The sequence below is a fragment of the Microchirus variegatus genome, assembly GCF_963457635.1.
Source record: "Microchirus variegatus genome assembly, chromosome: 7".
Lineage (NCBI taxonomy): Eukaryota > Metazoa > Chordata > Actinopteri > Pleuronectiformes > Soleidae > Microchirus > Microchirus variegatus.
In genome coordinates this window covers 12579212-12650492 of record NC_139808.1, presented here as the reverse complement: position 1 = coordinate 12650492, position 71281 = coordinate 12579212, and the positions used below count along the sequence as shown (strand labels likewise).

The 71281-nt window shown below is 40.6% G+C and overlaps 4 protein-coding genes and 1 long non-coding RNA gene across 8 annotated transcripts; 3 read left to right on the top strand and 2 right to left on the bottom strand.

The window, feature by feature from the left end:
- Nucleotides 1–4997: 4997 nt before the first annotated feature.
- LOC310929867 lies at nt 4998–6010 on the bottom strand. Its single transcript, XR_014592881.1, has 3 exons — nt 5869–6010; nt 5200–5305; nt 4998–5117 (listed from the first exon to the last, which is right to left on the bottom strand). It is a non-coding gene; the product is annotated as an uncharacterized lncRNA (long non-coding RNA).
- A 12825-nt stretch (nt 6011–18835) lies between these two features.
- Nucleotides 18836–25093, top strand: ccndbp1 (cyclin D-type binding-protein 1). Its single transcript, XM_083891860.1, has 11 exons — nt 18836–18982; nt 19519–19578; nt 19687–19766; nt 20127–20208; nt 20529–20625; nt 20842–20915; nt 21615–21691; nt 21927–22186; nt 22314–22374; nt 23628–23674; nt 23958–25093. Exons 1-11 carry the CDS (start codon nt 18895–18897, stop codon nt 24064–24066), a joined length of 1035 nt encoding a protein of 344 aa, XP_083747986.1. The 5' UTR covers nt 18836–18894; the 3' UTR covers nt 24067–25093.
- A 5015-nt stretch (nt 25094–30108) lies between these two features.
- tgm8 (transglutaminase 8) lies at nt 30109–44261 on the top strand. Its single transcript, XM_083892894.1, has 15 exons — nt 30109–30193; nt 33553–33723; nt 34481–34732; nt 34832–34950; nt 35216–35344; nt 35440–35617; nt 35925–36060; nt 37282–37391; nt 39452–39567; nt 39796–39922; nt 40087–40256; nt 40668–40842; nt 40918–41084; nt 42280–42413; nt 42590–44261. Exons 1-15 carry the CDS (start codon nt 30169–30171, stop codon nt 42735–42737), a joined length of 2157 nt encoding a protein of 718 aa, XP_083749020.1. The 5' UTR covers nt 30109–30168; the 3' UTR covers nt 42738–44261.
- A 397-nt stretch (nt 44262–44658) lies between these two features.
- Nucleotides 44659–51680, top strand: tomm34 (translocase of outer mitochondrial membrane 34). 4 transcript variants are annotated; one of them, XR_014592887.1, is made up of 10 exons: nt 44659–44771; nt 45927–46072; nt 46232–46331; nt 46543–46695; nt 47357–47568; nt 47703–47850; nt 48523–48649; nt 48947–49076; nt 50548–50578; nt 51361–51680. XR_014592887.1 is itself a non-coding variant. In XM_083892997.1 (8 exons), the coding sequence occupies exons 2-8, from the start codon at nt 45940–45942 to the stop codon at nt 49046–49048; spliced, it is 975 nt and encodes a 324-aa protein (XP_083749123.1). In that variant the 5' UTR covers nt 44784–44947; nt 45927–45939; the 3' UTR covers nt 49049–49523. The 4 variants fall into 4 exon arrangements, 1 of the variants encoding a protein (XP_083749123.1); XR_014592888.1 differs by lacking the exon at nt 44659–44771 and adding an exon at nt 44784–44947 and having other exon boundaries at nt 47357–47529; XR_014592889.1 differs by lacking the exon at nt 44659–44771 and adding an exon at nt 44784–44947.
- Nucleotides 51681–54076: 2396 nt separating this feature from the next.
- On the bottom strand, nt 54077–70929 carry LOC310929570 (14-3-3 protein beta/alpha-1-like). The gene is made up of 7 exons (XM_083892368.1): nt 70807–70929; nt 63211–63371; nt 61159–61293; nt 57443–57566; nt 56848–57011; nt 56603–56698; nt 54077–55493 (listed from the first exon to the last, which is right to left on the bottom strand). Exons 2-7 carry the CDS (start codon nt 63361–63363, stop codon nt 55437–55439), a joined length of 729 nt encoding a protein of 242 aa, XP_083748494.1. The 5' UTR covers nt 63364–63371; nt 70807–70929; the 3' UTR covers nt 54077–55436.
- Nucleotides 70930–71281: the final 352 nt, after the last annotated feature.

Sequence of the window (71281 nt, the reverse complement as noted above, 5' to 3'; positions counted from 1 at the left end):
AGTTTTAAACAATACAATTAGCCAATTATAAGTTATATTATTGTTTGATCTATGTTCAAGGACAGTTTAAAACTTCATATCTTGAAATACTTATATCTTTAATAATATTTCGATGGTATCTCATCTCATAATGTCTTAATTCTCTTACACAGCAATACTGTACTAAAACTTGATTTTAAAGAACAATTATAGGCCAAATCAAATCACAATATTTGTCAAAAAGTCATATATTCTTAATGCTATTGCTAGATTATGTCAGATATGTTCCCCAAATCCTTAAGCCCTTGTGCTAATGATTTAACCAGGGGAAAATGCATGTCCATCCAAACCAAAGCTAAGTGCTCCAACTGTGAGCTGAGTAACATCATCTATGGGGAAAATGAATGGGATTTTTATTTCTGGAACTGCTTGAAATAGGTCTCTCCACTTCAAATCCCTATTAATGAAAGAGAGGACGGAGGAAAGCGAAGCCGAAATGGAAGCTGGAAAGAAGAAGGCTATAGGAAACAAGGACGGAGTAATCACAAGAGCAAATCTGCTGCTGCATCTGTGGGTAAAGAACCCTCGAGCAGCGTTCTGTACCCACACAACTGCACCACTGAATAACTGAAAGTGTCATGTGGTGAGCGGATGACTTTTCTTTCTTTCGAGACAAATTACAGTCTGTTGAGAATTAAAAAAAAAAAAAAAAGTCTGTCGATCACAGTGGAGGAAAAAAAGAAAACCACAAAAGCTTTAACAAACACACACAACTTCAACTACTTTACTTTGAGAGAAAAATGACAAGCCATCAATGAGAAGCACGGGACAGTGAAACCATTACCAATAATGACATTAAGACACGTTTTAGACGTAGTTAGAGCATGGAATTAAAATCAAAATTGTGAAAATAATAGAGACAGAGATGCAACGCTGCTGTCACACACTGTGCACACACATCCATCGTGGAACCCTCCTTTATCAAATTATAACATCCAATTTGGAGTTTACACAGCAGCAGACGGTGTAGACATGAGTCATGATCAGATCGCCAGACTTTGCTCAGTGAAATTATACAGAACGGAATATTCTCCAAGAAACTCGTGTTAAAATCCTGATATATCCTGAATAACAGCATGAGGTCAATAGTCTGTTTTCGTGACATCCGTGTAAGAATTATCAAGAAAAGAAACTGAGCCTGAACTGATGACAGCACGTTTGACAGTTACTTCAGGTACAGATACTGTAGTTTATAAGCGCAAAGACACACAATCTGTAGGACGGGATGTATCACAGATAATGTTGTCATAAATGAAATTGCTTTTCATGTGGATTCATAAACATTCTCGCTGCGTGAAATGAGAACTGCAGTAGGAAGTGAAGTGGAGGGGAGTTTTTTTTTTCAACAGAATTAACTGATTATTCTCTTTCTTTCTTTTTTTTACGATGACACATGACAATATCAAAAGAGGAATTTCCAACGCGAGAGTGACTTCTCTATCAAGCTGCTGGTGCTTGTGTACAACAAACCAGAAGTGATGCCGCAATTAACATAAATGGAGATGACATGATGTCTGAGCATTTTTTGATCTCATGCAGCTCTGATACAGTTTAAGTGACTAAAAAGGACAGATGCAACAGTATGACTATTATTTCATCACTGTCACAAAAGTCCCTTATGACCCAACCTCTTCTGGTTTTCACGGTGTTCCGAAAGTGAAGTTTTCTTTTCAATGGAAGCCGAAAAAAATTTCTTAAATCGAGTTAAAACAACCATCTCCATTCGGTTTGATCTTTAATCAATCCCATATGTATTCAATCAGGCACACTTCCCGTTACAATTCAAATTTCGCTTCGCTATAAAAGACATTCTCGCCGACTTCTTTTCAAAATGAGAACAGACATCTGCCTTTAGGCTTAGTGGTGCCTTCAGGGGAGCAACTCTGCGCGTTCTGCCGTGTCTGACTCGTTTCCTCAAATTCAATAAATGCTGCTACCCTCCAGCTGAACTCACTCTCACACACACACACACACACACACACACACACACACACACAAAGAGAAGCACTGTATAACATTTATGCTGGCAATAGAAACATACCATGGAGGTGTTGACATTAAACGACCAGACACTTAGTAACAAATGTACAGGAAAACCAGGCGGTTCGTAGGAAACCGTTTATATGATCTGATACCAGCAATGACTTCACCGTACACTTACTCACACTCACACACACACACACACACACACGGCTAGCCTATGAGTAATGCTGATGTCATGTGCTAAGTGATGTCTGACGCTCAGAACAGGTGTGTGGGAGTGTGTACCTGCCATTCCTTATGTTATTCTTTATGAAGACAAAAAACAAGTCCCCATAATGCTAAGTACTGCATTTTAAGGTGAAGACAATGTTTTAAAGTTAGGCTGAGTTTAGGGTCATGTTAAGGTTAGGGTGAAGGGACTAGTAATTATGTCTAAGGTTAAAGTGAGTCATCAGGAAATGAATGTAAGTCAATGCAATGTCCTGTCATGGAAACCTGTGTGTGTGTGTGTGTGTGTGTGTGTGTGTGTGTGTGTGTGTGTGTGTGTGTGTGTGTGTGTGTGTGTGTGTGTGTGTGTGTGTGTGTGTGTGTGTGTGTGTGTGTGTGTGTGTGTGCGTGTGTGTGTCAGGGGGCGTAGCAGGTATATGTAACCCTACATTTACAGTGTCACAGATCCAGATGAGAGAGGATGTGAAAAATGACATAGAAGAGGGTTTAACATGAGTCACATTAACTGAAACTTGATTTCTTCTAACTTAAACATACATTATTTACATGAGCTGCCAGTACACAATCATTTAATGTGTATTCATCGGGTATATTGTTTGCATATATAAAATACATTTGTGTCACATCATTCCACATCTTGTCATAAACATTATGAAATTTGCATTCACTACACTAATACTATGGCAACATTTCCTGCCCACAAAAGACACCATCAAGTTGCTAATTTGATCTGTGAAACGTTTGACTTTACATACAACGCTGGTGTAGAATTTTACATTGCTATGGAGGCTCAGATCTCAGAGGCAGACAAGTAAATCTGTATCAGGGGAAATTAATGTTATCTTTTTTTGTAGTTGAGGTGAACTGACTCCTACAGGCAGCTTTAGCTTATGCGACGACTGTAAAAAAAAAAATTAAAAAATTAAGACTAATTTCCCAGACAGGTCTTTTGAAGTAAAAAATTGAGGAAACCCATTCTTTTTTTCTCTATCAGCTCCTTTGATCACTTCCTGTCAACTGTATAGTGTGAATTATCCTGTGTTGAACTTTTTCTTTCATCTTTTTCCCATCATTCTGTGGTGCACACCGTCTGACACAGCTGAAACATCTTCAATGTTACCCCGTTTTTGCTTTTATTTGCTGGTGAACACATTTCGAATTTCCCGTCGACATCTAGTCGACGATGATTGTTGCCTGACTGCAGCATTTCATCTCCTCGTTTGCTCGGTTTCGCTGCTTTTCTCGCTGCTCCACACCTTGTTCTTATTTAGCATCATTTCAACATCGCTCTTCTTTTCTTACCATCACTGCAGTGTCGTCTCTCGCCTGCTTTGGTTTATCCGTTTCCCTCCATCTGCTGCCCAGACTAAACATCACGTCTGTTCTCAGACTGAGGAATTATGTGTGTGTGCCTGCATTCTTATCATGTCCTTCTGTTACAGGTCCAGACAATTTGTATTACACTGACTGATATGGCGCTTTTCCACTAGCTCCGGGCTACACGGCACTGAGCGACACGACACGAAACGGCACGGTTTAGTTGTGTTTCCACTACAGAGAACGTACCTTCTCAACGTGGGCGTGGTTATCACAACACGGCTGCAACCCGGCTGCGCGAAACTGCTATGACGTCTTATACGCGAGACACACACGCACATAAACAATGACGGACGTGGACTCGTTCTGTTGCTCGGTCTGTGGCATTTGTTCACACACAGAAGAGAAGATCGCCAGAAAAAGCTACAGGCGGCAAGAAGAAATATTGTGGAGGAGTACAGAGAAGTTTGGGAAGTCATACATCATGAAACTGAAGATGAGATGTTACGAGACGACGAGTGAGGGTAAGCTAATATAGTTGCTATCGCTAACTAGCTCATATACAGTACTGTGCAGAAACGATGTTGTTTTTTTGAGTATGTAATACTCACGCATGTCTTGAACCAGAAACATTAATTAAGGTTCCACTCGAGTATTAACAGAGTTGTGTTATTGTTCAAGTGTAAGGGTCGATCACACTAAATACTGGACACCTGTAGAGGATGTTTTTTTTAAAACAACAAAAAACTGCATACATATATTCTGATTGTGTTCCAGTAAAGTGAAATAGAAATAATGATTCCTCTATTGTCATTATAGCAACAATCTAATGGTGGCCTCAGACTTCTACAAAGTACTGTACAATTGTACAGCGTAGTAATGACCGAAAGCAATCTCTATTTTTGGTATTCTGGTATTAACGTAAGCATGCTGCCTGTGTGTTTCAGATGGTTCTGTCACTCCTGAAAAGGAATGACTGTGAAGTCCAGCTGGTACACAGCAGCTACAGTGGTTAAACCTGTGGTGGCAGTGGCACAGGGTGTAGAGGATGGCAGAGATGTAGGTGAGGGCCTGATGTGTCACTTGTTGTGAATTTGTAAAATGCTTTATTATTGTACTGTTTTTCACTGAATTACAAATAAAAGTTTGTACTTTCTGCAGAGATGTCTCCTTTTGTCTGTATACGTTTTGTTTGTAAAGGCTGCCACAATTAAAAGAAAAGAAATACGCATGACGTAATCACATAAGTGACATTGTTGTTTATTCAAACAAAAAAACACAGCAAACCAAAGTTAAATTGCACAGCAAATCAAATAAACTGTACATAGGTGGTGGAGTCCTAGGACAGGAGGGAGGAAATAGGTCACATGCTCCTGCCACCTATTGCCTGGACAAGCTGCCCAATCACTCAAAGGAATGCGTGGTTGAACGCAGCACTCCCGTGGTGTGGCGGTTACGTTGTGTCCGGTTCCACTTCTGCTACTGAACATCTTCCACCTGAAGCTCTGCGAGGACAGCTGTGTGCTTCTTTTTCTCTTCCCTACATAACACTATAGAGAAGAGAAAAGGGGTTATTAATCAAACCATTAAGGAAATACACAAATGCTGTAAATCATGTTTATTATTTCTTACCAGTTGCACAGATCTGTGGTCTGTGGCGAAGTTGGTGCCCCCGATAACGAAGCAGCTGATGGCTCTGCTGGGGTGGATGAACACTCCTCACATATGGAATGGGATTCTTGAACAAAAGAAGTGTATACATACGCTGTAATTACACGCATAACAATATATATATATTCAGCCACAGACTGAAACACCCTAATTGAAGGAGCTTTATCATTATTATTATCCTTTATTCCTCCCTGCAGCTGTTAGCTCTCAGTAGACAACATATAACCAGGCTCCTCATCCCATGTGCAATATACTGTCTTTTTGCAAAAGTGTAATATAGACATATAATATCCGATGCTCATTCTCTGTCTATAATGTAAATATAGAACCCATACTGTATATTCTGGTCTAGTCTGTTTTAACACGCAAAGACAAAACGTTACACGGTAGTAAGTCTAATTCATGACTTGTACAAATCTGGTTTCTTTTACAGGTTTACGTAATGTTTTGTTGTAGGTTGAGCACCTAATAGCGACATTGCTAACTAGCTAGCCAACTACGTTGTCTCGTGTAAACAGACGGACAGAGATTACCGACACACATGATGTTACTTTTATAATGTCTTGTTTAAGCGAGTTTATTCTCAGCAGTAGTTAAACGTTGCTCTTAGGCTGAAAATAAAAAACTTACCGTTGGCGTGTGCAGAGTTATTGGAGTTGCTGTGTACGCCGTGAGCGGACATCGACTCCCGGCAAGACCTGCTCGTTACGGGCGGCTCCGTCCAGCGCTCTGTATTTTGTCGTCTCCGACTAAACACAGGACAGTCTGGACCTCGTCGTTGGACCATGGAGTGTTCTTATGCAGAGTCGCCATGTCCAAGTATTTGCGCGCTATTATTTTTTGAAAAATGGTGAAATAGACTCCTGCATCCTGTATTTTATGTCGCGCTCATGACGCACCCAGTGACGACACTTCTGGCCAATCAGTTACCGGCAGTTTTGACCAATCAGCGCATAGTACCTGCGCATAGTACCGGCACCACTGAATGGAACCTCACCACCGCAGGTACTAAAAATAGTGCCGAGTTCCAGGTACTACGCTAGTGGAAACACTCGCTAAACCGTGTCGTGTAGTGTAGTGCCGTTTAAAGTCGGGCCGGTGGAAAAGCGCCAATAGTTATTGCTACTGCTGCATCACCTCTGCTGAGATTTATGTGGACATCCTCGGGCTTGGGCTCTGCAGATATATTTCATAGTCCCTTAAATCCAATTCATGGAGATTGAAATGCAATGCAATGATATATAAAAGCTCCACTCCTGTTTTGATATGACAAGGCATTCACGTTACGGTCAGCGTGGAATGATGATGATGATGTGGAGCTGTGGGTTAAACTGGAATTCTATCAATAAAAAAATCCTCCTTCTTCAACATTGCAAAAGTACAGAGGACAGCTCAAAGACTTTTCTATTTCAAGCAGCCAAAAAGGTTAACACACGTTACGTGAACACGATTTGAAATCTGGATGAAAGTCTAGATCTTCAAGAGAGGCAGGTGCTTTGTTAAATTCTGTGAATATTTAATATGCATCTCACCATGCATTCATATTTTCTTTAATCTTGACACGGGTAATGGAGATGTAATCTATGAAAACTCGCTTTGATTTCAAGTATTTTAAATAGTACAACACATGTATTTACATGAATAATATATATATGAGGACTTGATTTATTTCTACTAGTTTAATTACTATATCTAGTCTAGCAATGGTGTTGTCCAGCCTATACTAATATAACAACTGGGTTAAATGATTAAATAGTTTTTTAGTTGGCAACTGAAGACAGAACAAGGTATTTCAACTGAGATGAGAATGTGTGAATTGACAGTTTAGCTTCAGTTGATTTCATTATGACAGGTGTCAAATAGTTTTTGTGGCCACAGAAAATAATTTAGGTGCAATTTCTCTGACAAAATAAAGTCCAAGATGTATTATTTTCTTTGATCCGTGTATTCAATCAGGAACTTCAATCGGGAACTGACAGATGGACTGGCTGTCTGCTTCCCTCATACTAAAGCCACTTCTATTGTAACTGGGTCTCTTGTTCAAAAACACACATATTACAATAGATTAACACACTGTACAAAACATTCACAGCGAACAGGGATTTCCAGAATACGACACACACTCACACACACACACACACAGGGGTATGGGCACGCGCGCACGTGCACACGCGCACACAGGCAGGCAGACGGCTAGACAGACGTCTGGCTTTGCTCGACATGACGAAGCGGCGACAAAACTTCCAGTTCTCCCCCCCTTTCCTACCATTAAACGCCACCATTCCCTGATATACCGTGTCCACACTCCTCTGTGGCAACTCCCCGACAGTTTACACACACACTTTAAGCCTCACGTATACCGCTAAAACCCGGAAAAGTGTGGGTTATCTTCTTAAAATTAAGTAAGTTACCATCAGACGGGGAAACGGCCCTGGAACCCGGCCGAGACAACCGTCGTATTATGTCAAAATCACCAGACACAGTGAAGCAGGCAGCTGAAAACAGGCTATAAATCACACGAACGAAACAACACAGGGGGGTTGTTTAGTTCGGCATTGGTTATGGAAAGTAGAAGCTCCTGGTTTTTGGTCAAGTTCAAACTCAAACGGAGGAGGAAACTTAAACGTATTTCAACGTATTTATGCTAGCAGCAGGCTGGACGTCAGACCGCAGTGTTGTTGAGGGGAAACCACTGTCTCTAATGTCTAAAAACACAACTTCCAGTTTCTTCAAAAGAACATTATACCAGCCATGAAGGCACACACACACACACACACACAGAGCACCGATGACATACACTATGAAACACAACAAACTAAACATACATCCAAGTGTGTCGCCTCACTGCTGCGATTTACGCTCACACGCCATGGGAAAGGTAATGTAGAAGTAAAAGTAGAAACAGACAAAAAAGTGGTGAAATGGAAGTTTACTCACTGATTTCCATGCTCTGGAGGGAGGTGTAGCGTTTGCAGTTACATGTACACGAGACATTGGCGGCGGTGGTGTTTAAAACACCCATCAAGTTCAACATTTAAAGAGTCCGAGGAGCAGACATGAAACACGGTGTACTCCAGAGGAGGCGGACAGGGCGAGCGGAGAAAGAGAGGAACCAAACTTCAGCCCAAAAAAAAAAAAATCCTCCCTTTTCTCTTCCTCTCCCCTTCTCCAGCCTCCTCTTTCCCTCTGCTCCGTCCTCCTCCTGTCTCGGTTCTCTCCACCTCCTTCTGTCTCTCTCTGGTTTGTCTTTCTCTTCTCTTCTTCGTATCTATCTATCTATCTATCTATCTATCTATCTATCTATCTATAGCCGTTAAATAAAAACTGTTTAAAAAAAAAAAAAAAAAAAAAAACGCAGTTCGGCCACTTTCAGTTAAAATGTTCGGTTCCGTTCGGTACAGATCTGCCTTCGTGTCTTTCCGCCGACTGACCGGCGACTAAACTGGACGTCTGTCTGCTCTCGCTGCTGCTACTGTTTCTCCCTCCCCCCCTTTTTCTTTCTCTCTATACCTCAGTCTCTCCAGGGATTTTCTCCCTCTCTCCCTCTCTCTCTCTCTCTCTCTGAGACACTGTCTGAGTCTCATTTCCAATTTCCACTCTGTCGCACAGACACCCTCTGCAGCCACACTCATACTTGTCTCTGGTTGTTGTGAGGACTCTGATCAGAGACATATCATGCATTTACCCCAGCCCTTTCACTTGTTCTCACTCATCCATCTTAATTGAATGCCGAAAAAACCCCAACCACAGCCCTAATCTAATCCTAAACCCGAAAAACCGTCTAAAAGCTATTTGTAGAACCTGCATCAAATGTCCTCACAACGTCAACATGTCCTCACAATTGTCGATCACATCACATCAACACAAGTATCTATGAGGGCTTTTTAAGTCACTGTATAGATCTTCAACACAAAATGTAAATCATGCAGTTTTGATGTATATATTGTAACATAATACAGTATATATACTATATATATTTTTTTAAATACAATGTATTTGAATGTTTTAAATTCTATTTCCTGGTGTTTATAATGCATGTTTTTAACGATTTACTGAACTGACTCATCTGTGCAGTTAATACTTAATGACAGTAAACACTATCTTATCATTAGCATTAGATGCTATTGGTAAAATGTATTACTGGATATTGGCAAACTATTGACTAGAACTGGAGGCTGAGCCCTCCTCGACCTTTATGCTTGTGCCCTCTGTATCAGCATAATGTACATCTACTGTACATTATGCTGATACACGAGTATGAAAAATATTATTTAATTTACAAATTACAAAAGAGACGAAAGGACCTTTGCAACGTTTATGGGCCAACATACTCGGCAAAAAAAAGTCCACTATCGTCTAATTTTTATTGTTGTTATTATTATCAGACTTTCATTTATGAATGTAAGGGTGAGGCTGGAAATATTCTAGACTTTTCTTAAGGTCAGTCAATGTTTTGATTAAGACCAAAACCAACATTTTATATGATACGTTAAAAGTGCGTCACAAACATACATAAGGCCACATGTGAAGGTGTTGTGGATCAGCATTGCATCACCTCCACGATTGTAAACTGTAAAGGTGCATGTGCAAGTGGTTTGTATTGCCTCGTTTGACTCACAGGCTTAAACACTCAGTCAGGTCTGATAGTATTGCTTGACAGAGCCCATTTTCAGATGTAGGACGGAACATACACATAATATTACTTTGTTCTTAGTGGTTCTGTGTGTTTTGTCATTTGCTCTACCCAGCAGTAAAAATATGCCTTTAAGGACACATGCACTTTTTGTCATGACATGAAAAATAATGTGTTGTACACTGAGTAATTTCCCCATAAAACCACAGTGACAACCAGATTTATAGGAGACCAATTTTTTTCAGAAATGAGCGTATTCGAGGAACAGCTCGGGTTGAACAGTTTGGAGATAAAGTAAGAGAGTCAAGGTTAAGATGGTTTGGCCAGAGGAGGGACCGAGATGGTTTTTGGATAGAGGATGTTGAAGATGGAGCAGCTGGGCAGGAGGAAAAGAGGGAGACCACACAGAGAGGGTTTCATGGCTGTAGTGAAGGAGGACATGAGGATAGTTAGTGTGAAACTAACCTTGACACCTTTCAAGACTTTGAGTGTCTTGAAAGGCGCCTCTTAATATAATGCATTATTATTATTATTATTATTATTATCATTATTATTATTATTATTATTATTATTATTATTATTACTATTATTATTATTAATAATAATAATAATAATAATAATAATAATAATAATAAGAGGAAGACACAAGGGAGAAGGCATTGTGCAGTCAGTTTTAACATCATAATAACAAGGGTAAGACCAAAAGTTCACTATTTCATGGGTCATCAATAAAGTTCTGTTCATATGTTTCGAGCACGACAAAGACATGACAAACTTTAACAAAGTATTCACTTCTAGCTTAACTAACCCAATTTCATGTTTAATCTTAAATTATTATTATTTTAACTATAACAGGTTGACCTGCCTGTAATTGTTATCAATACGATTTATGGGTGGCAGTCTCGTCAGCCTCATACAGCCGATACACCAGTATAAAGCGTGGCCTCAGGCCTCTGCTGCCCCCTGCTGGGCTCCGCCAGCACTGCTACAAGTAACGCCACCAAGACTGGAGCCGAGATTTGGTGATATTGGTCCAAAGTACTGCTCACACTGTTGTTATCATGTAGAAGACTGAGTGTAGTAGGATAATGAAGTATGACTCATTAAGATGAAACATGATTTAATTTACTCATCAGTGCAGCCTAATCCAGAATAAAGTTGGGAAAACTGTTTTGTTTTGCTGTCGAGATTAAAGGCATCAGTAGTACTGGACCATTTTCAAACATTATGTTACGACTGCTCTGCTACACTCAACAGTTAGTTCAGGCATATGCTTTTTTGGGGGGGGGGGGGGGGGGTTTGACACAATAGTAATCTCTGAACTAGAAAAAGCATCGAGAGCACATGTCCTATTTGTGGATCAGTAAACGCAAAGTCAGTGGAAAGAGCTGCACTCGCTGCCCGTATTCGCCTTCTTTTTCTTGGGTGTTTTACAGCTTTTTTTGTTCTCTTTTTCTCTCTTCTTTGCCTCACTCCACGCCTCCTACTGTGCCAATATTCAAAGGATTTTTTTATATATATTATAATAATAATAATAATAATAATAGATAAAGCAAAGCTTCCATCTATCAGAGATAGTTGTCATGCATTAGCAGGAATAAGAAGACTAATTAAAAATGACACCACAGTGTCTTCAGTGCCAGTTATGCAATTACATAAATAGTCTGAGGTAGATTACTTAAAGCTGGGGTGGATAAAATATATTTGTTGTTACTGGTCAATCATTTCATAATAACCTTTAACCCTACATTTAAGCTCTGTTTTCCAGCCTTTGAGAAATAGTGGCAGTTGGTTTTATTTAGATTTAACAGGCTGGTTTGCAGAAAATTAAAATAGCATTGTTTCTAGGAGACCAGGCTGTATATCTAACAACATGGCATCAGATTTAACAATTAACTATTTTCCTGTTGATCCTGCCTACTACAGATTTAAACAAAATTCATCCAAGTGCATGAAAACTACAGCTTCTTCACATCATTTCTGGTGTAATAAAGAAAAATGCTCTGTTAGATCTCCTTTGTTTGTGTGTAACAGGCCGTAGCACAGGCAGACAGGGGTCAGTGATGGAACTGGCAGTGAATCAGTTTACCGGCTACTGGAGCTGAGTCACCAATACAGACTTCTTGGAGTGGTCATTGTTTGTCTGTCTAATTCTCTCTCTCTCTCTCTCTCTCTCACTTGTGTCGGTGTCTTTCTTCCTCTCTTTATCACACCCTTCCTTGGAAGACTGAAGTCAGTGAATCATCTCTTCCACAGCACAGTGTATTTGTTTATCATTGCAGGGTATTGGGAGAAAATGGAGGCTGCACAAATAGAGTGGTCGGTTGTGTCAGGAACCGGCGAGAAGGTGTAATAAAATCTGTCAAAGTCAATTTGCTATGTTAATTTCTTTTTTTAAAAGGCAAACATTAAATCTGATGTGAGTGTTGTCATTGTTTGGCTGACTCATGGGGATGGTGTAGCTGTCATAATATGCCGCTTTTTAATATATATTTTAGTGGAAGTATTATGCTGGCAGCAACCCACCTTTAAAATGAATTTGCCGTCATAATTCGGGCGAATATCAAAGTGGTTGTGGGTGAACAAATGACAGGGATTCCCATCTTTAAAGACACAGGTTTGATGAGGTATAAAGGACAGATCATGTTCCTGACATGTGCTTCAAGTCACAAGATTACAAGATTCAGAGGTTGTCTATATATCGTCTCGCTTGCAGCCTGGGTTTCACATCAACACACAAAGACACACAAAGAAATCGGAGCTGGTACAAGGGACAAAGGGATTTTGGGTTTTAAAAGTTATGAGTATGAGAATGAATGGTTGTTCAGCTCCGTGTGTTTTGCCCTGCGATGGACTGGCGACCTGTTCAGGGTGTAGCGTACCCTGCCTTTCACCCTACATGAGCTGGGATTGGCTCCAGATCCCATGTGTAGGATAAAGCTGTGTCAACAATGAGTGAGCGAGAGCGGCAACATATGATCCTGGAGATTGTATATACAAACTGATGTAATCTTTCGGTTTACAAGAAGCCAAGGAAGTCAGAGAAAAGCAATAGTTGAACTGAATTTGAACGCATGTCTATGGGTATTGAGTCTACTTCGCACATGAACATCAAATCACAAGCCTCAAAGCTTCACAGTTCATCGAGCAGCCAGAAAACTATAAGTCAGTCTTTAGGACATTAAAATAATACACTTTTCTTCTTCTAAAAAACAAAATCGTTTGGGAAAAGAGCTAAATCGTACACAACTGGGTCATACACTATAAACTATGAGAAAGGGGAAAAAACTACTGAAACTAGAAACCCAGGAAACAGATAAAACACACTCCTCTAATACATAAGGGAAGGAGGGTTAAAAAGATACAGGTGAGGTTGCAGAGGTTGAAGAATATAGTAATAATAAGAATATGACAGTGAGCTGGTGTTCATGACAACAGGATTTTGGAAATTCTAAATACACCCACACTTTTCCTACGGTGACATGTCAAAATGTCATATCCTTGACATCTTATATGGTGATGTCTTCCGTCTTTGATATGGCAAATAAACTAAATTGAAACTAAGCTCTTTTTTTTTTAAAGCAGCATGCAGAGTACTGTCTTTCTTTCCTCTTTATTTCAGTCATCTAACCTCCCTGGTTTCTGCTTTACACTGGATTATGATGGTTCTCTCTTTTTTGGATTCTCCTCATCTTTTCTATTCTTCCTCCCACTCTCCATCATCACCATCATCCAAATCCCTGGCTTTGTAGTTTCCTCTCCACTCGTTCCTCTGCCACTCGCCTTCTTTTTCATTTTAATTCAATTAGACATGCATTGTTGGAGAGTGAGGCAGACTCAGAATTGCCAAAACAGATATCATTTCTTTTTTTCATCTCCCTCTCTGTCTCTCTCTTCTCACTCGTTGTCCGTCTGTGTCTTTGTCTCACAACCCAGGTGTGTGGAAGTCTGCATGTAAAGCCTGTATTCGGGTTAGTGGCTGTCAGAGTCTTAACCAGTGGCCAATACCATTGCAGGTGGGATTAAACAGGGATTAAGCATGTTTCTCTTTGAAAGCAGACAGACAGACTAGCACTAATCTGTATTTAGCCTTGTACTGGAAAAAATTGCAGACTTGTGCAATCCCACACTTCCGACGCCGCATTTTGTGCCCTGTGTGTGTGGTGTTCTTGTTTTGTTTTTGTTTTTTTGTGCTTGAAAACTATCTTCTAAAGAGCAGATATTTAAGGGAAGAAAGAGAAACGTATGTCTTGAGTTAAGACCACAGTCAGGATTAGGGTTTACGGCTCAAGATGGGGTTTTACACTCGTATGGGATTAGCATGAAATGGTTCGTCAAAAATTTGAAACATTATTTTGGAAACTTTGGGGAGTCAAAGTACTTGCAGTTTGACAGTAAATGTGATTTACTGCTATTGTGTTAAAAACAAAGAAAGAGCAAAGCCGTCGCTAGACCTGTAATACTGATGACATTTAATACAGTTTGAGTGGGCAATTGGCCGTCCTGCTGCATGGCAGTGGAATATATTTGCAAATGCAATTTGTTGATTTTAAAATTACATTACACAACAGCAAACTGTCTGATCAGCATTCATCAACTACAATGACATTCAGTACAGTGTTTACCTCTGCCGAGACCCGACAGTGCCCTTAAACTTAATGAAGCCTTTTAGCTCAGACCAACCTCCGTTTGTGGCCCATTATCCCTTTGTCCACAAAGTGTCATGAACAAACAAACCAACAGATGAACACAGGTGACGAATAATCAACAATTTTGGCTTCACGAAATGCCCAATAACAACAATAAAAGGCGTCCAGTATTCACCTGCTTCAGAAATTCATTTCCAGCTCACACAACTGAACAGAAGAAGCCTTTGAAATGAGAGGTGATGTTTCTTAACTTGAATAAATCCTTAAAATGGACTCTTTAGAGACACCCCCACCCCAAAAAAAACATCTAACCTTCTCTCTTTTATCTACTGCTTTATTTATCGTCTTTCACTCAAATATAGAACCAGTATTCAAAGATCATGGGGGTAAAACAAAGGGCTGCTGTGAGTCACTGCTGACTCGACTACGGCACTTTTATGGTTGCACTGCTCGGAATGAGCTCATTTTGATCTCCTTCTTATGGTTTAATTTACACATGCTACACCCCACCAACCACCACTATGTCTTTGCTCAGTTGAAGCCCCTTTGACTACAGACAAATTATCCACTCACCTTGGTCAAGTCTCTACAGTCTCTACAGTCAGTGTTGTTGTTGTATTCGTTTCTGGTGGATCCTCTCGAGAACTCTCACACTGCATGGGAACAGTCTGTGAACCATCGTCATAAATGTTCAGTGAGGGTAAAAGGTGCCATATGTAAGAATGTGGCCAAAAACCGTTACTACATTCAAATTCAAAATACAAAGGTCTTTTAGCTTTTCATTTTCTGAGTTAACTGGCAACTTGGGTTGCTCGGCAGCTGAGACTCTACCGACTGCAATGATTGGTAGACGGCGGTAGGTGGCGCCAAATGCCAAAACATGATTTGCAGTCTGCAAAATGTTTTTTTTAATGCAAAATATTTTGGCTGTATTGTTGTTGGTGAGTTCTGTATGTTATATGAACATTATTTCTGAGTCTCTGTGACATATTAGGAGGATTTTATGGCCAGTTGCTTAAGATTTATTACATAATGCACCTTTAAATCCGGGCTCTGAAGATGCTACAGCGTCACCTACTGGGACAGGAGTCCCCGTAGACTTCCAAATGCAGCTTTGACCAAAGATAAAAATGGGACAGCCGTCTTCCGAGTTGGAAAGTCAAGCTAATGAATGAGGACAGAGATAGCGGTGTCCACTACTTGCAATGAGACATTTGAATGGAGGTCTATGGTCTATACTTCCTATTTGATTTATAAAGTCAGTAAACATTTTCCCTGAGGAGTTGATGGTCTAAATTGTTGTTTTGGCTCCCTTTCACTAGAAAATCATGTCAAGTGTCTTCCCATTTAGAATAAATATAGACTATAAAGCATGTGTACAATAGTGCTGGTATCATTCAATAGGTGCCTGGTTGCAGGTGACAATTGTGAATTGCCAGACTTCACAATGAGCGTCCTTTTTGCAACCAGCAGACTGCATCAGTTTGTTTTTAATGTACATTCTATGGCTTTAACCTGCAGTACTTAGATGTGCAGTCTAAGTTTAATACTATATAATTGTGCAGCGCATCGGAGGCTTTTAAACTTTACACTTCAAGCTCGCCCACTCTCAGTTTCATGTTAAAACAAAGTGGATTCTAATCTTGTTTAAAGTAATCTTCCTGTTGTCTCATGAAAGCTTTGACATTTGACTCAAAATCTGTTCTTCAGGATATTATTAACAGGTTCATGCCTTTGCTGCTCACACACACACACACACACACACAATCACACACACACACACACACCCACACACACTGTCACCCTCTCTCGTCACTGCAGCAGCTGTGTGAGGTAATGTCTGTGTCTGTGTCTGTGCAACACCCTGCATGAAAAACAAATCCACCTGTCTCTCTCTCCTTCTGTCATACCATTATCTCACCCTCTCTCTCTTTCTCTCCGTGTGTCTCTTCCTGTCTTCCCCCTCTCTCTACACCATTTACTCTCATCTTTTCCTCGCTCATCCACCCCTCACACCCCCCACCCCTTTCTGAGTCGAGGTGCAGTAGACTATTAGAAATGTCCTCTGTCAAGATGAGGCAGTGTTGTATACAAAGAGAGAGAGAGAGAGGCAGCAAAAAACAGACATGAATGATAGAAGAGGGAAAAGGCAGAAATCACTTTTCACCATTTTACTTTAAGATAAACGCATGTTTTATGACTTGAACCTGAACAGTGACATGCAGACTGGTGGCATTAGTGTGTGTGTGTCTGTGTGTGTGTGTGTGTGTGTGTGTGTGTGTGTGTGTGTGTGTGTGTGTGTGTGTGTGTGTGTGTGTGTGTGTGTGTGTGTGTGTGTGTGTGTGTGTGTGTGTGTGTGTGTGTGTGTGTGTGTGTAATGATGCTACTGTTTAATCTGACTAATCTGATTACAGTGTGACAGATTTGATGCTTCTTAGTTGTCTGTCTGTCTCTCTCTCTCTCTGTGTGTCTGTCGTCTGTCTTCTCACCGACCACCTGTCTGTCTGTCCATCCATATCACATCACTCTCTGTCTGTGTCCTGTTCACAGACAGACTGACAGACAACCTGCTCTCCATTATTTTGCTGATCAGAACGTACACACTTTCAAGCAAATAACACTTGACTCAATTTCATCGGTTTCCATGGAGTCGGTCAGAAACCAAGAGTGAGAGTTGAACAAAGGTTTCCACTCTGTGATGTTTGCAACAGGAAGGGCAAAACAGAGAACTGCCAGGGGCCCCAAGCTGAGAGGAGGTGCCCGGCTGTCTGTTGGACTGTCCAAGTGGACTACTGTCTGTGTCACTAGTCTTATTCTGTCTGTCTCTCTCACTATCTAACTTTCTTGCTTACTCACTCTCTGTCAGCTCTCGTCTGGTCTCACTGTGCTTGTTTTACAAAAGATGCTTCTCTGTCCTGATGCTGAGAATCTGTCTGCTGGACCACTTCCCTCTGTGTGTGTGTGTGTGTGTGTGTGTGTGTGTGTGTGTGTGTGTTCTTGTATTGTATTTATTACCTCTTTTGGACCTTTTCCTGTATAAACACTGACCTTGTCATGACCAAGATTTGAATTGTGTAGGTTTACAGTTAGCCAAGTAACTGCAGAAACCAGTGTGTGTGTGTGTGTGTGTGTGTGTGTGGGTGTGTGTGTGTGTGTTGGAAGTTTTTGGTTTGGTTGATTACTCACACATAAACAGTGAGTAAACCCCAGATGTGACTGATTGGGTTTCCTAACACACCGTCTGTCTCTGTGCAGCTGAGGGATGTTAGTTCTGTGTGAGATTGTCTTTCTTTCTTTCTTTCATTGCATCTAAATCCCCTGTTTTTTACTCCTCTTCCTCCTTCCACTACTTTCTACCCCCTCCCCCTTTTGTCTTTCCCCCTGTCCGTCTTACTCTGCACCTCTCTTTCCTTCACATCATGCTCCCTCTTTTTTTCCTCTTTTATGCATACCCCACCCACACTCACCCTCATTATTCTGTATAATCGGTTGTCTAGACAGTGACTCCCTGCACAGATCACACCTGAGAGAGCACGATGGGTGGTGGTGGTGGTGGCGGGGGGATAAAAATGAAATTATAGAAGAGAGGAAGAAGGAGGTTATCAAATTGTTTGCCTTCCTACCCTGAAATCCTCCTTTCATTCTACAGGGGAAGCTGTCTGAGACAGGAGAGAGAGAGAAGGGGGTGGGTGTGTGAGACTGAAGGGTATACGCACATTTAATTTTTTTTAAACTTCTCATTTACAACACTGTAAGGCATTCAGTGTATAATGCATAGATGCATAATGCCTTTGCCACATTGTACTGAATTAGTTTTATTTTATATAGAGTTGGATCTAACCATGTATGGGTGGGATCTTTTGGGAATTTTGCCCGAAAGGATGAAAGATTTGGCTAAAATAACCATAACATTCATCATTATTGGTCCAATTTCTGTACTATTACATCAGAAATTATATAATTATCATTTATAGTAGTAAAATACATATGGAATATTTATTGAACCACTTTAACCCAGTGTTTCCAGGAGAGCATGAAACAAACGCACACACACAAACACACAGGGACCAAAGCAGGTCAACGTTATCGTTATTCAATGTTTGAACAAATAAACACATTAAAATATTCCCCCAGAAATTAAAGCACATATTTAACATACAGGTACATATCACCACCTAACGCAGCACTGCCGCTTTACCACAAGATGTCAATAACACCATTACTATTATCGATTGTGCTACTTTCTTTCTTCTCCGACTGTGTGTGTCTCGTTCAATACAGTCCGGAGTTCCACAACATCCTGTGCCCTATTTTAAGTTCCACAACACGCGTTTGACATCGAGCGGTTGTTTGGAAAGTAACGTTGTCGCCAGGATGAGCGCCGATAACGCCGTTGGAAATGTTTCTGTGCCTTTACGAAACCTACTCAACTCCATACAGTGCATTAGAGACCGAGTCCGAGGTAAACAGCACACATGAGATGTGACGCAATACGTAATCTAGATTCTACAAACATGCTACAGCCTAGCCGCTGCAAGCTAACATCAGCATGGGCGTTTTTGTCCTAATGTGTGATAAAAAAAAAGTTTTATTATTTTAATTTCAGTTTTATCGTATTGAGTTGGCCCGTTTATGACTATAGGTAAAACCATATTACCACACATCTGAAGTCAAGTTAAAGTGTCGTTATCAGTTTTGCACTGGATCAGATACAACGTGGACGCCTTCAGAAACTGTTGACAAACTTTTCTGTTACAGGAGAGCGATATAGTTTGAGATAAAGTGGACTCATTATGTATTTAAACTGTAGCAGTCATGCAAAAATGGATCAGAATATGTTGTTTTGTTGAATCTATGCCATGAAAAAGTAAGGTAGTTTGGAAGGCAAAGGGCAGTCCAACTTGGTACCAACTGTGCATTTGAGAATTGTATGTGTTCATGAATTTAACCCGGAAGAGTGAAAGATGTTTCCAACCTCATGTTCATTTTCCACCACAGATGGAGAGTCTAACGAGTCAGACGGTGCATTCAACCTTTCCAACTTTTGGGACACACTGAGTTGAGTTTCATTTGTCATGTCCAACCTCCCTCCACCATCCTGCTTCATAAAGACATAATTTAAATAATTTATTTTGTAAGTGATGTAAATGTCTCCTCTGTCTTCAGACCAGGCAGCGAAGGCAATGTCCCAGGAAGCCACTAAACTCAGCCTGGCCTTCTCCAAACCCCCACTGCCATCACAACAGGTCCGATTATTGTTGTATTCATAACAAGCTCTTATTTTCCTATTTAGACACACGCAGCATTTAGTGAACACAACCTGTCATCACACTGGGAGGATGCACAAGAACAGTCATGCAGAAACATTTCTTTTACTCCATTGCATTCTCTTTCTGGAAATATATTAGTAACTGGACATCAAACTGGATCAGGCTGTTTTGAAACCACACCATTACTATTTTTTAAGTTTGGGAATTTCTGTAGTAAAGAAAGTTGATATACGTATCCAATGGTCAATTTAGCATTATAAAGCAATGCCAAAGTTTTTTCAGCTTGAATAAAACCTGTTTTTATCCTGATTCCTTTATATCCTCCACTGTCTGTAGGATGGAGAGAAGTTGGCCGAGTCCATCACGAAGAGTGTCTTGACTCTGTCCACAGTGTTTTACTGGCTGCCTAAGAGCCAAGGTAACACCACGTCACCACTGATTTTGATTCAGATGTATGTTTGTTTTGTTTTCATAGTGAAATAGTTTTATCAGTTAATATTAATATTGCGTACAGCTGGACCAAGGATTTATTTTTCTTTGGCAACTTAATTGTGATACATCTATGCCTACAGTAACATTTGAACCAAAATAAAATGAATTACAGTGAATAAACCAACATGTGTTTTGAAAATGAAATGCCATCTTATGTAGCTAGCTACACTTGGACAATTGGCATTGAGTAAGGAGAGGTCATCCTGTGTCACTGTGTTTGGCTCACCTTTCCTCTCCGTTCCTCAGGTATTAGTTTGCGACAGCAGGTCAGAGACGCAACAGTGGAGGTTCTGGAGGGTGTTGCACAGCTGGTGGAGGTCATACTGAGCTCACCGCTGCAGAGGTACACACACACAGAACGAGAGTTGCAGTTAGTTGTTCCCAACCAGAACTTAAATGAAACATAATAAAATAAACACACAAATGCACCGTAGTGTTATATTATTCTGGCACAATAGCTTGGGCTAAGGCACCTACAGCAAAAATATTGTGTTATTGTGCCCTCTCTGTTTAATGTTTGTCTGACTTTCTCTTCCTTTCTTCCTCTTCTTTCCTCTAGTCTGACCCAGGAACAGTTGACATCAACAGGTGCCGTGTGGTCAGCCTGTAGCCAGGTCGCCCAGTTGCCAAAAGGTTAGTTGATTCGACTGGTTTGAAAAGACGAGTAATGGTGCTGTACCCACCTGCACTCACCTACTACTGTAGCATATTATGAGGTATTAATTAACTATCAATGTTACAAGTTTCCATGATAGTAGTTGCTACAGGTTAACAGCAGTAGTTCCGACTTCAACCTGCAGGTGGTGATAATGTGTTAAGTTACTTTATTTTGTCATCGTTTATATTTATTGAGATGTCACTGTGTGAATGGAAAAGGTGAGACCTAAAGGAAAATAAATAAAGCTGGCGTTTTCCACAGAAGATACTTGTCGACATGAAACGGTGGTTCAGGTTCCTCTCCAGTTCAAAGAGATAGGGTATGCTCAAGTTTTATTCAAGTTTAAATGTAGGGCACAGAGTTTAAAATTGCATACATACTTTCTGGATGTGTTCCAAGATAGTGATTGAAAAATAATTGCACTGCAACAAAAGGCATTCAGTTCTCTTGTCCTCACTTGAATTTCAAAGTTTGGAGATGTCATCAGAGGACTCGCAGTGGGACATTTTTTTGTAAGCTTGAATTTATGACAGGTTATCAACTTAAATATTAATTGAGTCTTAAAAACGAACATCGGTATGTAGTTAATTAGTTCATTTGTTGCCCATCTTGTTACGAATGCCAGTCATACTGCGAGTATCTAGCAGGTGGCGTGACTTGTGTGCTTTCCACAGACAATAAAGCAGCAGTGCTGGTGGTTCTGTCTGCTCAGATGGGTGTTGTCAAGGATGCCATAGAGGAAATTGAACAGGTACACAAGCACACGCACACACTCTGTTTGTTGAAATCCTATTATTTACTCGTTTGAAAAAGACATCGTCTGTAGGTCTTGCAAGTCGGTAATTAACAATCCAGTTCATTTCACATGAAATGATTGGCCGATGTACCCGTCTGTCACTAACTGTTTTAAGCTTTTCCAAACGTACTGACCCAAGCTTTAATTCTGAAATAATAGGCCAGGTATTTCACCTCTCCTCTCCTTCCAGGCCTCATCTGAGGCACAGGATCCGTTCAATGACATCCTCGACGACGACCTGGACGGGGAGGAGCCTCGAGGCAATCAGGACGCACACTGGTCAGACAAAGACCGGCGTGTGATTGGTCCGTGCCAGGGGCTGATGAAGGCGTCAGCGGCGTGCCTTAGGAAGCTGATGTCGGCCGTTAAAGCCAATGGTGATGTTACCACGCATCAAAATCTGTCCCAGCTCGACGACCTGGCTTACACTACCAAGGAAATAAGTCCTAGGTGGGCACGCACACACACATACACACACACCAAACACCCACAGGCATGACAGGCTTGTTTGTTCCTGCAGTTTGAGATAACCTTTACAAGAAATATGACACCGATTAAAACTATACTTTCTCCTCAGTGTTGATGATCTGGCGCTCTGCCTGTACCCGCCCATGGACTACAGTGGGGTAGAAAACAACGTAAGATACATTTCAGTGGCATCAGTTTGCATCACACGATAATGATGCATCATAAAACTAACATAACGACTTGGTGTGGTTTCCTCTCCGTCTCCTGTGACTAGTTTAGCTCCCACAATTTCTCAGTCTTTTTTTGTCATTTGCTTGTATCATGTACCATTTTGCCAAATATATACAAATGTATACCCAATAGGTATGGGACAAACATTGATATGGAAATACAGTATTGTGCAGACGTCTTAGGCCACCACAAGATTGTTTTTGTTTTAGTGAAGTCATAAAGTTCGGTTTCCCTTCGGAAGTCAAATAATTGTGTGGTATTTTGGTATGATTAAAAGTTATAGTTATAAAGTTATATACAGTATACAAGCAAGCTTCTCATGTGCATACAGTAAGAAAGTAGGCGAGGTGCGGTAACAAAGGGCATGAATTACCTGTTTATCAAGTATAAAGGAGCTATCAAAGCGCTGCTATTGTTCTAGTCTAATGGGACACTTGAGCCTGCTTATATACTGCACATATTTTCCATATTTTCTAGTTGTGTTCTCATAGAGAGGTAAATATAGAATTGCTTAAAAAAATACGTCTCACGATGGCCTATGACTTTTCACACAGTACAGTAGTTTATATCGTCCTTGATACAGTGATGTATCGTGATTCGGTTATCTTGTCATTCTGATTATAACGGATAGTAATATTGTTATCGTCGACCACTCGTCAGGAGTTAAAATGCGATAAAAGGCGATTGATTGGTGGCGTTATTGATCAACAAATCCATAATTCAACATGTTCATGTAAGTCTGGGAGAAAGAGAACTAGACCTCTGCACCTCTTCTAGACTCCAGACTTTCCAGTCTTGGTGAAAATTTTGTCTGTGATGGAGAGACTTTGACCAATTGGAGAGCAGTTCAAAAAAAGAGGGTGTGCTCCTACTGGCTGTTTTACTAAGCAGCTGCACCTACGTGTCCTTTTAGTAGAAAGATTGCTTTTCACACAATGGTAACAAATGTCTGCAAAGCAAATCAATGCTAGACCTATAAAGTCCAAAGGAAAGTCGGCAAATAAACAATACATTTAGGGCTGCAAGGATTAATAACTATTTTGATAATCGATGATTTGTTTTGAGAGATTGTCTTGGGTCGTCTAATCACACGGTTTTTCCTTGCAATACTGCTACTGCATCTTTAATGTTTTCAAAAATATGTAAATGAAAAATAAACAAACATACAAATGAAACATGTGTTTCTCTACAGGTTTCTAAACTGGCAGCACTGCTGAAGAAAATTCTGGGGATTATCAGGTAACACAGATTCACACGATTACGACCAGGAACATGCACTGAACACTTGGGTGGAACTTGGAAAGGGATGTTCTGTTGACATGATTGATTAATGAGTAAAGCCTGTGGAATCAGTCATGATTCTCAGATAAAGGTGTGTGGTTTGAGAAATGTGGGTGGTGTGATGTTCATCTGATCAGCCAAACTTATTGGTGCACTTTGCCAGACTTTGCCACAAATCACACGATAATTCCATAATTTTTCTTTCTTTCATCTCCCGCCTCTGTGCCCTCTCTGCCTACAGGTCCAGTCATGTGTGTGGGGAATCAGAGGCGACCTGGGTACAATTCTTAGACGGAGCCGTTGATCACAATCTGCAGAAGGCCAGAGACCATATTCAGCAGGACAGCTAGTGTGTGTGCTTGCTAATAACTGGTCAAGATGAGAATATATAATGCTTTGTTTTGGTTGTCCAAATAAACAGAATCAGTGCAGTGTTCTAAGGAGAATAGCTGCACAAACCTGTGACAGAATCAGAAGCCATGTTTCTACATGTGTTGTTTTTCCAACTGCTCGACTCGCCTCGCCTCACACCAGGTACTTTTTTTAGTTCCTGCTCAGGCGAGGTTCCAAGCCAGCTGAGGCGATACTAGTGCCGTCCCAGGAAGAGGCACAACAATCAACTGAACAAGCTCGAACTGTAGATCGGTTAAAACTACTTAACAATCCTAAAACCATGGGTTAATCACCATGGAAATGTCTAAAATCTCAATATTTAACAGGAGGAGTCTGGTGTATTTAGCATCAGCGCGATCACCAGCTTCGGTCATGTAGGAAGAACTGAACAAATAGTTTTAATCAACTTTTTGTTCTAATGATTTTGGTTACACAAAAACAACTGCTTTACAAGTCACTAGTCGCTTGTTTTTGTGTGTGTGTGTCGCGTGTAAAACGAAGTCACGACTGTTTCATGCAGCGGCGAAGTGATGACTCCGCCCACATTGAATAGGTACTATTTTTGTAGTGGAAAACCAACCTAAACTCAACATGAGCCACAGCACGGCTGCATGAAACTGGCACATAAACTAGGGACTTGTTATGGCACTCTGACCAATCAGTGGAGGGCAGTCTGACGACGCCTCGCATGGTGTCGCCTCAGCTCGCATGGAATCTCACCAGTGCAGGTACTATCGCTAATGCCGTGCCAAGCTAGTGGAAACACGCTAAAAATGTTTTTTCAACGCCTACGTTAACCTCAATAACGATTTTTTTTTTATTTTAAAAAGCACTTGTCCCCACATGACCTCCCCGTTCAAAAGAGTCTTGTTATATAAACAATACCTCAGCAGTTGGCTACTCCACATTTTTTCAGGTACACACACCCACGCAAAACCTGCCTAAGGAGCAGTTGTAATTATCCAGACTGGATTAAATTAAATCGCAAACAAAGCTTTTTAATCTCATAAAATCGAGTCATGTTGGTTTTATTTACATATCACAAACACAGTTTACCTCGAAGGGCTTTACAGTCTGGACAGCAAGTGACAGCCTCTGTCCTTAGACTGTCACATCGAGTGAAGAAAAGCTTGATTTTTACAGTTGGCAGTCTACTAGTTGCAATGATTGAAATGTGATGAAGACTGAGGTCAGATAACAAATCCAACCTAAGTGAATCGGCAATCATGCCATGAATAAAATTCTAAGTTGGAAAAAGTGAGCTTCAAGTTTTGGTTTAAAGATATTGAGAAATCCACAACAAGAGGGCACAATATGAAAAAAAAAAAACATATTAACCTTGGGAGCAGACAGGAGCCCTGTGATTTAGGAGCGGAGAGCCTGAGGCGGAAGATTGGAATTTATGAGATCAGCTCGGTAAGAGTCAACAGAAGCACCTTAACATCTGATCTCACCCGTACAGGGAACAGGAACTTGGTTTTGGTGCTCGTATATGACACTAGTCAAGACTCAATGTTACAAATGCATGAATTTGTAAGGGTTTGCACATCTTCCAGTAACAAAGACTGCATTGTTTAAATACTGCGAAGCGGAAAAAAATTGATCTTGGTGGTTTCCTTAATCTGTCAACCAGCACTTAAAGGAAGTGCTAAACGGCAAGATAACAACAGATGCACAGTGTTATGGTGCAGCACTGAATAAAGATACAATCGGCAAATATTAGAAATGGCTTCAATCATTTTAACAAAGAAGATGATCAATTAATAATCATCCAAACGTGGTGTGAATGTTGCTTGTTGTTTGGGGGGAGTGAGTGACCTCCACATGAGAAACAGGAACGGTTGAGGTCAAGGTGAACAAATATTAATAAATGTTTATCACTAGAAAATATCTCGTCACATTAAGCAACTCCCTCTGTCGTGGAGGTTTAATCTTTAAAATACACTGTAGGGATTTTTCCAAAGTCACATACAGTATAATTATTGATCACTCCCAGTTCGCCACCTCCTAGTTCACAGCATTCCAGTTGAGAAGTTGGAAACCCTTTGTTTTTGGAGTATAGAGAATAAATATACACTCATGTTTATGACTGACTTCATGTCAAACTAATAAGACATGTGCAATAAACTAATAGTAGTTCAAGATGGTCATGCTTGCTCAAAGTTCTCCTCTGTGCAAGCTGAGATGTTATCTGTAAATATCCATTTTAATGAGTTTTAAATAAAATGTGTAAAATGCTTTATGTGATTTCTTCAACTACATGCGTTTCCTAAGGGATACATGTTTACACATTACAATAAGGGTCCAAAAAGCATTCAGTAATGGTCAACTATGGTTAACTAATGCTTAGGCACTAATTAAGAGTTAGGTCAGATTACTAATGTTAATTAATACAGTATGTGGTGAGAAGGCAGGGAACTAAAAAAAAGGGAAAGCTCGCCAACGCGAGATGTGGTTTAAGTTAAAATACACCTCATATTAAATATGAATTGGTTCTAAAACATCAATAAAGGCATTCATACAAACCTAAAAACGAATCAGGGCAAAGTGGATAGATGAAGGCTTGTGCAGGGGAGTGATTCACCAAAGGAAAACAACAAAATTACCAGGTAAACGTGCCATACACTCTCAGTGAAGAAAACCCACACCCAGGACACAGCAAGACAAGACGGGAGGATGCCACCACCAGGTCACCAGCACCAACACCACCACCGCCCTACTGCAACTGAAAAGGGAGGAGAACAACAAATTAGGGCCTTGCACAAACTCAAAAAAAGAGAAAAGAAAGAAAACTCAGAGCCTAACAAAACTATAAGCATGGGCAGGTCACAGGCTTAAATTACCAATACATCACTTAATAACTGCCCAATATAACAAAAGAGGAAGCTAAAGAAAACAAAAACTAAATTACCTCATATACTAAACAAATCCCCTAATTAAGCCAAGGACACTAAGATGAATGCCTTTTTTGCAGCAGCAGCAGCAGCAGCAGCAACCGACAGTCACACTCATGAGAAGAGGAAGGGAACATCATTTACCTGTGACCACGCTAGCATTAGCCACCAATCAACAGCAGCACCGACATGGGCGGTCGGTGTATCGGGGCGCTTTGGACGACGCCCTACCAATTCCCTAACCAATTCCAAAGATCTTAGTAGCCTACTAATATTCCTTTCAGCCGTCTCTGCCAGCAAAAGTAGTTATTATCAGTGTTCTACACATATCATCTGTCATTGTCCAATCAGAATCACCAGATTCAAGTCATGTTTTATGGTCCCGCCTCTTTTGGGGCGATTTGATTGACGTGGAGAAATCGCCCCATCATTGACTCTCATGTTAAAACCTTTTTTTGTTTTTGGAAAAATTACTGTCAGTGTTTAAGCTCAGTGTTTGTATCACTCGGGGTTTAACTGCAGGTTAAACTTCACGCAAATCAGACAAAATAAAAACGGTTTTGTGTAAGAAAGTATTGTTCTATGACGCGTTTAGCAACACATCTAAAGATCAAATTCTGCACTTTCCTTTACCCTTAATTAATAATTTGACCAAAAATAGAATGTCATGACATTTGCTCGGATTATTGATGCATTTGTAAATTGAATTATTCGTTTTTGCTCAAACCCAGTAGTCCAGTGTCACTTGGCCACTCCTATTGACTACAATCTAGGGCTGGGCGATATGGCCTCAAATCAATATCACGATTTATTGAGCAGCTCACCTCGATAACGATAAATGAACGATAAGTTCGAAGTTGCAGATGATGTTATCGTCTAATTTACATTATTGACCCATTTGCCCGATATAAGCATGTGCGCCGTGACACACAGATATCAGTACTGACTGTGTGTGTTATGTTTGATATGTATACGCTGAACATGTCCAAGTGTCTTAAAGGGACATGAGCATACCGGTAGCCTGCCTACCTACACACACAGCCAATTATCGAATATATCGACAACGGCAAAATGACATCCATTATCGTCGTAAATTTTGATAACAATAAATTTTTGCTATATCGCCCAGCCCTACTTCAATCTCAGATCGAGTATTTCAACTCACGAGAGTCATGGAGCATGGCAGAGTGGTGGTCAATATGCGTGACCAGTACACAGACACTCCTTATGGTCTGGTCAATAAAAGGGCACACCAAAATGTGGACTTTTGTCACTTGTCAATATGCCACAGATGTCACAAATCATGAGGGAGCGTGCCATTGCTGGGCTGAGCTTTACAGCTGTGGCAACACAACTGAATGTGCATTATTCCACGATTGACAACCAGATGATGTCCATGCGTCGCCGGTGTACCGCTCTGCGTGAGGCTAATGGTGGACACACACGTTATTGAAGTTTGTGAACTTGGATCATCGACCCCCATTGATGATCCAAGTTCTTCCTGCCATTACCCCAGGACTTTGGTTTTGAAATTGATCCTAATGCTCGCAAATTAAAGCCACTTTATTGATAAAGTTGTACCGTTATGTTGGATTGTTACTCTGTTTCGTCACATAACAATAACTACAAGTTTTACTTTGTGCGTTGATATTTTTGTTGAGTGTATATTACATCATACAACAATAGATTCATGTAAATAATTGTTGTTTATGAAGTTGCCATCTAGTGGACACAAGAAGGACTCAGTTAATCATCTAACAACAAATTGATACCGTCTTGCTTTATGCACCTATTGAATGGGTCACCTCAATTATTATTAGAAACAATTGACCCCCACTGAAATTTTCTTCAGGAGCCTCCACATGAGCACCAACCATAACACAGAGAGAGATGACAACCACACCATCGCACACAGGGAACAGAGCAGCACCCAACCCACAACACAACACAAATGCCTTGAGCATAATGGCCAAATAAAAAGGACAGCAGCGTGCGTAAACTACCTGTCGTGGACGCAAACTCTGACCCGGAAGTGACACAGGTGACCATGGGAGCACAGAGGAAGAACCGGTGGGCGGACTCATATATATGGGTGGACTACGGCTTTTGTATTGGCTCACCTCAATGGTTAGTGCTGCTGGTGAAGAATGGAAACCATAGCAACCAATGTAAACAAAAAAAAGCTACCTGATGACTTGCACAGCACAGCATTAGTACATGATTCATTAGGAGCTACATTCATTGTTTATTAATGTACACCATATAGCAAATGATTAGTAAATGCATCATTTGACTGTTACTTAATGTTTTTATATTTTAATTATTCACTCCAAATAAACTAACTTCGAGTAGTACACATGAATTAACTGCTTATTCATGCATTAACAAATGCCAAATAATACATAGTGATTGTTATTATATTATTAAACAGTTAAATAATGTACTAACTAACATGAATTAATTTATTGTAAAGTGTTACCAAATGGGGTATGTTATTATTTTGACAATATACTAATTCGGGGTCGCGCAGTGACCAGGCTTTGCCCACTCCTGCAGATCTTTCTGAGAACGACTGAGGATGTCTCCTGGTCATTCCAGTTCGTAACTGTCTGGGTCATGAGGTAAAATGCATCGCCCTGCGTGCAACGCATGCAGGAACACGAAACTGAAAAACAGAGAGAGACACCATTGTGGAGCTGAAAGGCTTAGTCAGCGAGATGTTACACTCTGCAGCTTTAAGACGGTGCACAATTTAGCTGAGGTTCTGCCACACGGAGAGCACAGTCAGCTGTAGTTGTTATTGTATCGTATACTCTACAATCCCACACCCTTATGAATATTTACCAGACAACATGTGACTTGACTAAGTATCACGCAGAAACCTGGATCACATGATTGTTTTATTTGACAAAAGCGACGTTGTTTATTTGATGTGATGACAGTGTTTACACAATTAATATGTTTCAGAGGGTTGCAACCAACACCCACAAGTTCACAAACCAGCCTACCAAGATATAATCGACATGCATTTGAAAAAGGGTGGGGCTTGACAGGTATTTAAAAAAGAAAAAAAAATCCATCTGCACCACGTTACCTGTCAGAGGTGCAGAGTACCAGCCAGATTGCATTTTACTGAGGGGGACAGAGAAAGAGGGTGCTGGAAGAATGACAGAAGAGCTTAAAATGTCTGGTGAGTATGCCACTTGTTTTTGCAGTTTGTTTTTGTTTTGTTTTTTTCACAAAGGTATTGGTTTTGGAGTAACTTTAGCATTGTTGTGTGGGTCTTTGTGTGGGTCTTTGTGTCTTTTGGTCTTTGTGTGAGACTCCACACTCAAAACATTATCCGTCTCTTCGAAGTTTGGCATGTAATTTCCAAAGGTGTCGACTTGTTGAAGCAGGTTTTTCTGCTAAAAAAAAAAAAGAAGTCACATGGCGATGCAACAGCGCAAAAGCTACTTTTAACTCAGAGTAAAAGTGTGTATATCTACATGCAACGTATACAACATTTAGGAAGAAATGATAGCTCATTTTAGAGCAAACCATCCCATGACACCGTTGTAGACTCAGTAAAAAGGTTGCTTGTGGGGTGGGTGTGGTAACTGCAGATAAATAGTTTAAAAACTATTAATGAGTTATGCAATGAAGTCAAATCCATCCAACAGGAAAGTATCACAGAATGACCAAAATTGTTATTTTAGGAGGTTTCAAAGAACCCATACAGGTGTCTTCTTTGATAAGTAAAAATGCTATCAAATAACACATTACTTGTTTGAGCATTACAAACACATGTTTGATATTGACTCAATGACAGTTTGCTTATGCAAAGCTCTCAGTCACATCATTCCAATTCAAATGCCAGTGATCACAGAATATGACAAAGCTGGTGGTATTTATTTAGAGAAGATGCATTCATCTTCTACAGGGACGTCATTGATACTCACAGATGAAGCAGTCTCTCGTCTCAACATTATCTTGTTTATCTACTAAAATCATACTCAAAGCAAAAGCTTTCGAAAACCACTTAGACGAACGTAACAGTGTGTACAAAAACACCACTCTACAGATGAGCGTAAACTGCACTGTTTACACGTAACCCATTATGATAATCACATTATTATACACATTTGCTCTTTATATACTTTTTCTATTTGTATATTATGTACACCTCACGCACACACAAGGACGTTGACAGCCACGCCCATTCATGCAGCGACACCGGAAGCGAACGCGGGGCTGCTGCTTGGGAAGGTGCGGTGTGTATGTAGTGAAGAGGAGACACACTGGAGTATACGTGATGCTGCTCAAGCAGGGGCACAAGCTTGAGCACAAAATAAACAAAATATTATAATTAAGCAGGAAACAAATTACCGTTTGTGCCGCGAGTGGTTGTTGTGGTCCGCCATCTGGCCGCGTCTGTCCGGCAGCGAGAGGGAGCCGTCCAGAAACGGGAACATATTTATTTGTTTCCGGGCCTAATTGGCCTAGTCCATTTTTTTGTATTTCTTTGTTAAATCTGCTTATTTTTAATATTGAACAACTTACTTACTTTTGTTTCACAGTCTGTCTTGTTATTTATGTATTCATTAATTACAAGCCTGAAATTAAATTTTATTGTCCATATTTTCACTCTGACTCTGATTTTTCTTGGCCAAACCCACTTCCACTCCACAGCATCCCCTCAGCTACCTTCACAGTATATATAAACTGTATGTGCCTATAGTAATTGTAACTGTCCTTTGTTTCTTTCACACTGCTACTGTCTTCATGTTGCTGCAACAACCACATTTCCTCATTGTGGGATTAATACAGTCTTATCTTATCTTAAGAGTCTGTGTGCACATACCCTCAATAATAAAATCATGAATGTCATAACTAAACCTAAATCTTTCATCAGAGGATGAAAAAGCAGACTGTTAGCAGAGATCAGGAGAGTGGCCCCCCGATGGCCTTTCAAGACACTTTTTAATTGGCCTCTCCCAGGGCCTGTGGAATACATCCAAAACTTATAAGGAGTTTCATTTATTTATTTGCTACAGAGGTCTGACATGTGTACCGGCATGTCATCTATAAATGCTTGGATACTGCAACTGTGTCCTTAAATGAACCGGACCTGTTATGTCTTGTCTCATTGACACACATATTTCTTCATTACATAATTGTAGGTTGGTGCCAATTTACATTATGGCGTGTTTATTTTTTCTCATCCAACCACTCTGCACCACACCCTGCCTTAGAGTTACAGGCAAACTCGGTGACTTTTTATTTGCTTAGGTGAATTACTGATGCCACATTTGCTTAGGTGAATTACTGATGCCACATTTGCTTAGGTGAATTACTGATGCCACACCCTCAACTGAGCTTTATAAAAATTGCCCACAACTTGCTCAGCACCAGGATGGTCTCTAAATGTCATTATTTCCATGTCCAAATGTACCAGAGGAGAGATTTCTGGTCAAAAACCATCCAGACATCAAGTTAAAGATTTCCCTTTATTAATGGAGCAGCAGCTCATTAATACAGTTGTAGACTGTATCCATAAGTTGTCTACAACTACAAATATTTCATATGATCTGGTGTCTCTTTGATTAAATTTACCTCTTAAAGTCAAGTTGGGTTTTATTTTGATTGGGAGTTTTCTGCTGAGTGTGTTCTCACAATCGTTTTGCTTGACTATCCTGTCTTGTTCTGTCTTGTCTGGTTGACACACATATTTCTGCGTTACATAACCTCACATTGGTGCCATTTTGCATAATTCCATGTTCATTTATTCTCACCGTCCTCCCACTCTGCAACAAGCCCTGCCAAAGTGTTTGGCTACATTACAAGCCAGAACAGTGACTCACTTGCTGAGCCAGTTTGCTTGGGTGCTTTGAGGTCACCTCGCATCTTTTTTTTATCCACAACTTCCTCAGCACCAGAATTGTATCTATTTAGAATACAGCCCTAAATGGATTGGCGTTTTTTTGTATCCATTGATGGATGTTATATTATTTTGTTGGCAAAGAAGGACACAATTTATACCAGTAAACATTTTCAGCTGAAACAGTTTGTTCAGTATGTATTTCTTCGCAAGATAAATGGTGCAAAGGCTGTGTATAAAACAAACATATCGACCACACCCACTTTAATCTGAAAATCCTCTCAGGCACACCCAAACTTTTGAATCATGACTCTGATCAACACACGAGCCGAGGATCAATAATACCCAAAACATATTATTGTTTTCATGTGATACAAAAATTCAGTGCAAATTCATAACCAGCCTGCATATCTTTCGACACATGGGTGTGGTAATTACAGCTGGACTCCATGTAACTTTTGAAAGGTTTAGCTTCACAACAAATATATATATGTATATATAAATTACCTGCTATATTAGGTCAAATAAAAGAAAAAGAAAAATGAAATTGTATCTGACTTAAAGGTATTGTGTAATAAATGATAACAGGCATTTGTTGATGCCTGTTGCTCTTCTTCAAGAGAGATTCTGCTTGTGGGCTTGTGGGCAATTTAATTTTGACTATGCTTCATTTTTTTTCCCACTCTCAGTTTTTAAGGAAGTGGAGCTCAAGATTGAGCGCAACAACACTGAACACCGCACCTCTGAAATCACAAACAAGCAGCTGATCGTGAGACGAGGCCAAGCCTTCACTGTGATCCTTAAACTGACAGAAGCTTTCCTACCCGACCGTGATCCGCTCACAGCTGTTGCACTGACCGGTCAGTCATCAAATGTTTTTTTTTTTTTTTTTTCACTAATTATCTGATTTAGTAGAACAATTACTGCCAGCTCTTTTGACCACAGTGGTTAGCTACTGTACATTCAAATGATGTGTGTACTTGTACTGAAATGATGATCATGTTGTTGATATTTCTTGGAAATATCAACAGTAGAAAGACAATTAAGTTAAGTAATTAAGTAATTAAGTAATTAAGTAATTAAGTAATTAAGTAATTAAGTTTTAAAAGTGAAAGTATATAAAAAAAAGTGAAGAGTTAGGGTTGAGCCATGGTAGCTCAGTGGTAGGGCAAATTGTCTTTCAACTGGAAGGTTGTGGGTTCAATTCCTTGCTCAGCTCGTCTATATATGTCCTTGAGCAAGACACTTACCCCCATGCTGCAGTGGGTGAATGGCAATACTGTAGTGTAAAGCAGCTCATCAAGACTATAAAAGCTCTATAAATACAGACTGTTAAGAGAAAAAGGGGTTACCAATGATCAGGAGAGGGACTCTAAATAAAGGTGCAAGACAGAGCAGTTACAGAGTAACAGTATGAATGTCCTCTCCAAACTCTCTTGCGCAATTTGTTCCAGTCGCTCCATCCATTTCCCTAAAGTTGGTTCTCACTTTTACAAGTGCATTATAATAAAGTATCACAACACTAAAACTACACACTGGTCCTTTAAACTCATTTCATGTTATGGATGTGTGGGCGTATTAACCCATAAGTGCTTGGCTCCCTCTTCCTGTCTCCAGGTGTCCTACCGTCCGAAGAATTTGGGACAATCTCGTACTTCGGTATCCCAGATGTGGAGCGTTCAGCATCAGCAAAGGGGGTGTGGAAGATGAAGCTTAAACCGAAGTCCACCCCCAAAAAGGGCGTCTTGCATCTGGCCATTACTCCATCAGCTGACGCTCCCATAGGAGAATTCATACTGACCGTCAAATACAAGGGCGAAGAAACGTTGCTGGCGATGCCCCAGTTGCTTTTTAACCCCTGGTGTGAAGGTAGGTTTATGATGTCATTAAAATAGTTTCATGTATGTAAAGTAAATAAGCAGTTCTATATCATTCACCTGCGTCTTTATTATCCCCATGTCTTTGTAGGTGACGCAGTGTATCTCCCTGATGAGGACGAAAGACAGGAGTATGTCATGAACGAACATGGAATCATCTTCAGAGGAACTGCGCTGTACAACTTTCCGCTCGTCTGGGACTTTGGACAGGTATGCCCGGACAAGACCTGCTGAACTGGTTATCCACAGATAACAATAGACTACAGTCACCAAGAGTTAGAAGGTTTTAGAAAGTAGTGCTGAAATCTGTGGATTACAGAATTACGGAGTAAAAAATCTTTAGTTGAGGATATGTTTTAGGCATGTCCAAGAATATGGCTCCATGACACACAGGAGCCACGACTACTCCTCGAACGCTGTCACGATATCTATCAACGCTTTGTCTGTTTGCTAAAAGAGCAATGTTTCTATTTAGTTTGAAGACGACATGGTGAGGATTTGTATGATGCTACTGGATGTCAGCCTCCATCACACTGAAGACCCAGCTCTTGATCGTTGCAATCGTTGTGATCCTATCTACGTTGGCCGTGTGATCAGCGCCATGGTAATTGTTTTTTTTGGTTTTTTTAATTATAGCAGAAAATTCTGTGCTATCAGCAGAATGAAAAGTAATTTAATGAAAAACGTGTGCGTTTCCAGATCAACAGCGTAGATGACAATGGTGTCCTGGAAGGAAACTGGGGTTCTTCATATGAGGGTGGTTTCTCACCCTCTCACTGGGATGGCAGCCACGCCATCCTCAAGAGATGGATAAATAGTGGCTGCTCTCGGGTCAAGTACGGCCAGTGCTGGGTGTATGCTGCTGTAATGTGTTCAGGTAACGAAAAACTGCAAAACACAACATTATATTATGTTATGAAGATCTAACCAATTATGCGTTATCATTAGCTGTGCTTAACACGGCTTTACATGCTTTTCTTTAATTCAGTTTTCATTTGGTTGGTGGCAAATGCATGTTTTTGTGAACTATATGAGAAAGAACACAGGTAAAAATAATAATGTCATTATTATGATACAGAGTTCTGCTACTTACAGAGTTGTATCGTTGTCTGCTTATTGCTGTAAGAAACTACCAAACGGTCAGTCCATACTGCAATGACTCCAAACTCGCTGTTCTGTTACAGTGCTGCGTTTTCTGGGCATCCCCTGCCGCGTTGTCACCAACTTCGAGTCGGCCCATGACACCAACAAGAACCTGATCATCGACACGTACCACGCCGACTATGGCGTTGTAGAGAAAGGTTCCCCTGACAGTGTTTGGTGAGACACAACAATATGGTTTGGCCTCCACTTCACTACTGCTACAATCCCAATTTGCTGTTGTTCTTCTACCTATTGAATTGTATTGATCTTAAAACCTAAAACATCTTGGTCATGCACAGATGCATTTAGCATGTGAGCAGTGGAAGGCTGTTGATTTGGTTGCTCAGTTTGGTAAACAGACAGTGAAATGTTCTGTTCTACTGTGTCACGGATTTCAGTTACAGACCAGTGGCATTTCAAAAAGGCGAGTAAATCCCTTTAAATCTTTATGTCAGATTTAAGAAAAGAGGCCATTTATCATCTCAGACCTTCATAACCACAGCTATTTCTACAGTAATTGTTTTGCCAGTGCTATGCCAAGTTATTTACAGTGTCTTACTTGTTTGGAGCGTTGTTTGGGTGTGGTGACAGTGTGGTGAGAGAAAGACCTGTTAAAGAGGAACTCCACCCGGGTTTTGAAGCCGACTCCACCCAATGCCTGGTTTTGAAAATCTGGCAGTGGATAGGGAGTTATCAGTGAGTAGGGAAGGGAAAGAGGGGTGAGTGAGCGACACTGGGGGGCGTGATCATCGAGTGACAGCAAACGCAAATTGCAGCCAATCAGAAAATAGTATTCACTGTTGCTGGGCAGAATGGACGCGCTGTGCTCAGGTTCACAGCTCCACAGCTCGCTTCCACATGGCTGCTCAGCTGGAGTTGAGACGATGTTTTTTGGGGTTTTTTTCGTCTTGCACAGAAATGTTTCTACCAACCGAATAAACAGGAGCACGCTGAGCTCGCAAGGACAATTTCTGTGATGTAGTCAAGTGAAATACGACGTGGCGTCAACACGGGAGCTTTTATTCTGAAAAAGTAAACCGGATGTTTTATTTTCCTACTTCCTCTGCTGCACATGCATAGAAATAGATGTCACGCTAATAGGCAAATTCAAATGTAATGGGAGGTGCTCGTCCAGGAAGGCAAAACATACACCCATTTTAACACAAAATATGTAATTTGAATGCAAAATTACAAAGAGTTGGACCTGGGTCAGTACTAGATAACCATATAAACTAGTTTTTACCTGAAAAAAGTGGTTTATGGGTTTAGTTACTCTTTAATGAAGACTAACATCGTTGTCCATTTTGGAGAACAGCTTTAGTGTCAATTTCTTATCTACCATGGTGCGTTCGAGTGTCCTGACTTGCTACGCACCCTGAATGCTCTGTTGTGTTTCAGGAATTTCCATGTGTGGACAGAGGGGTGGATGAAACGTCCCGACCTGTCAGACGATGGGAAATATGATGGCTGGCAAGTTTTGGATCCAACACCACAGGAGATGAGCAATGGTAACAACTCCCTCTCTTTCCCTTTCACTTTAACTGAGACACATTCTCCTCCTTATTCTGATGGCCTCGTTTCTGCTCCTAAATGCTGACCTCAATCTGCACTATATTGCAATGTTTCCACTCCACACCTGTAGCAATGCAGCCCAGTGACATTTTTTTTGCCTTCTTTGAAATTACTGCAATTATGATTGGTTATGAGCTTTCTGTATGGTGTTTGCATCCCCCTGTGTGAGCATGGGTTTTCTCTGGAGAATCCAGTTTCCTCTGACAGACCGTTACAACCGAAATTGCACAACTGATTGACGAGTTTCAGGTGGAGGACTGTTGTTCAGAGCCACAGCAACTGAGCGCACCACCACAGGGGACCAACCTGACCGAATGTATCACACGTGTCAAACTCAAGGCCCGGGGGCCAGATGTGGCCCACCGCATCATTTTATGTGGCCTGCGAGTGATTAATTGGTCTTAAAAATCTGTGTTAAAATAGGTCTATGCTGCTTTAAGGCATGCATTGACCATAAACTACATTTCCCACAATGCATGGCGATTGCGTTACACTCTTAGAAATAAAAGTGCTAAGTAGAACCATATAAGGTTCTTCTGCTTGTCCTCATAGGAGAACCCTTTTTGGCTCGAGGCAGAGCCTTTATATAAACATTCCACCTGGAACCCTTTTGGAGGGTTCCACCAAGAACCCTTTTAAAACCCTTTATTCAGGAAAGGGGTTTTAAAGGGTTCTCTGGATCAAAATGTTCTCAAACACTAATGGTTCTTACTGGAACCATTAGTGTTACTAAGAACCCTTGAAAAAGGGGTTTTCAGAAGCAAATGGTTCCCGGTAGAACCTCAGCCCTTGTAGAAGGACCCTTTTGGAACCCTTATTTCTAAGAGTGTACCCGCAAAGTGATGGCACCGCCACTAGATTGCAGTGTATCATTGTATATGCATCATGTGACGAGTGAAATAAGTAATACATACAGAAAGTTGTTTATCAATCAAGTAGTTACCTTTATTTTACATTATATTTGGTTACATTTAGTTACGTTTATTCTGTATGACAGTTACATCTGGCCCTTTGAGGGTAACCATTATGCTGATGTGGCCCTCAGTTAAAATGAGTTTGACACCCCTGTATCAGGAGAACATTTTAACATTCATACATGCACAAACAGGAGACAGATCCAGAGTGCCGACAGACTAGTCAAGCACAAACACTCTGAGTAAATGAAGCCCTTGCTGTTGTAACTTGTGCAAGATGAGACCTGTCATTGTGAATAGATATGGGGTTCCTGCTAAAAGATGTCATCTTGACAAGAGTATACTATGTCTCAATAATCCCGATATAAACCGCTAACTTGGCTGAGCACAGATCATGTTACCATTGTCTTTCAGTCCATCTCAGATCAGCCCAGACAGCCCATTTCTGTTAAATAAAAGTGTCTTTGAAGGGACTTTTCTGGCAATGTGGTTCATACATGCAGCGCCTAAGTAGAGCAGGAGCATGCTTTGCTTAAAGGTGAACTTGTATACCTCTAGTCCACACCAGTGACAGCTGTGGCTGTGGGCAATAGCTTTAGGTTGCCCGTCCATGTGGAGAAATATACGTAATTTGTCTGTAGCCACTAGCCATTATGCTGCGATGGATGGCTAATGATAAGGTAATCAAAACACTGAAGCTGAAGACATTCCAACATACACTACGTATATGGACAAAAGTATTCACACTGACCCTTACACCAACAGTGACTGTAATGATGTATTCAAAAACACATACAGTACTTTAATGTGGCGTTGGTCGCCTGGCTCACAATCTCTGTTCCGGCTGCTATGTAGAGCATGAGCTACCCTTTCTGAGCTGCCCCCCTGTTACTGGTCAAAATCTTCCATATCTGGCCAGATTCAGCTGTCCAAACACCAAACAAAATAAATAATTAAAATGAGGACAAAGTGTGAAATGTGAAAAACTAATTTCTCTGGCATTAACAAGGTAATGGAATTAAAATGTGGACAATTGTAAACAAAACATTGATTTGTTGTATTTGTTTGTCCTTTTTGTGTAGGCTTGTACTGCTGTGGTCCAGCCTCAGTCAAGGCCGTCCTGAAAGGAGACATTGACCGTAAATTTGATGTCCCGTTTGTCTTCGCTGAAGTTAATGCAGACTGTGTTGACTGGCTGGTCAGTGAGCAGATAACCACATGAACATGACACTTAAATATATATATATAATATATAATATGGGTGTAATCATCCTGAAACTGATCTATCTATTATATTTCAGGATTATATTTTAATATTACACCACTTTTTTAAGAAGATTTTAGTAGCTTTGGTAGGACCACTTTAGGATGACCTTTAGTTAATCTTAAATTCTTTTATTATTTTGGTTGGTGTATTTTTTCTAAGGTTTTTGCTGACGGGTCAAAAAAGAAGATCTTCTCTGATACCAAAAGAGTCGGTGCTGCAACCGTCACCAAGTGTCTCGGCACCGACAAGAAGAAATACATCACGCAGAGATACAAGCACAAAGAGGGTGAGCTCACTTCAGGTGTTCACACTGTATGTACAGGAGCAGCTTTGAGAACTGCTGCTGTGCAGTATGACGACAGAGATATTGACAAAGATATGAACAAAGTCAGAGATTTTAATAAGGGCGTCTCACTGAATAAAGGTGACTCATCAAATCTGTGCTCATAGGATCAGATAAGGAGAGAGCTGTCTTCAAGTACGCCCGCGCCAAGATTGAGGAGTGGGACGAGGTTGAGGAGGACGAGGACGAGAAAAATGAGGAAGATACCTCTGGAGTTACAGTTGTAGTAACCCCTGATGTCGAGATTCTACCCCCAATGACCATGCGTTTTGAAGAGGTACATCACAGAAGCTTAAATATTTTTGATCTCCTTTTTTTTTTATTTGACTGTAATACATGTCATTTCCTTTTTTTCATCCAGATTCATTTGGGGTTGCTTTAGGTGCATTTGTTTTTTGTTTTTTTTATTGTGATGTGGCAAAATTATGACAGGTACAGAACTTTGAACACAACAGGTGTCTTGGTGGGTCGTACTGATCGGGTAGCAAGCAATGTGTCAGAATAAAAACATTCAAGCAGGGTTTAAGGAACTTAAATGTGATGGAGATTTTGTCCTTGATCATCTCAAGTTTCCATGGACTGTTTATAGTGCTGGTCTGGATCGCACTTAATTTGAATGGCTGACTGATTCTTGTGGGATAAGTCAGGGAATGACTCAACATACAGTCAATGTCCTTTCATTTCTCAGGTAGACAAGCCGAGAAACGGTAAGGACGTGAACCTGAGGTTGGTGCTAAACAGTGAGAGCAGCGTTGCCAGGCCTCTGTCGATCGCAATCGCTGTTCAGGTCATCAAGCACAATGGTAGACCAACTGAGAACCTCCAGAAGGAAGTAAAGGAGGAGACACTGAAGCCTGGGAAAGGTAACTCTTCTTTTGCATACTAGGGGTTACAAGTCTAAAAACTTCATGTAAAGTAGCTTCCTCCATCTCTTCTAGAACTCTCCATCCCTATCCTGATTCCGTTCTTGACCTACCACAAACCGTTGTTGAAGGGTGCTAGCATGAAGGTGTCAGCTATGGTCACAGACCTGGATAAGCCAGATAATGTTTACCTGGCTGAAGACGACATTGTCCTGATTGAACCTTCTATCACCATCAAAGTGGTAAAAAAAAAGAAAAAAACTCTGTTTATATTCTGATATATCACTAACTGATGTCATTTGAGGCAGAATTCTCACTGGCAGGTCAATGGGTTAGTGGTATTGTGCAACACAGCGAGACATCTGCCATTTGTTACACATTGTTGCAGTCTTGTGAGGAATTTCTGGTGTGTTTTATTAAATTTACAAGGCCATGAGGGAAAACCATGAGCTTTCCCTAAACCTAACCAGGTGCTGGTTGTGGCTAAGCTTAACCACAGGTTACTCACTGTGCCTGACCGAACAACATTGGCTTTATTTCTAGCTCCGCCCTTAAGAAACTACCACTGTGCTTGGTAACGCAGTGGAATGGTTCCAAATGATGTAATGATATCTGCATGCTAACCAAAATTTGAGACCACATAGAGTGAATGGGTCAACTGGGCCAAATTTGGAACAGAGCATTGTGTGGGATCTGGTGCATATGTATATGAACATCAGACTGATGTAGACCCTCACAGAGTATCAATGGACATTGTGCCGGCTCACAGTGAGCACCGAGCGTCCACAGACGAAAGACTGTTGTTGTTGAAACAGTGGCCGTTTCTCACTTTTCTGTGTGACGGAACACAGTTTTAAGATAATTTGAGGCGAGAAATTGGCCATTTAGAGTCTAAACATGTGCTGTGTGTGTTAAGATATGACGTATTTATAGTTTGGCAGCGGCGTTATCGGCGGGGATCATCTCCGCGTCTGTGGACGCTCGGTGCTCACTGTGAGCCGGCACAAAGCAGCTTCGCTCAGCCTGTCCTGAGGACCAATCGCAGCTCTTGCCGTCTCCGTTGTCCCTTGACGGAGTGACGGACACTTAAAAAATATTCCGTGCAGTCGGAGACGACGCAGAGGCTCTTCGACAGGCTCTACGTCGACACAGAGGACTCTGCGTAACCTACGCAGAGCACTTTACGCAGAAGTATAAATTGGGCTTTAGGCTGGGCCCTGGCACCCTGCGGAGGAAACTCATTTCGGCCACTTGTATCCGCGATTCTCGTCCTTTCAGTCAGTACCCACAGCTAGTGACAATAGGTGAGGGTAGGAACATAGATTGAGAGTTAGTTATTAATTATTATATTTTGGTAATTTTTCTTTCTCCTCTTGATCGAGTTGGGTCGTGTTGTTTAGGTGGCTCAGTGTATGTGTTATGATGTGTGTGTTCCAGGTTTCCAGTGAGGTCAAAGTGCACAAGTCTGTAAAAGTGCATGTCATTTTCAAGAACCCAGCAAACGAGAAACTGACGGACTGCAAACTAACTCTGTCAGGAGGTGGACTATTAAGAGAAGAGGCTTTAAGCAAGTAAGTGTGTGCGTGTGTGTCAGGTATGTGCTTTTCGCAATAAACCTTAAATAAAGTGTTTATTCTAAAGCTAGTTATCAACTTTGATACATTTAAGGTTGATACCAATCATTTTACCACATATCTTTGCAAATGAATATGACAGTTGTTTACCTTAATGGTCATAATACTTACAGTCTTCCAGACCTGCCGCCAAACTGCCAGTTCCGTATTGGAGTCCTCTTTGCTCCCTACAAGAAGGGAAAGAAGACATTCCAGGCCAACTTGGACTGCAAGACCTTCAGAGACATCAAGGGCTCCTGCGCTATCACCGTCACTGGCTGATGCTGAGCAACAATCTGAAACAAAACATCACTTGCATAGATTTCTTTCTTTAATGCTCACATTCGAACACAATTTAGTTTACTTTGGGGATAACATGTATGCAAAATCTCATGATTCAGCTTTGATTCTTGGGCTCACGATTTGATTGAAAATCAAGAATGATTCCCAAATTGATACTATAGGAGAAAGTACTTTCTGCGAATGTTCCCATTCCACTGCAATAGACAAAGAAAAAAAACATCTTATCCAAGTGCTATCTATGCGAGCTGTTCTTGCCTATGTACGCTCCTTCTTGCCCATACAAGTTTTTTTTGTTTGTTTTTTTTATCGAAAATGTGATCAAATGGCTACCATCATTGAATCAGTTTCTCTGTGCCTCTTTGCTAGTGGTCACTGATGGCACAACAACACTACCACTCCATCTACAACTTTGATGACTCCAATTACAGTAATTAGAATTGATTCTTTGGAATTAAAGACTCAGTTTGACTCCATGAAAATACGTATGAATCCAAATAATGTGAATCACTTCCCCCCCCCCCCCCCAACATCCTCAGTTTACATGTAACGAGTTTTCAGACACATCTGCATATGGTTTGGAATGGGTTATGGGTTGGAAACCACAACTTACAACTTTTGCATATGCATATGAACTTGTAATGTGACTATGTGGTGCATACAACTGACATCATGTGTTAACAAATCAAATCTGAGTTTGAACCCATGCTTTCATACATGAATTAAATCAAAACAACCCTGTCACATTTTTCACTGATCTCACCCCAGCTTCTCAGAACACAGTGACCTCTGCTGGACACAGTGTAGTGCAGATGCAGTGATCATCTCCAGTTGAACTGTTCTCCATTCACCCAAATAGAAACCAAAACAGTGCCTGCTCTATCTCTCTTGTGGTGCCTTTAGTGCTGAGGAAAACATAGCAAATGTGAGCTCTTCTCACAGCTTCTTGGTGGTAAATTGTAGTTTCTAATGAGATTGACTTCATTGTTCAACTGATCTGTGTTAATTCATTTTTAACATTTTATTTTATGTTGCTGGGGGTTTTCTGTTTTACCTCATCACTCTGGATATGGTGTGGGGCTGTCCCCTTTCAAATAACATCTTTAATTCTGTTGTATGGTTTACTCCAGGGTATTTGGTATTATAAATGAGAAAATACTGGGCTGTGAATGATAGCTATGTTTATGATTCTATGTCTGTGATGAGTGTGAATGTAATCATAATACAATACCCAAAAAAATAAATAAAACTGGTGATTGCTGCATATACAGTGCTCAGTCATTTATGTTTTTCAGCAGACTTTGTCACAGTTTTGCTACTTACATATCCTATCCTATTTGGGAAAAGTTTAAAAAGGTTAAAAAAAAAACATGGCACAGAACCTTAATAACCACAGTGGATATACTGATGTTTTTTTGTGTATCTATATATTATTTTCATAATCAATTCATTGTTCAATTATTTTCTCCATTAACCTAGACATTATGATGTTCCTGTATGTCTTGTTTTGCCCACAAACCAAAATTATTCAGTTGTAATTATTTCTTTGTTATATGTCGCAAAGAAACCAGAAAATATTCACATTTAAGAAGCTGGAAAATCAAGCTTGTTAATTAAAAAAAAACATACCCGTTGCTCTTACCTTTTGTTATGTTTTTATTTTGTTGTTGTACGGCGACCTTGAGTGTCTTGAAAGGCGCCTTAAATATAATGCATTATTATTATTATTATTATTATTATTATTATATAAAAAAAAAGCCAAGATTATCAAAACCGTTGACGATAAACCGATTAATAACTAATATTGTTTATAATTTAATGTTCGACTACGGTCAAAGGTCCTACACCTTCCATTGCACTCGAACGCAGCGTCAGAATGAAGCGAAACTGATACGGAAGGGAGGACGGAAGGAGCGCATGCACACCAGCACCATCCCCACTGTACCCGCACTGAAGTTACCAGAAGCAGTCGGCAAATTCCGCAGCCTCCACCACGAGTCCCCGCAGACAGCAGAGGTACACGGCGTGTGTCTCAACCAGTCATTGGTGTCAGTGTAGTGACGGCGAGCACACAGAGGGGGGAAATATAGCTTCGGTTACCAGGAGTCTTGTTGACGTTTCTGTCGTTTGTGTTTTGAAGAGGAGGGGTTCCTCTGCCGGGTTATTTTGTTCGCACACTGACCGAGCAGCCGGTAAGAGTGTAAAGAGAGTTTAGCTTCACAGCGTTAGCACCGCTAGCCCCGGCTAGCCCGTCGCTGAACTAGCTTTAGCCCATTGCAGCATTCGAGATGCTACTCGAATTAGCACAGCGTAGCTAGCCAGGCAACTCGGCTAGTAACCGGCAAAACGAGCGTCGGTTACAAACTCAAATGTATGGCTGTAATCACCGAGTGTCTTTTTATTTAACTAAATAAGTTATTTAAAAAACAAAACAGTCACAAACGATAAACAGGTTTGAGTAATTGTAAGCAGATCGGTTACCAGGCTGCAACTAGTAAAGCTAACCACCTTTAATGGTCTCATCAACTATCACTACTACTTCTAATGTGCTGTTAAAACACTTAATATCGACGTGTAGTAGAAGACACTGTGGGTGTGATCTGGGGTCATTGTATAGTAGTTTAAGAGATCTCACTGAATTTACAGTTAGGGATGCAACTGGCCATTAGTTGCCCAATGTGTTAAAAAAAATGACATGATGAGATCTGAACCATTCAGCACACTCTGTTAAAGCTTCTCAAATGTGATAAGATATCGACAGGTTGTTGTTTTTTTGGGGGGAGGGTCATTTGTCTGTAAAGCGAATAACATAAATAATATAAATACAACAAACCCCTAGCTTTAAAGAGTGTAGAGGGCATAATTCAATATGTTCTAGTCCTGAAGCAACCCAGAGAAAGCACTTGGGAATTTGTATGTGGATCACCACTAAAATCGAATCTCATTCAAATCAGCTTTTGCATTTTACATTCCCAAATGTCTTCTTTCATTCAGTTTACTGTCATAGAGGAGCAAAGAAACCATAGCATGTTCACATTTAAGAAGCTGAAATGGGCTTATATTTCAGCAGCTATGTCTTTAGGTCAGAGGATGTGTCTGTATCCATTATTGCTGCATTATTTTCCTGCACAGATCAGATGGTTACCAGTGTGTCTTCTTTTCATGTGACAGCTAAATAGAAGAGATGCCTCACAAACACAAATCGCAGAAGTCCTGGATGGATGTGAAACATCAAGGAAATGACTGTTTTAAGAGGGGCCAGTATGGAGAGGCCATCAGTTTTTACAGTGAGGCCATCAAAGAGCTGGAGAAGTCCAGTAAGTATTAACCGTTACCTCTGGATCTGTGAGAAATCATTGCTATAAACACAATGTAATGGACATCCCAAGTGAAATGTATCTATTCAGAATCTTGCAATGTTGAGGCATTTATGACGTCATGCTCCCTCTAACCACAGTGTCTTATTTCTTGTAAAGGTAAAAAGAATCCAGAGGATTTGGCCATTTTGTACACAAATCGTGCAGCCAGCAACTTGAAGAGTGGACATTGTGGGGAGTGTGTGAAAGACTGCAACATGTAAGTGTTTTTTATTTGGACAGGTCCACCAGCTTATCAATTCACTCCATGTCCTTTTGTTATTGAGAGTCTGTGATTTTCTGTTTTCAGGGTGTTTTGTTTCTTTGTTCTTTGTTATTTTTTAACTTACTATAAAACGATGATTGTTTATAAGAAAAAATCTGACTGATGTGGTTCTTATAACTTGTAATCTTAACATGTTTTGCTTCAGATCTCTGGAGTTGTCTCCATTTAATGTGAAGTCTCTGCTTCGCCGTGCTGCTGCCCATGAAGCTTTAGAGCGATACAGGCAGGCATATGTGGACTACAAGACCGCTCTGCAGATCGACTGCAACATAACAGCCGCTCATGAGGGAACCAACAGGTACTTGGTCTGAAAACCAACTCAGTGGAAATCATATGCTCATGTCACAAATCAGAGACTGGTGAGAAAAAAGGGTGAAGGGGTCTGAGAGCACCACAAATGAATCCACATCTAGGGTTGTCATTGATGGACTTCATCAAACCATCGTAAATTTAGATGCCAGACGATTTTGGTCAATGTTTTTCATTTCATATGTACATAAACAATTTAACCAGCTAGTCAGTGTCTTGGTGAATGCCATGAGCATATCACAGTGAATACAAGACTTGCATGGTGCAATATAATGTGTATGGTAGGTCTGGGCTGCTGATTACCTGATTGACAAGGTTCTGATTCAATGCAAATGTCTGATATGCAAATGTCTGATATGTTCAAGTTGAAAATATACAGCTGAGAAGCACATTAGAAAGTTTAAGTAATTACCAGGTTTTCCAGCAGAGGGCAGAGTGAGCACAGCTTGGTCTGCATCCATTCCCTCTTTGCTCATGAAGATCAGTCAGAACATCAATTGTATGGTGTTGGTTTCCTGTTACCAATACAGACAAGTTTAAGCCAGAGAGAGTGTGCCACAATGAACATATAACAAGACATTTCGCTTAAGATAAGATTCTGTTAATTAGTTTCACCCTGTGTGTTTGTGATTTATTTATTTTTTTAACAGAATGACAAAAGCACTCACAGAGGCGGACGGTCCCTTGTGGAGAGAAAAGCTTCCTCCCATCCCCACTGTTCCTCTGTCTGTTAGAGAGAAACTGACCCAGCAAACTGCAGGCAACACTGTCAAACCAAACCCAGCACCACAGCAGAACAACATCGGTGAACCCAAACAGAATGGTAAGGACATAGGTTTTCAAGAGAACAGAGAGCTTTCAGGTTTGTTTTTTATTTTAAAAAAATCTGAAATTACCAACATTCATCATGATAAGTGTGGATTGGAAAATGTTGTTGTGATAACTCTTTTGGCTACGTGGTCCAACACTAATCACGTTGTTCTCCCTTTCTGTCAGCTCCCAGTGGTAAAGATATAAAGAGAGCGCAGGCCCTGAAAGAGGAAGGCAACGGTCTGGTGAAGAAAGGAGAGCATAAGAAGGCCATAGAGAAGTACAGCCAGAGCCTCAAGTTCAATCCCACTGAGGTCACCACCTACACCAACCGGTGGGTGTGCTCTTAAGTCTTCATGCATATATCTACGCCAATACCTGCTGACACTGGGCAATAGGCGGGGTCCACCCTGGACAGGTCACCAGTCCATCGCACGGCAAACACATAGAGATGACCAGTGCTTCATTTGTATATCATAAGGTGTCAACAAATCTCCAACTCTCTCAAATGAAATGTTAAATTTTAAGGATCACCATGAAATTCTTGGGGGTTATTCTGTCAATTTTATTTTTCTATATTATTTTCAAACTTTTGTTAATGTATATATATTTTTTCTATTTGAGAGGTACCGGGTCGGCCCAAATAAGTTCCGGAACGCAGGCAGGTCAAAACCAAGAGGTTACAAATGAACTCCTGGAAATGACCAGCTGCTCATTTGTTATAAGCAGACTGCATTCCTATGTAAACTTGAAATCTCTCACTGCTCTAAATGGCAACTGATGGTGTTCTGAGGCATACAGGAGTGTGAACAAAGTCGCATCCTTTAGATTTTCAAGGAAAATCCACCCTGACTCCATATCTACAGGCCATTGCATGCAACAGGGGGGGTGCACACGGTCTAATCTAAAAATTCACATTATGATCTGGTCATTTATTGGTGTTGAAAACGGTTGACGCACGACTAATCTTACATTCCAGAAAATCACATTTTCCTTTTTTCTGCAGGGCGCTATGTTACCTGTCAGTGAAGCAGTACAGAGACGCAGTCAGAGACTGTGATGAGGCTCTGAAGATTGACAGCAGCAACATCAAGGCTCTCTACAGGAGGGCTCAGGCTCATAAAGAACTTAAGGCGAGTGCTTCAATCTTCATCACTGCTCTTCAATTTCTATTCTCACCCAGAGCAATCAGATGTTACGTTTCAGGAGAGTCTGTCTGGAGGTTTTAAATGTAACGACAAAATAAAAGAATTTCCTGCTGTGATAAATGTTCCTATTTCCCCTGAGAGCTTCTCCTCAACAGTATTCATCTGTTTGCTAAGTGCTCAGCTCCTTCAAAGTGCAACTCTCAAGTCTGTTTGAAAGTTTTTAGTTCAAACCTTCAACCTCATTCAGTTGTAAACTTACGATTCTTCGCGTTGTTCCTGCAGGACACTAAAGCCTGTGTCGACGACCTGAGCAGTCTGCTCAAAGTGGAATCAAATAACTCTGCAGCCCTCAAGATGCTGCAGGAAGTGCAGAAGAAGAAGTGAGGATGCATCAGGGAGTCTGGAGACAGCGGTAAGGATATGTCACTGCACTGTGAGGAGTGAGGAGGATGTGTTGGTGGCTTTGTCATCAGACGGCGTACAAAGCGTACAAGCGGTGACATGATTCAGTCACTTTAAGTCACGTTAAGACACTTCTGGAAAATGTAGCTCTGGGTCGATGGGTGGAACTAATGGACAAGCGCCTTGTTCAGCCTTTGGAATGTTCAAGTTTAAATGACACACATCATATCTGATAATTAACCTCAACTAATATTGTTTATGAAGCTTAAATGCAGCAGATGATTGAGCGTCATGTGATGCCCCTGCTTGGAAATACAATTAATGTTATTGACCGTGAGCGGTGCATGTGACAAATTATCTTTTTTTATCATTATTATTATTTTTGTTTTCAACCACATCACACTGTTTCATTATAGAATGTAACATTTATGTAAAATTGCCTGTTCACAATCTTTTGGGTCAAACAATTGGGTCACACCAGCTTCCCTTTGCTGATAATGACATCCCAAATCCACACTATACTATATTTTTGGCCCTCCTTTTTTTCTCTCCCCCTTTTTCCCATAAGCATATGGTCGAGTCAAACAAGAGTTGAACCATTCTCAAGGCCCTGATTTAATTTGATATCAATTACTTTAGAAATATTTCAGTTTCTAAGAAATTCTTCACAGAACTACTGGATCTCTCAAACCTGGGGCATCATGTAAAAGATTAATGATTACATTAAATATTGACACTAAAATAGCAACATTGATGCATTTTGTATTTAACATGACCACACAGTGCAACTGTATAGTAGATTAGTAGGTGATAATTCAAACCTGAACCGTAAAACCCCCATTTGAGTTCAAATTATGCAGCCTAGAAGCTCCACAGACCATTTGAACATTGTGAGTGCAGCTTGTCCTGTATCCAGGCCACTTGTGCTTTTTGTGCGTGTGCGGTGACAGTGGAGGACACAAACAAACTAAACTATCCTAAACAGACAAATGACACCAAAGCATCAGCACTAACAAAAAAACTCCAATAACAAAGCTCTCCTGTGGCAGTACAACAAAACAGCTGTTCTGTAACATTAGCGTTATCTGGGTTCATCTAATATACTTTGAAGATGTGGAACATGATATGAGGTAATTTTGGATTCTCCATGAAACTACAAAGAGGCCTTGAAATTGACAACTTGTGACTCGCTGCACAGCTTTTCAGTCAACACAAACAGGAAGTAGCTGATGAAAGTCGTGTGTAACAATAAATAAAAAGATTTGCCCAACGTTTGAGACATTCAGATGTGACGGAAGCTGAAAATTTAAGAATAACTCGAGTTATTTACTGAAAATGAAACTGATGTTCAAATCTACGTGCTTAATTTTATATAACTTGTATTTTAACACAGGTGATCATTAAGGTTTGGTCTTTGATTAACAAGTAAACAGCTTCTTCTTTTGTTCCCCCTCCACCCCCACATGCTGTTCTACACTCAGGTCACTCACCGATTTATGCTGCAGTTCCGAGGTTTGAGCTCATCAGTGTTCTTCATCAGTGGATTGATATTTGAACCCATTCAGACCTGGTTTTAAACATCCATCCTGAGCGATTAATGGTCTATAGAATGTCATGAAATGTTGAAGAACTTGGACCATTCTTTCAAAAAAACCTGGGAATGATGATGTTCTTGAATGTCTGGTTTTGTCCGTAAATCAAAATGATTAATTATATTAAGCAAAGAATCCAAAAAATATTCACATCTAAGAAGATTAACAATCAGAGAGCTTGTTTTAATTATTATCGATTACTAAAGTAGTTGAATGAATAGCTGAATGCATCCTCAGATAGGTTTTTGATCATCAGACATTTGTTGACCTTGCCCAGCTAAAACACACCTGATCAAGGTCATCTTATGTATATAGATATGACAGTGTGCATTTGAATACAGGCCGACAGAAATGAGATCTCATCTTGTGTAGCGACAGGATGCATTTTAATGCCAGGTGTAAACTATCATACTTAGCTTATGCCATCAGATCAAAGGACTGAAGGATGGATGTTAATACCAGGGCTGTAACAGGGGCCTTTGCATTCATGCTGCATTCAGGTCACATGATGTGGAGTGAAGAGATATTTCTAAATAATTGGGGGGAAAAAAAACGTTCTGAAATTACTAGTGCACTTTGATATTAGTGACTGACATCTTCAAACTTCCATATGACATGAGTGCAGCATCAAATTTAAACATGGAAGTGTTCTTACCTTCTGTCAGGTGTCCGTACTGACGCATATCTGTTTACTTCCTTTAGGATCAAAGTGTCGGTTTGATTGTCTGACTGAAAAGACAAATGTGAACCAAGTGAAACAGTCCTCAGACGTGTCTTCATTTCATGTGTGTCGTGTTTTTTCCGTTTCCTGTTATTTCACGGATTACGAAAGTGTGCATGCTGCTCTGGATTCAGCCTCTACGGTATAAGCGTACGAGCCTGGGAATGTTGTTGAAAGTTACCCGTTTATTCACGTCGCGTCAGGTGAATCAAGAAGCCACCGGAGCGTCTTTATACTGACTCACCTTTCTGTTCCTGTAAACTTGTTTGTATTGGTTTTTCCTCATTAAACTGAATTTTAAATTTCAGGATTTTGTCTGCTTTCTATACATTATCATTTAAAGGTGAAGTAAGTAGTTTATAGTGACATCTAGAGGAAAGGCTGAAAATTACAACAAAGAACTGCTCCTCTGCTCACCCCCTCCCTTCCCTGAGCGCTACGGTATCCTCAGCCGGTCAAATGTCGTCCTCGTCGTCTTTCTCCGTGTCAGCAGATGAGGTTCGTGAGGCGAGGGAGAGGGCGAGCGGGACTTCCGCTACAAGTTAAGAGACGCTTGTTTTGTTCTCTCGCGTTTGTCCTTACAGGCTCCGGTAGAAACATGGCGTCGTGGCAATGCAGTAGCGGCCCGTGACCATGTTATTTTACATGACTTTTTGAAACACTACGAAAATGAAACAAAGAATATTATACAGCGACTAGACAATGCAGGAGCACATGATATGTATACAAAAGTGGATTTTGGGTCATATAAACCCATAAATACTACAGTGTCCCTTTAAGTGCACAGTCTAGAGTGATGACTTAGAATAAAGCCTGGGAACAGCTAACCTGGCTCTAATGTGCACCAGTGTGATTCTAATTAACTTATTTCCAGTTTTTATTAGGTGAATTTAGGGTCTTTCAGGTACAGACATTCCTTGTGGGAAAGATGCAGCACCTGGTTTTAGGACATAGATGCCTGAACCCTGTGTGGCAGTAAAAAAAAAACCAACCAAATGAGACTTAACATTTGCATGTTGCTGCATTAGCATAGAAACACTTGTATTTGCATTTCTGTGTCGCAGGTGACGTAAACGACTTTGCTCCTGTGCTGAATATTTTTTGTCTTAGTCCTGCGCCTTAACGTCAACTTTTGCCGTTTCATTTTCTGTCCCACCCCCCCCCCCCAAGATAATCTTGTGACAAACCTGAGGCTGGATATATCGACCGAACTTCATATCAAACAAATCTGTACGACATGCAACAGAGTGTGAAGTGACAACATGTGACATGAACAGGCAGAACAGGGCTGATTCAGAACTGATAAAACCTTTATTTCACTTTAAATCGTCTTTTACATTTTTGTCCTGTTTATAACATGTAAGGTGAAACTAGAGCTGGAATTTTTTTTAAAAGACATACACAAATCTAGTATTACGTCAACCAGGGGCGGGGGTGGGGGAAGGCGTCGAGGGGGGTTTTCTTCATATTTTTTTTTGTGTCATTTTCTCATTTATCGGCGTCCTTGAGCTAAAATCTAAATTTTCACAACCACGTGCGCTCTAAGCAAAAAAATAAAATAAAATAAAAAACCGTCACAGAAGCAAACTTTTTTTTGGCGGGGGTGGGGGGGTTGGGTTGGGGTGTATTTTTTTGACATTTTTTTTTAAGTTATTTTTATTTTTTTAACTTTTTTTATTTTAAGCAGAATACTGGTCAGTAAAAACAATGAGTTGAGATACCAGATATACAGACAGGCTCGGTGCCACATTCACTACTGCAATGGGATCATTTTTTTCCTTATAAAGCGTAGAATAACTGCCTTTTTGTTCAGCTATAGAGGAAAAAAGAGCGGCAGGGAGGGATTTTTTTTAACCTTTTAAAACTTCAGTGCATGAAAAAAAAAATTGTCCCCAGCTAAAGGAAAAAAAAAAAATAACATTGAGACATGACTTTTCTACACCTACAGAGTGGAATGTCAAGCTGGTTAATGACAAGGTTATTGTGACACTGAGTGGACGAGGAAAAGTGAAGGGGGGGGGGGGGGGAGGGGGCATTGACACCCACCGGTTTTTCTCGAAGTTTGGGACAAACAACTTTTATAGTTTGGGATTTCCTTTGCTTCTCCATACCTACAACATCTTGGTATTGGCAGAGTGTATTTAAGCCATTTACACAAGAGAATTTGTCTTTTTTTGTTTTTTTCCTACAGATTACAACGATCATCCGAGTCTGAAAATGCACTGGTAGCTGCTGAGTGATTCCTCTTAAAAAGATAATCCAAAGGTCGCTTCGACATACGCACACGTTCACATACTCCAGCTTTAATTGATAAACTGACCCCACTACAGGTCCCCACTTCCTCTAACAGTTGATTGGCTGCCGCGAGATTTGGCCTCTAACGCACATGGTGGACGAAGACGGCGCTAAAAATCACGGCTTCCTTGTTCTTTTCCCCCCGCCCCCCTCATCATTGCGATTTGGCTGGTTTAGAGATGATAAATTGAACTCAGTCAGGAAGAAGCATCACTACCAGGCCTCGCTGCCAACTACCGAGGTAACGAACCACAGAGTGTATAAATTCCTCACTTGACGCCTGCGGTAGATTTAGATGCCGATACAGGGAGGTAAGCATCCTTGTTGGCAGGTCGCACAACAGCGAGTGGAAACTTCTAGACTTATCAGAACAAGCTATGACAGGGAGGAGCAAAAAAAAAAAAAAAAGTCCCCCCACCACCCCCCAAAAAAAGCCGGGTCAAAAATGCTGCGGATAACGACGACTATCTGACTTTTCTTTAACAAGCAGGTGTGTGGCGAGCAAACCGTTTCCCCCCCCAAAAAAAAAAGATTTATGTGAAAAGCTCCAAAAGTGTTTTACAATGTCGTTTCCCAAAAATAATACTCATAATTTAAGAAAACAGAACAAAGACAAAAATTGGATTTGTCTCCGTCTCACTTCTTCCAGACTCTCACAACAAGGAAAAGCAGTCACCAAGGACAATGAAAGTTCTGCTTAAGGAATTAACTTCAGGGACAGCGGCACAGTTGTTCAACAAGCACCTGGTGACAGCAGGTGGATCCCCCAGATGCAGGCAGGTCCCGTTTGTTGTGAAAGATGGAATGTATGTTTTTTTGTTTTTTTTTAATTTAACAAAAAAAAAATGTTTTAGGTATTTTCTCTCGAATCAAATTTTTTCTATTTAGCTCCTGGAAATTGGTAATATGCAGAGTGGCGGTCTCGGTTAGAAAGTAAAACAGAACATCGAGTGTTTTGATTACACAGCATGTAGAAACACTTTTGTTTTGTTTTTTAGATTCGTCAGTGTCACAATACAGCCTTGTTGGAGGACCCTTCTGTATAAACCTCAGCAGAATAGAATCTCACTGCTGCTCAAACATGCCCAGCTCAGTTTCCTGTCTGCCATTAAAGGAGAATTTGGTGGAAAAACTAAGCATCACAGTGTTTGTTGGAAATAAACGGACAGTTTAATTTTTTTTTGTTGTTGTTTAAAGTGGAATAAAACCAGCCAGTTTTTTTGCCAGTACACTAATAGGCAGAAGAAAAAAAAAAGAAGAAGGGATGAACAACTATGTAAATCCATGATCTCGCAAAAGAGAGGGGGAGGAGGAGGAGGGGGAGAGATGTTAGGGAGGAGGAGTAAGGAGGGGGCGGGGGAGAAAAAGAAAGGAATGGAGGAGAGAGATTAAAAACTAGACTTAAAACATCATTTTATGGGAGTGGATTAAAACCCTCCGTGCTTGTTATAAGACGAGGCCAGCCAGTGGCTGTGGCGTGCTGGCTGGCACTGGAGTGCCATGACCAAAGGAGGGAAAGGTGGGAGAGGTCTTTAGGTCTTTTTTTTATTATCATTTGTTTGTTTCAATTCATTTGTGAAAGTCAGGTACTATTCATGCTGCTGGTTATACAGAAGGGAAGTTGGGAGGCTGGGCTTGAACAAGTGGGACAAGGGAATGAATGGGCCGTTTATGTGTACGAAGAGAGGAAGAAGAGAAGAAAGAGGAAGAGAGATAAAAGGAAGAGGAAGAGAGTGGGGATGGGTTAACAGTGAAGTGCGCTCTAGTTCTCTCCATCGCCGGTTTCGGCCTCATCTCCCTGGTTTTCTGATGTCCACAGCTGCACAGAAAAGAGACAAAGACGTCAGCTTTGTGTTAGGATTGTGGCAGAGAAAAAAAAAATCACATCCCGAACTAGTCCATTTCTTTTTCATCACCATAAATTGTTCAGTTAATAAAAAAACAAACAAAAAAGAGCTGTGATTTCAGCTTATGAAATGTGACCGTGTTCCGTTTCTTTGCTCCTCTGGGACAATAAACTAAACCCGCTGATCGACCATTAAAATATTCATTAGCTGCAAATGTCATAATTCAAGACTGATCGTTGCTACTGAACAAACATGAGGGAAATGAACATCCGAGATACACTGCATTTCAAAGTGCGTTTGTACAATTTATAGATATCATATTGATGTATTTAGGGCCCACGGTTGGTGTAGTGGTTAGCACTCTTGCCTTTGCAGCAAGAAGACCCGGGTTCCTGGGTTCGAGCCCCGTTTGGGACAACTTCGGAACAAGGGCCTTTCTGCAAGGAGTTTGCATGTTCTCCCTGTGTGTGCGTGGGTTTTCTCCGGGTTCTCCGGCTTCCTCCCACAGTCCAAAAACATGCGATATGGGGATTAGGTGAATTGGTCACTATAAATTGACCGTAGGTGTGAGTGTGTGAGTGAATGGTTGTTTGTCTCTATGTGGCCCTGCGATGGACTGGCGAACTGTCCAGGGCGTACCCCGCCTATCGCCCAATGTCTGCTGAGATAGGCACAGCACCCCCCGTGACCCTCTGGTGGAGGAAAAAGCGGTAGATAATGGATGGATGGATGGATGGTATTTAGAATTTTTGAGAGAACATCAATAATAATTTATTTCTGGGTGTTTTATAGCCGATTGTGAAGCCGTTTATGACTGATGAAAACAAAAGCACAGAATACAACAGTCAATCGTTAGTTGAAGGTTCACTGTGAATGATTTACGGTCATCCATCAACAATTGAATACAACTACAATTTATCTACGCTACATTAAAGCTACTGTAGGTGCTCATGCACACATAAAATGGGAGAGTGTGAGGTAAAAAAAAAAAATCAATGGTAGTCAGTTGATTGCAATATGCAACTTCACCTCTAGATGCCACTAAATCCCACACACTAGTGCGTCAGAATGTTTGACTTACAGTGAGATTGTCCCTTAGTAGCTGCATAATCAGCGTGCTGTCTTTGTACGAGTCCTCGTTCAAGGTGTCGAGCTCGGCGATTGCGTCATCGAAAGCCTGCAGAGAGAGAGCGAGAGAGAGAGAGAGAGATTCACGGTTCAAAATCGTTCTTTTTTCATACTACAGGTTGGACCTGGGGAAGGCTCACCACGAATAACCCGTAAGATTTTCTTTGCATGAGTTGAAACAAGACGAGCTGCACCCACCTGTTTGGCCAGAGTGCACGCCTGCTCAGGAGAGTTGAGGATTTCGTAGTAGAAGACAGAGAAGTTGAGGGCCAGGCCCAGCCGGATGGGGTGCGTCGGCTGCATTTCCGTCTTGCTGATGTCGAAGGCGGCCTGGTAAGCCTGCTGAGACTGCTCCACCGTTCCTACGCAAAACACCAACGACAACATGATCCTCGAGCATTAGCCTCAATGACAAACTTCAAATATCGCAGGGAAAAAGGAGCAGGGGCCTTTCCTTGCATAGGTAAACAACGATCCTGCAGCCAAGTGTCTTCTAAAAAGGCATCCATTAAGATGCTTTTAAGACTCGGAGAGTCACTAACTCCATCCCGTCACATCTTGCATGACAATGGCTATTGTGGCTTTTTGCTTATTAAAATTCAAGACGACGACCGATAACCTTAGCAACGAAAGCTTTGGTAAAAAGGACATTTTTTACTAATGTAAATTTGTAAACAAATCACCATGTGACTATTATTGCTTCATGTGTCCTCTATCCTTTATCTAATCCTTTACCTGCTTCAATAACACAATCAGAGTAAATAAAAAACAACAAAAAAACAGTAATACTGACTCTTCTTATCATCCCCAATGGCCACCTCGGACAGGTATCTGTAGTAGTCTCCTTTCATTTTGAGGTAGAACACCTTGCTCTCCGGCTGACTTGCATTGGCAATAAGGAATTCGTCGAGGAGTCTCTGAAACAAGACAGAAAACAAGAGAGAGACCGTTAATCATGTTTCACAACAATGAAAGGACACTTTGGTCCACAATGGTAGAAGTTTCTTAATAACTCTCCATGTAACCCTTTAAGTGAACATTTGTTTTCATACATCTTCGACTTAACGCGAGCAAATCCATTTGCCGACAGCCAATTCCTTTTTTGTGACCATTTATGTGAATTTATAAAACCTCCAAGTAGACAAGAAAGCAATAAGACCGTTGATTTGTCACAGTAATATGCATAAGAACACTAAACGAAAATAAAGTAAATCCAAGAAAAGAAAAATAACGACCCGTACCCACCCAGCTCACCCATACTGGAAACCAACATGAAACTAATCATAAATATAAACGTGTGTTAAAATAATGGAAAGGAAAGGGAGAAGTAGCCCCATTCACACCCGTCAATAAACATCAGGGGAAGAAGGCATTCATTAAATCATCATGTCACAAAGTGTGATGACAATTAAGACCAGTAGGAGGCCCCAATAAGCCTTTTGAAGATTCAGCTGCATTCTGCCAAATGAATAAACCAATGTGTTTTTTTCCAGTAGCCTCCATGAACACAAGCAGTTGACAATTCCAGATATACTACATCTAAAATTGTAAATCACATATGACTTTGTTAGACTACAGGAAAACGTGTTAGTGACCACTTTACCAAATTACGTTCCGATAATATGTAGAGAAGCGACATTTTCCACCATTTTGGTGGCATCTTAACATGTTGCACATAAACGGAGGTAGTTTAGCAGCAGTCCTCTATCCTCACAGCAGAGGAGTCTGCTCCTCTTCCCTGTTCTTCTCTTTTTAGATAAAGTGTCAGAGCTTTTCTGTGTTTTTACATTCAGGAAAGACATAGCTAAAGCTATGCGAAAGCTAGCTAGCTAAACAAAGGCAGTTTTTCGGAACAGGATAGAAACCATTTTCTCGACTCCATAATTCTTTACTTTACTCGACACTTTCCCACCGTTTTCCAACATATACAATGTGTGAAGACAATGAAAGCTGAATTTTAGATGCAACTTCAGTCTCGTAATAAGGTTTTATTTATTTTAAGCTTTCAGTTAGCCTACTGTAACATCGGCCCATGGACTACAGATGCTAACTAGCCTTACAACTACATCAGAATTTAAAACTTCTGGGCAATTACAGTTGAAGAAATACTTAGATACAACAAATATGACCTAACCTTCATTGATATTCGTTTCCTTTTTATTATTCTCACATCAAATATACACCATTTTGAAGTGTTAAGTTTGACTCTGTGAAGTAGAGAATTTTTTGGGGGGTTTCTTTCCACCCCCGTTTCAATATGTATAAAATGTAAAACTGTTTCTCCTTTCAAATCAGTCTGATAAATACATTTTCTGTTTTAGGATTCCTTTATGGTTCCTCTGTAAAGACTGCTTTAAGGACACTAACTCCCCACCTGTCCTTCCCTCCCTTCAGTCCTACCGCATTACATCACTGCAGATGCTTCCAGTTTGACCTTGAACATATTATTATAAGTCAGCTCAGGAGCTTAACATTTGAATCTACTTTGACCTTGAGCTGTTTCTGTTGGTCACAGACTGACAGTTTAGGGGGCTATATGTGACGCCTATATCACCTCCCAGAGCTGGACAGTTGGACAAAATTGGAAGAGGACGCACAGTATTATCGTCATCAGCCAATATACGTGCAAACACACCAAGATCCCCAGTAACAGTAGGCAGAACAGGCTGCTACCTCATCGTTTGCCCCCTCTCCAACTATTTATTTTTTCACAACACAAGAGACGAAATGACCTCTGCGGTTTGGCACATCTGTATTGGTAATCAGCCCAAGCACTCCCGACATCTGCATATCAGATATTGGCAAAAAGTCAATATCGTACATTCCTATTTAACATCTCACTGGAGTCCAGCTAGAGTATTTTTGGTTGAATAAGGTTTAGTAACAATTACACAGCTATTCCTCATTTCTTGGTCTCTTTTCTCTGCTTCACAGTATTTCTCTCAGACACACCAGCGACAGTTAGAAATGCAATATATTGGCGTTAATGCAGCATGTAACAGAATCAGCAGTGCCCAGTATGACTGTATGAGTCACATGTATGATTCACTCATTATTCAATCATCTTACCAGCAGCACAGCGTAAAATTCAGTGTCATCATTAGACTTGGTTTAGAATTAAACATGCTGGATTAATCAGTCAATATAAATGATTGCTGTGCATTTGGTTTTAACACAATTGCATTTTTTTGGCAGGTTGATGTTGATCACAATAAAGGGTAAAGCTGTTTAGAGAGCTACATCAAGGACTAGGTATCGCTTTAATTTATTGATTCCAGTTCAATCTAATCAATTGACTAAATCACATGCAATTTTACATCACTCTCGCCACTAAAAAGCACCTCGTCCAATGGGAAGATTAAGCTTCAAAACAAAGGTAAAATGGCTGGATAGGATTTTGACGTGTTGGTCAACAAAACACTTGAGTTCCTGCTAGAGACCTAGGAAAGTAAGACGACATCTTGCCATTTCTTTTTAATTTTTCTAGTGATTTATAGACCATTGGAATCATTTGATGGAGCAGCACTAATTATGTGTGGATAAATGTGAACATTTCACGCTATATATTCCCAGAGTGTCACAGTCAATTATTACAAGTATCAATTCAACACAAGTATTATGAACCATTAAAAAAAATTAAAAAAAATAAAAACGGATTGTATTATGTTAAATTCTAATTGAAGCAGAGCAAATTTGCATGGTCTAATGTGACTGAGGCCTCTTCAGAGATATGAATGTATTCTTTAAATCCACACACTCTCCAAAAAGAAAAATAACTTTATATGGGGCTCAGAGGTAGTGTCAAAAAATAAATAAACATTTATATATTTATTTAAATTTTGGCCTGAAGTTCAATAGTTCCCCTCTGCACTTGTTTGCACCTCATGGTTCTGGCTTTACAGGTCACTGCAGCGACTATTTGCCCCTCCTCTCCAGTCTCACCTCCTTTCTCCCTTTTTCTTTATGCATCAGCTCACCATCATATTTGGTCTCGAGCGTCGTAAGAGTTCCAGCTTTGACCGACTGTTAATCAGATCAAGGCCGTTTAAATAGCCATATTTCATTTTCTCCCACTTCGAAAGAGAAGTGGTCATCCGATGTCACATGTAACCTCTTAAATCAATGTGACAATAAAAATCACTAGATCAAAAACTTGGTGGGAAACTAACACCGTGGATATTTTTAGACAATGCAGGACACTACAATCTTTCCATCACCTCACCCAACTCTGCATTGTAGGTGATTCAACACGGTGTAATATTCCCAGTCAAACCAAGACACCCAAGAATGTTGATGATAAAATCAAAGTGTTGTCTGACAGTTCTACAGCTGCCAGCAACAATATTAATGTCTCCATGAGTAACCACATGACAGACACTCTTCCCTCAGCCAGGAGGGGTCCAATCTAATGCGCTTCCTTTCTTTGCTCCTTTTAAATCCTCCCACCCATCACGACCGTGTTTAAACCCCCCTTCTCTCCTTCCCATCCCATCCCATCCCTCTCCATACCAGCACATCCTCGCAGATTTCTCTGAGTTCATTCTCGATCTTCAAGCGGTATTCTGAAGCCATCTGCTTTTTCTTCTCTTCTGCCTTATGCTCGATGCTGGAGATGACGCGCCAGGAGGAACGCCGGGCCCCCACCTGATAGACAAACAAAAAAACACCAACTTAAAAGTGGCATTAACAGACAGAAATTACACATAACATAAATTGAACTGAAATTACTTCATCACTTGGAAAAACCAAGCTCCAGTTATCCGAGGATTTTTTTTTTTTTTTAAACTCATTTAAAATGATTATTGTCTGACATTTGTGCAGATCTAAGAAACAAACATGTTCTCTTCAGTCTGTAGAGTAATATGTGTACAGATGAAGATGACACATTTTTGCTTTAACAAATATTGCGCCTCCTGTGATTTTGATATAATTTAAATTAATTTTTCAGCCCTAGTTGAAATGGGTCAAACCATCTTGTCGTGCTTCACCTAACCAGATGAGCGCAGATACACGCACCTGAGGCAATCGCTTTAGGGCCATACACGAAAGAAAGAGACGTACTTGGCTAGAAAATCATCAACTAAAAATAAAATAACAGCAGGATGTCATGTAAAAGTGCCGGCACTATGACAGAAGCTCCTGCGTTGAGCAAAATATTCAGCCATCACAGGATGACTACAAAGTGTCTATTCTACAATATCACTCAAGGTGTGGTGTACAATTTAATTTGAACTAGTGTTGAGTCAAGATAGGACGAGCTATAAAGCACACTGCAGCGTTGCAGTCTGCACATTGTGTCCCGTTTCCTGAGGCTCCCACACTAAATGTTTCCAAAGAAAGATCTGGCAGTCATTGGAGGAAGAACAGAGGCTATAACTTAATAGGGAAATGTTCCCAGCTAGTACAGAGGTTTAATCGTGAACTCAAAACACAGCACGTGTGTTTAATTGTAACAATACAGCATGACGCAATGTTTAAATATAAACGAAACAGTGATACTACACATCTGAACTTAATCCCAATCCAAATTCATTTGTGTAAATTAGAAGTACGGCATTTTTTGCACCACTTTCATTGCTGGACTGTTTTGAGCCGTGAGGTGAAAAGTGCTCAGTTTTCATGACGACAAGCAGCAACAATGTGGAACAGTTCAAAATAAATAACGCGTAATCGGGAACGTAACTTTCCTTGCGTGTACTCTACACAGACGACTTGGAGTAACAACAATTCTACTGCAGGTCAGTCATTTGTAATTCCATTTCTTTGTTGCAACATCCAAATGAACAACAGCATTTATCACATTTCTTTTCACAATCAGGGTTTCAATACTTACCAGGGAAGCATGGTTTTATTGCCTGTACATTCTGGGGTTAGGAACTGAAAATGGGTTCAGTGTAAGTTCGGGGTACTGTGAGAAAAGGTTGTGAAAGTGCAAGAATGGAGTGCAGCAAGGACAGCAAGTCACAAACAGTGCCGGCAACTCTTGGTCCAGTGGTGCCGGCAGGAGTATGGCGCTGTTCACTGTCCCCAGTGCACTCCACCTCACCACAGTCAGCACAGCACAACACAGCCAGAGCTCCGACAACTCGCTATGGTCCACCCTCACTGTGCTTCTTGTACGCTGTCAATAAATCTCGACTGGAGGTGGCACAACCACCACCTGGGCCAGCTGATACACTGGCACTTAAAGAGCTCATCGTATGCATGATCTTTCTGGACACAGAACTGGTGAGTGAATTGCTGTTCACATGCAGATATATTGTTCATTAAATGCACTCTAGACCTTTTTAATAAAAACATGACATACACTTCTAGCCCACCATCGTTAAAGTTGTCCTACCATATTTTCACAAGTAACCAAAAATGTTAAGCTTCCCATACGATATCACAATTGAGTATTTTTACCATTGTTGCATTGTATAGCCATCCATCATTACCGTTCACCTTCATGGGGATTACACTTTATTGTTCAGTTTACCAAAAAGTAACAGGTGACAAGCAGACTGTAGAGCCCCGACAAACTTGAGGTAGTAGTTCAGAGCAAATAAAATGATGTCTTACAACGTTCTTGTAGGCGACGGAGAGAAGGTTTCGCTCCTCGTTGCTGAGCTCCGAGCTCTGCTCCGTCACAGCCTTCATGGCAGCCGCCATGTCGTCGTAGCGCTCGGCCTGCTCTGCAAGCTTGGCTTTCTGCACCAGGTCGTTCTTATCCATCTTTTAGGCTGAAAGGAGGAAAACATGGGACAAAAACACAGAATTAGCATTTGGGTTTTCCAACTACCAATTAGGACAGGTGGCAGAAAAGACAGAAAGAGCGAGGTAGACTCAGAAACAGGGCTGGATATAAAGGTCAATCTTTTGCTGTATGCTTTGGATCATTGTCCATCTGCAACATTAAATGCCATTTTGCAGCATTTAGCTGAATCTGAGCAGTGAGGATTATAATTATGTACACTTCAGAAGTCATCCTGCCACTTCTATCAGCAGTCGCATCAATTAACACAAGTGAGCCTGGTCCACTGGCAGCCATGTTTGCCCATGCCATAACAGTGCCTCCTCCATGTTTGACCGATGACGTGGTATGCTTTGGATCATGAGCTGTTTCTTTCCTTTGCCAAACTTCTCTCTTCCCATCACTCTGGTACGAGCTTCTTCATTTCTGTCCAGAGAATTTTTTTCTAGAACAATGCAGGATTTTTAAAGACATTTTCAAGCAAATTCCAATCTCACCTTCTTGTCCTGGAGTGTGTTCAACAGTAGTTAGCACCTTGTTAACCCATCTGTATTTATGTTCATGAAGGCGTCTCTTGATTGTAGACTTCGACAATCACGCACCTATCTCCTCAAGTATGTTCTAGACTTGGCTGGATGTTGTAAAGGGTTTTTCTTCACCTTCAGGATTATTCTGAGATCGTCCACTTGACTTGACTTGGTGTTTGAGTTCTCCAGTGCATTCCTTCTTTTTAAAAAATGGACCAACTTCTTGATTTGGCAAGTCCTTGTGTTTTCCCATCTCTCCAATTGGTTAATTTCGTTTTCTCAGCCAAATTATGGCTTTCTTCACTTGCCGACATATCTTTGGACCTTAACTGTAGACCTTAATCTGCTTGTTCTGACAGGGAATAGTGAAGCAACAGGGCATGGCCATACCTGGCCATGAAACTGCCTTTTAGGCAGTCCAATTATTTCCAAGCCCTTTTTGTCCATATATATAGGCCTAACTGTAGCTGAAGCAATACAACACAAACGTGTTGTGATGTTGCTTTTCCACAGTGGCTCTTTGGCTCGCACACACACACACTCTACTCACAATTGGCTCTAAAGATTCCTGCTCGGCCGTGTGAGGTGCATTATATAATTTTTTCACCACAGTTCTTCCGCCAGCCACATGCTCAAAGAAAAGCTAGGTTGGGACTGCCTGCATATAAGCTGGTGATGGATGTGGTGACTCAGTGGAAGAGAGCTGTGGAGATGCTGGAACACTTCCTGGAGCAGCAACCAGTGATCGTGGCTGCTCTGCTGTCATTTGAAGTGAGCAGGAACGAAAACTGCACCTGGACAGACGTTGCAGTAGCAGATGTGGTGAAAGTTCGAGCCACTGAAGGCAACTACTGTAGGGAAGTCTGGAGAAGTCTCCAATTGATGAAAGATGAACAAAATGTTGCATATACTCTTGGGCCATTAATAACATTCTAAATAGTTTATCTTGTGAATAGTTTTTATTTTGTAACAGCACGTACCTAAGGGGGATGTAGCTGTGGCTGCAGAGCAATAAGACAGCAGTTTTTTGTTTTGTTTATCATTGCAGTGGATGAAGCCCCTATTCCACTAAAAGGCCAAATTAATTTTATGCATTGATGGTTCTCCTTGGGCCAACCTATATGGAAAAAACTGCAACATCTCAAAATAGTCCAACTGAAAAGAAACAGAAAGATGTAAACAAATACAGGGAAGTAAAATGCCTTCCTCTGAAAATGTACTGTTTGAGGGTGCATGCAGCAGAGTATCCCCTTTTTGTCTAGCCAAGCAAAGCACTACCTTTGTATTCCAGGGACCAGTGTCCGTTTTGAAAGTTTTCTCAACTGCACAACAAGCTACATCACTCAACGTGTAGATCAGCTTTTACAGAAAATTATTTTGAATCTCAAAAATGTGAAATGAGAAGGGCCTCCATCTCATGCACTTTTCAAAACAACTCAGTTTACTTATGCTGTATTTTTCTTTTTTTACAGTCACTGCTGGCTGTTACTTTTTTTTTTCCACAAATGACGACACATTCTACCCCTGCACGAGTGGCACTTGGATGTCATGTGATCAGTACCTGCTTTGGATTATGTTGTTAATGTAAATATGTTAATATTCTAATGCCAGGTGTGAGGCATCCTTGTAGAATTAGCAGTATTAATTCTATGAAAATGTTTTTAGACCCAAGTAAGAGTGGTATTTTATCTGAAATATTCCTAGTCAAATCAGAATCAAATCTCGACCTTGCGTATAAAAATCAAAATATTACAGAAAATTGGTGGCGACACCAAGCCCTTCTCGAAATGAATAACAATGGCAGGAATATGTGTGAGAAATACGAGTGTGTGAGATTTGTTGGCTGTTGAATAAGTGGAGCAAGAAAAGAAAACAAGCGAGGACAGTTGCTTACGACATACTCCTAGTGTTTTTAAAAGATGAAACCTATGTAATCCTGTAAACTAACCAGTTCCACACTTTAGCAAACACCAGTAACCTATATAAATCCTTATACCAAACCAAAAAGTATCAAACCCTCAAACATAAGTGAGCTTCATAAAATGTCAAAAAATCCTGAGAAATGGGCTGCTCCCAGTTATTTCATCCCCTGAGGCTTTTTGCTCTCCAGATGATTCTGTAGGTCTAAGTAGGCCACAGCCTCATCTACATCTTTATATCCACTCATCTCTACAAACTCTCCACAGTGGACTGTGATCCGTTTTAAATCATCCATATTTGTACATTTAATTAATTGGAGTAACCATCTCAATTCTATATTTAAACCGCTTTCACGCTGTAATGATTATCACAATCAAAATATGCAAAAATACCGGCTTCATCCTGACAACTTTGCCTTCTCGATGCTTAACCTAGTGACCAAACATCCACCAGAGGAAAACACCACCCTGTTGTGTTAGCGTGAAGCTTACCTGACTCTGACCTGAAGGATGAGACTTCCCTAAAATGGGCACAAGAGGTACATAAACTATGCTAATAGAACACCACAACTCAAATCTTCTGTCACAGATTTCAACTCGTAAATCCATTTTCCTATGAATTGCATTTGGCTTTTAAAACAAAGCTTGCGTTAATATTTGAATTAGCCCATTTAAACCTGGGATTAAATGGGTTTTTAAACCAGTGGGAACAGAGTATAGGTGCGAAATAATGACTCAACCCCCAAGATACCCACTGACACCTTCCCTATGCATCGCAGAAGACCAATACTTCCAGAATCCAGTTACTGTCTCAAGAATAAAAAGGCTGTGGTTTGGCTTGAGAAAATAAAAATATTGGTCAAATATAAATCCAGAGAAGATACCAAAGTATTAACCCAAAAATACATTGCTGCACTATATTGGCCTATATTTGTTTCTGTTGACACAAAATCTAATTTTCACCTCAAGATTTATAAAAAAATTTGTTAGGTTCCTGCCTTAAATTATGGAATTAAATTATAAAATATGGTGTGCCATAATCATTCCTGTTCTGATTTTGCCTTTTGTCAAAACATGCCAACACTGGGTATCGTGCCGGCAGGCAGCAACAATCAATTACTTTATTAAGAAATCTGTCATCTAGCAAATTTGTTGTCGGTCAATTCATGAATTAAACAATCACAGACGTTCTTCTACTCTGTTAAAGTTTACCATCAAGAGTTTATGTGGCACACTTGGCCTCCCTCTCTCATTATTTGTAAGAAAAATTACTTTTGACAGCAGATTTACAGCAGTGCCATATTTCCCCCAATATCTACATGAGTGATCTTGATGAGCGCACTACAAAGCATTTGGGGCCTTGATAAATGTCTTGTATCTTTTCCCAGATTGATTCTTCTCAACAACAGTGTTCCTGTGTTACGTAAAATGCTTCTCATCTTCATGAAAAGGGCCATTTTAGCATATTCTGGTGTTAACTCTAAAATTAAAAGATGGAAATATTGATTGGGCGAATTATTAAAAAAAAAATTACAAATTATTTCACCCACATACTTATTGCTAGGGTTGACATCCGGTATCGGTCAATATCGGCCTGATACGGGCCAAAATCACGTTGTAAACCCCAAAAGCCTATATACACCGCATGCGTCACTGACTAAAATTTTAAGAAAAATCAGCAAAAGCATTTTAGTCTAATCTTCGTTTACTAGCAAGTGCCCATAAAAACTAATACACTAAATCACAACCATTGTCATTTAACTTCACCTTTAAGTTATCCCATTTCCCAATGTAAGGTATGATCAGTATTTTACATAAGACAGTTAAGGTTCCTTCGAAAAGGGAGAAAAAACGACCAGGCTTGCAAAGTTCCAATTTAAGAGCTACTACTGTGAAAAATAGATTCCGTTCCAAACCTTTATTTACAAAGTTTGATTGTACTGCCACTCTAATGCATTATCTATGGGCTGCCTCTGTATATCAAGACCAACCATGGCCCATTCCCAATGCTGACTCAAGGGCTAGACCCTAAAAATCCATTACCTGCTGATATCGAGTGCAGTTCCATTAGTTTACCAAAACAAAAACTAAAATGGTGAGCCCATTATTGTACGGATCATTAAAGGTTAAAAAAAATTCCCTGATTATCAGATAAGATTGTGGTTGCCATAAGGTAAATTGTTTGGCATTGAGAATGATTCAATGGGAGGTTACTATAGTATAGTATATTGACTATATTTGTCAAAAGATAAAATCATATGTTGATTATATGAAAATTGCCAATCATCTTCTTGATTTTTTAAAACATGAACACCCAATACCATTTAAGGCAAGCTCTAAGCTCTGGACGGGCTTTGAATGGTGTTATTTATTGCAATTTTAATTCTGAAAATAAGTTAAGAAAAAGAGATTTAAGGATGGGTAAACATTTCCAATGAATTACATTTTTTATGCATTTTATAGGATGTAACATAGCATTTTTTTTTTAAATATTCTGCCATTACTGGTAGTTTTATCACCATCAGCATAATGTGATTGCATACCTACGTACATAGGCAGGATTGATTGGGTTCTGGAACTTTTTTCAGGTAAAATGACATCAATTTAAGACATTTTTAGAACAAATCAGTTGAACAAAACATTGGATAATGTGGAGCTCTACTACATTGACACTTTATTAGATGAGAGACTTTTTAACTCCACCAGGACCTGTGAAATTGAAAAGATACTGGTAGAAGATGGTTTACCTGCCATTGCCAAAATCCACCTGATGTACTTTAAGATTTTGTTGAGACACATTCACTTTTAAAGCAACCTGCAATATATGAAGCAATGTAATGACATAAAAAGAGCCAGTACTTGTTTGAATGAGCAATCGCAGAACAGGTGATGTTTTATTTGGTATGGAAAACAGAAATAGTTTGGCGAGATGACTCAAAACATCACAAAATGAGAATTGATGGCTCTGAAATGCTGTTTTTTATTTTTGATATTATGGGCATGGGTGTGTCAGCACAGACTAAGTTTATCTTCACAATGCCTTCAATACTTTTATCAAACGGTGCTTATGAAAAAAAAGAAAACCAGGTAGAAGAAATGGTTCAAGTTTTTACCTGTGAACCTGTGGTACATTATGCCAGTCACAGAATGAAAATGAAATAGGATTGCATATGATTCTACCATATTTTATGCAACATCTCATTAAGGTAAGCAATGGTAGATTAGGATTTTTCTAATGTATAATTAGTAATCAATCTCTACATTCGAGAAATGTATCGTGTCACATCAAATCATTTTATCCCATGTATAAGATACATTTAATTCCAGACTCTACTCAAATGTGAGGTGGTCTAATTAACTCTCACACTTAAAATGACCCATTTACTGTTGGTTTCTATGGTACATAAAATACAAATATGAATAAGCACATGTCTATCATACAACGCAGTTTAACGTACAGAAATAATATTTTACCGTCATTTTCAGAATGGTTGCCGAGATCCCCCCCACCCCCACTTAGATGTATGTCAGCAAAAACAACAAGAGGACTGAGTGACGGATATTTACCGTGAACAAAGATTAGAACAGAAATTGAATTTCGGGGCTGCACGTGGCATTCACACAGACAATGCTGTCATTTTAACAACCACGTAATGCCGTCAGGCCAACCCGTCTCATTTCAGAATGCTAGCGCTAGCACTTAGCATCGGGTTAACTGCCTCGGCGATTACAGACGCTTAAAAAGAATTGCTGGTTAACCGCCGCGGCGATCCACGCAGGCCTATTCTACTGTGGTAACAATCATCGGGCTTCGTCACAAACGCATTCGATATTATCAATGCTGCCGTCATCCGACTGACTAGCTCGCTTCGCGGTTTACGTGCTTGTGCGCACCGACATAAAAATGGACAACGCCGTCTTCAACTGCGAGCAGATATGACGAGCGGCTTACAAAACAGCCTCTGTTAATGTTTCATCGCTGCAATTCACCACCACTCCCCCCTCAGAGCAAGAATATTCCGACTACGAGGCTCTGTCGTTCTGCTAACAGCTACGCCCTCCTTGTCGCATTCCCCTGCGGAATTTTAAAATGGAGAGCTAGATTACCGCCACCTAGCTTAGCATGCTAAATTAACGTCAATGCGCGGTCGATGGACTCAGCGGACACCTTAGCTGCTAACACACGGTGACCCATTTGAGACCGAATGGCGATGCTACATATTGAACGCAGAATGTTTTAGTCACGCGTACAATACGGCTTCGGTTACGCTTCGTCGAAGCCCCACCAGGCGTTACACGATGTCGGAAGAAACGGGTGTTAATACCGAAAAACGGAAACGATATGAATTTCTGAATATTGAGGGCGTCTTAGCTTCCACACCGATTCAATACGCCATGACAGCGATCAGCTAAAGGCGTGGAAACGGACTCCTTCAGCGTAGGCTGAGGCCATGTGTATGCGGCGGTCCCGTTATGGCCTCAGGCGTTGTCCTCGCTCCCCGTTATTCGCCAGACAATGAAGTCTTACGGGTTCGGCGGTGCTAAGCACGGACAGGGGCACGACTGCCGGTGCTAAGCTGTCAAAATGGCCAAACTCGGGGGGCCGCGTCTCTCTCTCCACACGGGCACTGGACATCACGCATGGTCCGGAGCGGAGGCCGGGCCATATATAAATATATATATATAAATATTTATTTATATATTTATATAAAACCGAACAAAGAAAAGCAACGATTTTAGCGCAATCGTCCGGCGAAAGAATACAAGTAAACCCATGCCAGGAAATTTGTGGGTTATTTCTGGCTATGTGGCCACAAGGCTCGGCCTAAATCCTCGAACCCAGCCCCAGTCCACAATAGGGACCTTCCGTCGCAAAGGCAGAGAATTAAGGCCGCCGCTGCGACCGCTGTTCCACCCGAAAAACTCTCATTTTACTGGTCTACAAGACATTGATCGAATGATAAACAATATAACTCACATTTAGAGCGTACGTGGAATCCCGATTTTATTCTCTGAAAGATGAGTTTATCAGGCCGTCCTCCGCTTGCTGCTAAGCGTATTCAGGGCAGTACCACTTCCGCCTGCTTTGACACTTCCGCTTCCTCTAAACCCCACCCCTCCCCCCGCCAGTATCCACGGCAACCGTACCAGGGGTCTCCTAAGCATCTTGCGAGGGGCTTTGACGTCACGAGCACCATGGCAACCGCTACATAGAATGACGTGCGCAAATCTCCGTGGCAACTGTCTCCAAGAGGCCGCTGCAGTCGTATCTGAGTTCACCATCGTGTCAGCTGACACAGCTTTGTGTGCGTTACTCAGATTTGTTTCCTCTTCATTTTAACAAGTGTTTGCAGTTAATAACCAACAGATTTGTTAATCCCTCACCACCTACACTGCCAAAGAAATACTGAGCGCACAATATTTCACTTCATAGTGGATTTAAAATGTGATTA

What these genes read in the sequence shown, in the direction of transcription:
- tgm8 (XM_083892894.1), top strand. Translation starts at nt 30,169, where the DNA reads ATGACAGAAGAGCTTAAAATGTCTG. An exon ending in CACAGCTGTTGCACTGACCG is followed by an intron (nt 33,724 to 34,480) that starts GTCAGTCATCAA and finishes TCCTGTCTCCAG; the next exon opens with GTGTCCTACCGTCCGAAGAA. An exon ending in TTTTAACCCCTGGTGTGAAG is followed by an intron (nt 34,733 to 34,831) that starts GTAGGTTTATGA and finishes ATGTCTTTGTAG; the next exon opens with GTGACGCAGTGTATCTCCCT.
- LOC310929570 (XM_083892368.1), bottom strand. Translation starts at nt 63,363, where the DNA reads ATGGATAAGAACGACCTGGTGCAGAAAGCCAAGCTTGCAGAGCAGGCC. An exon ending in AAATCTGCGAGGATGTGCTG is followed by an intron (nt 57,567 to 61,158) that starts GTATGGAGAGGG and finishes GTCTTGTTTCAG; the next exon opens with AGACTCCTCGACGAATTCCT. An exon ending in CATTGGGGATGATAAGAAGA is followed by an intron (nt 57,012 to 57,442) that starts GTCAGTATTACT and finishes TGTTTTGCGTAG; the next exon opens with GAACGGTGGAGCAGTCTCAG.
- tomm34 (XM_083892997.1), top strand. Translation starts at nt 45,940, where the DNA reads ATGCCTCACAAACACAAATCGCAGAAGTCCTGGATGGATGTGAAACAT. An exon ending in AGAGAACAGAGAGCTTTCAG is followed by an intron (nt 47,569 to 47,702) that starts GTTTGTTTTTTA and finishes CCTTTCTGTCAG; the next exon opens with CTCCCAGTGGTAAAGATATA. An exon ending in GTCACCACCTACACCAACCG is followed by an intron (nt 47,851 to 48,522) that starts GTGGGTGTGCTC and finishes TTTTTTCTGCAG; the next exon opens with GGCGCTATGTTACCTGTCAG.
- ccndbp1 (XM_083891860.1), top strand. Translation starts at nt 18,895, where the DNA reads ATGAGCGCCGATAACGCCGTTGGAAATGTTTCTGTGCCTTTACGAAAC. An exon ending in CTGGCTGCCTAAGAGCCAAG is followed by an intron (nt 20,209 to 20,528) that starts GTAACACCACGT and finishes TCCGTTCCTCAG; the next exon opens with GTATTAGTTTGCGACAGCAG. An exon ending in CCATAGAGGAAATTGAACAG is followed by an intron (nt 21,692 to 21,926) that starts GTACACAAGCAC and finishes CTCTCCTTCCAG; the next exon opens with GCCTCATCTGAGGCACAGGA.